The sequence below is a fragment of the Xenopus laevis genome, chromosome 5S (assembly GCF_017654675.1).
Source record: "Xenopus laevis strain J_2021 chromosome 5S, Xenopus_laevis_v10.1, whole genome shotgun sequence".
Classification (NCBI taxonomy): Eukaryota; Metazoa; Chordata; class Amphibia; order Anura; family Pipidae; genus Xenopus; species Xenopus laevis.
In genome coordinates, this window is record NC_054380.1 from 116,832,769 (window position 1) to 116,904,857 (window position 72,089).

Here is a 72,089-nt window from a genome sequence, read left to right on the forward strand (position 1 = left end):
AGATCAGGATATCTTCAGGACTTCTCCCATTGACTTATATACAACGTCTGCAGATCTGAGACATCGATTTTTTTTAGATTCTGACTTTTTCCATCCTCGGGGAATAATAAATCCTGAAAAAGTCGACTTTTCACAAAATAGTCGAATTTTATATAAAAAAAACTCAAAATTTTCAAGTATTTGGCATTCAGACTATAATAAATAACCCCCTTAGTGTTTAACCCGGGGCCTATCTAGGCCAAAAGCACAGATATATATGCCAAGCAGAAAATATCTCTTCATAAAAAAACAACTTGTATTAACCATTATTAAAAGGAAATCAGGTTTTGGTTACTAATCTGTACTGCCCCTGGGTGGCAGAAGAAGAGGAGGGCTCCGTGGTGCTGAGAGCACCGACCCAGGATATCGGGTAAGTGAATCGCTGGGGGTGCCGTAACTTTTCAGTGGTTTTCCTTCTCCTTTACAGAATAAATATTAACATTGATATTAACAGCTTTCTAGAAATAATAGTGGATTATCCCAAATACATTTTGTTCTATTCATATATATTTATTATTGTAGAACTTTGTCTGTAATTAACTTCTCCTACTCTCGAAGAAGGTCTCCCCTTGTGTCAGTAAACAAGAAACTAAACAATTATGGACTGAATACATTTTTCTTGGAAAACAAAAAAAACAAAACCCAATAAATCAAATGAATACAGAATAGTTTATTTGTTACTTTTAAAACAAATAGATGTTGTTCTTTGTTGGATTCCATATTTATTTCTTGTAGGCTGCCATCGGGAACCAAGATGTTATACTGGGGCCCAAGATGACAAATGGGCCCCTTATGCCCCCGTCCCTCCCCCGATGGTGCCTTAGTGCTTTAGTTCTTCAGTTCTTTTGTTTTTTAGTCCTTCCACCTTATGGAAAGAGAGTTCAGCATCAGACATGGAGTAGGAATGTGCATAAGAATTCTGAAATTCATTTGCATTTATAATTTTGTCAATATCATGTTTTAAGTCCCGTGCTTTTTGCTAATTTAAAGGTCAACTATAACTATAATAAAATGTTCTCTCATCTCAGCATGTGGGTCTCTCTCCTACATTTATACATATATACATAGATATATAGATCTTTATAGATTATACATAGATCAGATCATCTATACACAGGGTCAGACTGGGGGGCCCGGGGCCCACCGGGACTAATGTCTAGGGCCTCCTCCAACCCCCCTGCCTCCCTACTATGACGCGCTGAGCACCCTTGCTTGAAGGCGCCGCTCGGCGCGCCTGTGTGTAGGCGCCGCTCCTCACTGAAAGGTGCCGCGTGCATGCGCAATTGGCGCTGCGCGGCACATAGAAAAACCTTTTTTTCTTTCAAGTCGGACTTTCAAGTCGGACTGGCCCGGCGGGGGCCCATTAGGGGTCGGGCCCACTGGGTTTTTTCCCGGTATCCCGCCAGGCCAGTCCGACACTGTCTATATAGACCTCTGTAGATTAGAATAAAAATGAGCAATTTCCTTACCTTTCTGTAGTACTTTAACGATGCTCCTCTTCACTCCCATTTCATCATGAAGCCCTGTAATAAAGGGGTGTGCGAGGAGCTGGCGTGCAGTGGGTCTTTTGTTCGGATTTTTATTTACGCACTCGCTAATAAAGAAGTAGAATTCTTTACTACTGGAAAAAACAAAATTGAGTCAACATTATAGGTGTTCATGTTATAAATATAATATTTTATGAAACAGTTCATGCAATAAAAAGACTATTAAAGGAATCAGAACCCACCAGGACAGCCATGTGCCCTGAATATCCCATAAGCCTCCCTGTTTAAAGGAACTCATTGACAGCAATTAATCATTAATCACCAATAAGTAAGTCTTGATGGCGTCGCTACCCATTCCTCCTCATAACTTCTCCCTTGCCTATTCCCCCTCTTTCACCCTGACTCTCTTTCTCTTTTGCACCCCCCTTACTCCCATGTCAATTTCCCCACCTCCCCCTCCATCTCTTTTCCTATTTCAGTGGAAGTCACTCACCAGTTGTTCCCCATGAGTGTTACAGCAGGACCTTTCAGAATTCTGTTGATGAGCTTGTGGCCCCTCAGTTTGCCGTATGCTACAGGTTGGAAGAAAATAATATATACAATATTAAAATAAAATATTTAAAACATATATAATGTAGTTGGATAAATGAGAGAAGCACAGGGAAGTGTAGGGGAAAATGTATAAATGGTGTATTAAGGGAGAAGACAGAGGGGCTGGAAAAATATAATAAAACCATGAACGTTATGTTTCACAATACAGTTTTATAATGTTTCCTTACTGGGAGCTTCTTGGAAAGAGGAGATGTATCATCCTCCTGGGGAAGAAAAAAGTAAGTTGTTATCAAATTTTATTTCAGCTTATTAAGAAAATTGCTGAAACTATCACTGAGTGTAAAGGTTAATCTGCTGGGGGAGGGTGCCAATACAATAGGTAGAAATGTCGCTGCTTTGCACATATCACCTGTATAATGGATTGTCTTTTCTTTTCTGGTAACGCTGATACATTTTTTTTCTTGTATGAAATAAACTCTGAACCCTGAATGAAAGTGTAAAATGGGGCAATATATATCCTGTCTAAACATTAGTTCAATGAAAAGGGCTTGAGTTAAACTCTACTTTGCCTTTAGACCGAATTAAAACATATCTAGGATTTTCATTATGTCTCAAAGCAAACCCCTCTCTTCCACAAGCCGAAGCTTTACAATTTGAGATCAGAGCAGGTCATTATAGTGCAAAATTAAAAAGAGGGCTCACATGCCCTTTAAATGTATATTCAGAAAAAAGCTTTCATTAGATATATCTGTTTAAACCTCTTCTTCACTATTTTGGTTTGATCATTTTAACATTGACCTGGGTCTTGGTTTTCTGGGCTTATGTTCATTTAGGGTGTTCTTCAAGAGTATTTGCATTTGACATTTGGTTATAGGAGAAGGGGGCCTAAATAGTAGTTTGTGGCATTTAGTTGGATGAGGGGGTTTGTGTCCAAAATAGGTTAAAATGGTTTAATGTTAAATAAGCTCAAACCTCAACATTTTCCTCATCCTGGCTGAGGTTACTGTCCAGCTGCTCTTCCTCTGGGCAGTTGTTCTGGCTGGTGTCTGTGCCAGTTTTTTTCTGTTGACTCCTGTTAAATAAAGACACATGTGTCATTAAAACATGTTTTATCATATCTATCTGTCACTCTAGGGAAGCTGCTAAAATATAGATTTGCATTCATTGGTTCTTTCCTGCTTACTTGGCAGTGGTTGGAGTTGAAGGATGTCTATTTTTCTTCATCCTCCTCATCTTCCTCCTCCTGCTCTTGCTCACTCAGTTGTTCTCCCTGGTTAACGCAAGGAAAAAGATGAAAAATCCATTAACCACTGATTAAAAAATAGAAATAGATCACAAATATTGTTTATGTTCTTCAAGAGCATTTGACACATAGTTATGGGAGAAGGGGGCCTAAATAGTAGTTTGTGGCATTTAGTTGGATGGGGGGGTATGTGCATGGTTCAAAATAGGTTAAAATTGTTAAATGTTTAATAAGCTCAAACCTCAACATTTTCCTCAGCCTCATATGGATGTTATTGTACTTGCATTATGAGCACAAGTACTTTTGGAATTAAGATATTGTGGCACAGGGGCCTACATAGTCATTTGTTGGATTTGATTGGATAGAGGGCCTGCGTTGGGACAAAAATATTTTTAAAATGGTTCAATGCTATACTGGAAAACATGTTATACTGGTTCTTCATCCTGGCAGATGGTATTACCAGTTTCAACCAGTGTCTCCTGGTAAATAAAGAGATTATTTGTGAACCATTCTGTATCACATCTACTTGGCTATCTAGGGAAGTTGCTAAAATATAGATTTGCATTCATTGGTTCTTTTTTGCTTACTTGGCAGTGGCTGGATTTGGAGGATGTCTCCTTTTTCTCATCCTCCTGATCTTCTTCAATATTCTCCTCAGTTTCATCCTGACTGAGGTCACTGTCCAGCTGCTCTTCCTCTGGGCCTTGGTTCTGGTTGGTGTCTGTGCCAGTTTTTTCTATTGACTCCTGTTAAATAGAGACACAATTTGTGAGCCATTATTAAAAAAACATATATTATTGCATTTATTGGTCTCTCTAAAGACGATGTTTCAATGAATATTATGTCACTCAATTTGATGCTGAGTTGGTGATTTTAATATTATTGTGTTGTTATTTTATAAAATAAAATCATTTGCTGGTTACCTCACAGGTCTCATTCAGAGGGTCAATAGGTTCTTGCAGGTTGTCCTGATTAAAAGTGATAAAACTCAGTTCAGTAGAGAATATGATGAAATATATATTTTTAATTTCTTTTATTATAGTTTTTTACTCTGATTATTTTCTGCTTACCTGGCAGTTGCTGGAGTTGGTGGATGTCTCCTTCTCCTCCTCATCTTCTTCCTCCTGCTCCACCTCCTGTTCTTCCTGTTGAAGGCATAAAGTATTAGGAATGAAGGTGTTGGGGAACAGGGGCCTACATAGTCGTTTGTGGGATTTGATTGGATTTGATTGGATTTGATTGGATAGAGGACCTGTGTCGGGGCAAAAATATGTTTAAAATGGTTTAATTATAGTTTTTCCTGCATAAAAGTGTGAGCATTCAAAGGAGGCATTGTGCAAAAGACAAAAATAAAATGACGGCTATGAACTCTGAAGAACAGAACTCTGGACAAGGGTAGTCAGTGGAGGTGCTAACGAATTGTTAACCCAATCTGGTTTTCAAGTTTATTGGAATTCTGCCCAAATCTTTTCTTCTTACCTGGGAGATCTCATCATCAGGAGTTTCTGGATTTTCCTGGTTAAGAAAGGGAAAGAAAAATATGTTTTATTTCTGTTGAATAGCACCTATTATACAGTCTTGTATAAAATATAGGGTGATTTTAATTCAACACCATTCTCTCACTTATGCTTACCTGGCACTTGGTGGTGATGCCAGTTGCTGCTTCTAACTCTGGTACCTCCTGATTAAGAGAGATAAAGTTATAACTCAAATGTACCTTGTATGAAGTAAATGAGCATAATTCGTATTATATCTATATTACCAGTTTCTTGACCACTTACTTGGCAGTTGTTATGGCCAGAGTCCTCAGTTGGTTCCTGTTTAAGAGAGAAAAGGTCAAGTTTTCAAATGAGCGTAGGTTTTTAGAGTAGAAGTGAAAATATTGTGTCTGTGTGTTTTATTCTTTCTTACTTACTTGGCTGATGATATTTCCAAGGTTAACCGGATGTTCCTGGTTAAGAGAAAAACAAGATCAGATCCACAAATCTCTACAGTATGTACAGATCAAATGTGTAAAGAAGTGATATTTGATAGTTTTAACGAGTGATGGGTGAATGAACCGTTTCACATTACTAAAAATGGCTATGGGTAACAATTTTTCACACATTAGTCTATGTGCATCAATTTTGCAGAGAAACGTGGCAAATATGGTAATAATCACTAATGGGAACTTTTAGGGGCAGATTTATCAAAGGTCGAGGTGAATTTTTGAATGAAATAAATTAAAATTTGGAGCTAGTTTTTGTGTACTTCGACTAGGGAATAGTTAAAATTTGATTCGAATTTGAAAAGAAATTCGAAAATTTGAATATCGAAATTTATCATGTACTGTCTCTTTAAAAATTTGACCTTGACCATTCACCATCTAAAACCTGCCAAATTGCTGTTTTAGCCTATGGGGGACATTCCTAGAACTTATTTGGAGTCAATTGGTGGACTTTGAAAAATCAACGTTTTTTTGGGGAAAAATTCAAATTCGAATTTGGCCGAATACAGCCTATTCAATTGAAAATGGACCTATTCAACCAAAAAAAAGACTTCAAATTAATTTCGGTTGGTCATTTTGATTTCGAATTTTGAATTTTTTTCGAATCAAAATTCGACCCTTGATAAATATGCCCCTTAATATTTCCATTAATAGTAACTGTTGGGCTCAACCAACTATGTCTGCATCAATTCCATGGTTTTGTGCCACTTTGTCCAGCTTTCTTGCATAGTAAGTTTGGTTGAAAAAAGAAACACAGCCTTTTAAGTCTATATATAACCTGCTTAACTGCCAGTTGATCCAGAGGAGGACGAAAAACTAGACTAAAGGAATCTAACAACCCCTTGTGTCATTGCTTAAGTTTGTTAATTATTTGGGCCAATATCAATTAGGGGCAGATTTATCAAAATTCTAAGTGAAAATTAAAATTGAACATATAAGAATTTCTAGCTAATTTTGTGTATTTTGACTAGGGAATAGTCCAAATTCGATTTGAATTTAAAAAAAATTTGAAAATTAAAATTTCGCCATCTAAAACCTGACGAATTGCTGTTTTAGCATATTTTTGGGAAAAACTTTGAATTGAATTCGATGGAATGCGCTATTACTTCAATTCATATGATTCAAATTTGGCCAAATACAGACCTATTCGATCAAATATGGACCTATTTGGCTAAAAAAAACGTAATTTTGGTTAGTCTTTTTGAATTCGAATTTTGAAGTTTTTCGAATTCGAAATTCGACCGTTGATAAATATACCTCCTACTGTTAGTTGTTTTGTCTTTTTTTATATGATTAAAGTATACAGCCATTTATTGTACAATGCTGCAGAATGTGTTGGTATTTTATAAATACATGTTATTAATAATAATAATAATAATAATAATAATAATAATAATAACAATGATAACTACAGTCAGGGTCTGTGTAGGGATTAAGTCTGATGTTAATCAAAGGCCAAACCTTGCCAGGAAAGGAAAAGAGATTTTATCATGAATAAAGTCAAGTCTGTGAAGTGATTCAGCTGCTACTGGATGATTCTGAATTTCAATATTAGATGGTTTAAAATGTGCTTGTGGTTATTGATGCAATGATATTATTCAAAGGAAAAATAATGGGGAAATGTGGGGTGAGAATCTGAATCAAGTGACCAAACCCTCAGTACAGTAGTCTAGTTTAGTAGTATAATAGTACAGTTTTCTCTGCTTACCACAATAATTTCATCTTGATCCGCAGATTTGTTCTGATTTTTGTCTTTTTTCTATTGAAGAATGAAAAAAATTTTATTACAAAAAGAAATATACAAATAGGCAAAGATATTATTTGAAATGAAAACTTTAGTTAAGAGAAAATTCACATATATATATATATATATATATATACACACAACATTAAGGGGCAGATTTATCAAAGGTTGAAGGGAAAATTCTAATCAAAAAAATTCAAATTTCGAGCTAAATTTGTGTACCTAATAGTCCAAGTTCTATTCAATTTGAAAAAAATTCCAAATTTCGAATATCGAAATATAGCATGTACTGTCTCTTTAAAAGTTTAACTTCAACCATTCGCTATCTAAAACCTGCCAAATTGCTGTTTTAGCCTATGGGGGACCTCCAAGAACATATTTTGAGTCAATTGGTGGACTCGTATAATTCAAATGCACTATTACTTCAATTCATACAATTCAAATATGATCGAAAATGGACCCAAAAAAAACTTAGATTTTTTGATAAATTTTGATTGGTCTTTTTTCATTTGAATTTCAAAGTTATGGGAGTTAAAAAAAACTCCCATATCTTTGAAATTCAACCCTTCATAAATCTGCCCCTAATAGAATCTTATTTCAAATGTACTGTATTATATTACAATGCAAGCAGGATAAACTTTACATTCAAATTGCAATGAATTCATATTTTCTGAACAGAATAAACTGTGCCCTTAAATGTTAGTGGCTTATCTATTAAAATTAATTAATTAAAAAAAATGGTGTCAACCCTGATTGTGGCTTAACTATAGCGGAATCAGAGGCTCCCCAGGGAACAGGGGGAGCCTGACACTTTCCCAGTACTATTTTTTAAGATTCAGATTTGGTGGAATGTCTGGCACTTCACAGTAACCAAACTGAATCATCTGGACATTAAAGTCAAGAGATATTATTGGGATTTATTTAAAATCTAGATATGCTAATAAATAATTGTATTTGGTTTATTATTCTGTAGTAGGGATGTAGCGAACGTCGGAAAAAAAGTTCGCGAACATATTCGCGAACTTGCGCAAAAATGCGAGCGGTTCGCGAACGGTTCGCGAACGGTTCGCGAACCCCATAGACTTCAATGGGAAGGCGAACTTTAACATCTAAAAAAAAAATTTCTGGCCAGAAAAATGATTTTAAAGTTGTTTAAAGGGTGCAACGACCTGGACAGTGGCATGCCAGAGGGGGATCAAGGGCAAAAATGTATCTGAAAAATCTGCCTGTGTGTGCTTGGAAGAGATAGTGTAGGGGGAGAGCTGTTAGTGATTTCAGGGACAGATGATAGTAAGTTTGCTGGCTAGTAATCTGCTTGATACTGCTCTGTATTGGAGGGACAGAAGTCTGCAGGGATTTGAGGGACATTTTAGCTTAGGTAGCTTTGCTGGCTAGTAATCTACTGTTCTCTTTAAACAACTGCCATACGTTGACCTTGTAGGCATTGTTTGCCCAGTTTTTTTGGACGCAGCCACTGAAGCACAGTTGCCAGAAAAAATATGCCATATAAATGCTGAAAATAGTCATTTTTCGCCATACGTTGACCTTGTAGACATTGTTTGCCCAGTTTTTTGGTTGCAGCCACTGAAGCACAGTTGCCAGAAAAAATATGCCATATAAATGCTGAAAATAGTCATTTTTTGCCATACGTTGACCTTGTAGGCATTGTTTGCCCAGTTTTTTTGGTCGCAGCCACTGAAGCACAGTTGCCAGAAAAAATATGCCATATAAATGCTGAAAATAGTCATTTTTTGCCATATACGTTGAGTCAACGTATGGCAAAAAATGACTATTTTCAGCATTTATATGGCATATTTTTTCTGGCCTCTGTGCTTCAGTGGCTGCGGCCAAAAAAACTGGGCAAACAATGCCTACAAGGTCAACGTATACACTACTACAGCGGTGGATACGGATTACGTAAAATATATGAATGCTGCTTGAAAAAAAGTAACTCAAGTGGTTTTTCTAGAGACGATAATATTATCAATATTTAGACAAAATGTGAACAAGCTCACACAGCTAGATGGCGGGTTGAAGAAAACACTGTGCAAATAATGCCTACAAGGTCAACGTATACACTACTACAGCGGTGGATACGGATTACGTAAAATATATTATGGCTGCTTGAAAAAGTCACTCCGGTGTTTTTTCTGGAGACGGTAATATTATGGATATTTAGACAGAATGTGAACAAGGTCACACAGCTAGATGGCAGTTGGTTGAATAACACACTGGGCAAAAAATGCCTACAGGGCAAATAATGCCTAAAAGGTCAACTTATACACTACTACAGCGGTAGTAAAATAAAAAAAAGTAAAATAAAAAAAAAATGAATATTAAAAAAAAAAATTAAAGTTGGTGCTGCTGAACTACTGGGAGCAGCAGATTAGCACACCAGTCCCACTCCCCAACACTGCTAGACTAATAGCACTGGGCTCTTATAGTAGTAGTAGTAGTAGTAGTAAAACAACAAAAAAATAAATAAAAGCAGTCCTTACAAGGACTACTGTTATTGCAGCAGTCAGCAGATGAGATCAGAAGCAGGACAGCTGCCCACAGCAGCTACATACAGAGCACTGCAGTAGAAGGTAGATTACTAGCCAGCAAAGCTACCTAAGCTTAAATGTCCCTCAAACCCCTGCAGACTTCTGTCCCTCCAATAACAGAGCAGTATCAAAACGATTACTAGCCAGCAAACTTTCAACTGTCCCTGAAATCACTAACAGGCAGCAGCTCTCTCCCTACACTATCTCTTCAGCACACACAGGCAGAGTGAAAAAACGCTGCAGGGCTTCGGTTTTTATAGGGAAGGGGAGTGGTCCAGGGGAGAGCTTCCTGATTGGCTGCCATGTACCTGCTGGTCTGGGGTGAGAGGGCAAAAAAAAGCGCCAACAATGGCGAACCCAAAATGGCGAACGTCGCGCGACGTTCGCGAACTTCCGGCGAGCGCGAACACCCGATGTTCGCGCGAACAAGTTCGCCGGCGAACAGTTCGCGACATCTCTATTCTGTAGTGGATGACTCCTTGTTTGGTGCAAGAAACATGGAATTGGTACAAAAATAAGTGTCCTAATGTCTCTCCTGTAGTATAGCAGAATTGTATAACGTATATATCATTTTCATTGTAAAATAGCATTTCAGCTTGTTTGCAGCACAATACACAGTTAAACTGGGGAGCTAGCGATCTATTGACTCTATTGACTCATAGAACTAGGGTTGCCATTAGTGATGAGCAAATTTATTCACCAGCCAAAGATTCGCAGTGAAATTCCAAATTTTGAAATCTGCAAATTTTTTTGCAAAACTGCAGCAAAAATTAGTCGCGCAAAAATTCACCGTGAAAGAACGCCAATAAAAACAAACACCCATTGACTTTAATGCATTAGGATAAAAAAGTCACCATAAGAAAAAACGTCCATTGACGGTAATGCATTTGGAGAAAAAAGTTGCCAAAAGAAAAAATGTCCACTGACTTTTATGCATTTGGAGAAAAAAGTCGCCAAAATATAAAACGTCCATTGACTTTAATGCATTAGGACAAAAAAGTCGCCATAAGAAAAAACGTCCATTGACTTTAATGCATTTGGAGAAAAAAGTCACCAAAAGAAAAAACGTCCATTGACTTTAATTTATTTGGATAAAGAAGCAGACAAAAGTATAATGTCCATTGACTTTAATGCATTTGGAGAAAAAAGTCGCCATAAGAAAAAACACCCATTGACTTTAATGGATTAGGACAAAAAAGTCGCCATAAGGAAAAATGACTTCCATGCATTTTGCAAAATGATGCTGTTTCGCAAATTTTTTTGCATTTTCGTCAATTTTTAATTAAAGCTAAATGAGACCGATTCGCTCATCATTAGTTGCAATCATTTTTTTCTCTGTGAAAATGGGCAGGGGGGGGCAGTGACATTGGGGGGTGGGTGACATGGTGATTGGCTGATGATATTCTGTCTGGATTTCCTAATTTGGATATCTGGACAGGAACTTTTCAGCTGGGCAGTCCTTCCAAAAACCGGGCTGTTGGGGTGAAATCCAGACAAGTGACAACCCTACTGGGAACTGTTCATTCATCACAAACTGGCCAATCTATAGAGATTCCCTCCATGAAGTTGACAAAATGAAATGAAGAGAGGATGAAGTCCTTACCTTGCAAATGCAAGAAAAACATTTTTTCAATTGCTTCCGCATTGTGGTCGCTAGAATTCTTTCTATGGAGACAAAACATAAACATCACATTAGTGATCCCGTCTATGCACAATCCCTATATATATACATATATATATATATATATATATATATATATATATATATATATATATATATATATATATATATATATATATATATATATATATATAAAATGGAGAAAATATCAGCACCAGCAATTTATGGGATGTGGGACCAACAACGAAGCTCAAAATCAAATTCTCTATAATTGTAAAATACTCTGGGCAACACTAAGGGGCACCTTTACTATTGTTCGAATATCGAGGGTTCATTAACCCTCGATATTCAACCGTTGAAGTAAAATCCTTCGGACTTCGAATATCGAAGTCGAAGGATTTACCGAATTTCCATCGATTGAAAAATCGTTGATCGAACAATTAAATCCTTTGAGTCTAACGATTCAAAGGATTTTAATCCATATCACTATGGCCCTGTTTATGTTCCCACCTTATAAAGCCCTGGGTACAGTTCTGCTGCTATAGAAACAAATAGTAATGAGCACATTTTTCACCAGGCAAGGATTCGCTGCAAATTTCTGCATTTCATCAGCGCCAGAAATCCACCACAAAAGTGATGGGTAAATTTATTTGCCAGGCATGGATATACAGTGAATTTCTGCACTTCTCCACCTGTGAATTTTATTTTGAAACTGCTGCAAAAATCCATTGCAGAAAAATTTGTTGCAACAAAAAAAAGTTGTAAAAATTGTCACGGGTCAAAGGGTCAAAATTATTTTGACACCCATTGATTTTAATGCATTTGGACAAAAAAAAATTGTTGCACTTAAAAATTGTTTTGCATCAAAATTATTTTGACTTCAATGCATTTTGCAAATTTTTTGACGTTTCACAACGTCAAAAAGCTCATTGTTGCTGAGACAAAAAAAAACAAAAATGGTCCCATAAAAAAAACCACCAATTGACTTTAATGCATTTGGACAAAAAGGTCGTGAGACAAAAAAGTCGCCGCAATAAAAAACACATATTGACTTTAATGCATTTGGAGTGAGAAAAAATTTTCATGCGTAAAAAAAATTTGACGTCCATTGACTTTAATACTTTTCACAAATTTTTCTATGTTTCGCAATTTTTTTCACAGTTTTGCGGATATTTTGGCGTAGTAAAAAGGGAAAGAGTCCCTCATCACTATAAATAAATATAGACACCCCCTCATCTATACACACATAGAAATATACACAGACATTATGTAGGAGATGATGTTTCATATCAATGGATTGGAATCTTGTTCTACTGGCAGTTTAGTCTCTTGGCAATGGAGGAAAATGTTGGTTTTTGCTGAGAATGTAACAAATTGGACTTTTCCCACTTGGAGTAGAAACAATTGAGGGATTTGGTTTCGCAGCTGCTGCTTTATCCTCTGTTAGTCGCTTTTCTGATATAATATGGATATTTAAAGGGTACCTATAACCCAAAAATTGCTTCTACCGTTGGAGCTGCAGTCCCCACTCTGGTTGGGTGGTCAGTAGTTTTTTTTTCCAAAAAATTACCCCTAATGGGAAAAAAAGTGTTTTATATATTTTTACATATTTGTGCAGTAGAAAGTCCAGTGGAATATCTTTATTTCTATAACATGTGACAATGGCTCCCAGTTAATAATCCAGGGAATTATATTGTTATTTTGCTTCCACTTTTTAGTGCCCCCCATTTTTTCAACGCTTCTCTTCCTACAGTTCTAGGGATACAACACTCTACATACTTCTTTGTCCCATAGCGCAGCAGGTTACTTCTGCTTTTCTAAGTGATCCCGCGCTCTGTCTTTTTGGGGCGACACTCCGAACACCTCAGATTTTCAAACTGCTGGCACTCTTACAGCTTTAAGGCTACATGCACCAAACGTAAATCACATAGTCATGGGGTCAACCCAAATGAAACCATGTAATTTGGAGGAATTGTACCATGTAATTGTTGGAGGAACCAACAACAGCCAATCTCATTTCACCCATTGACTTTCCATGGGGAAATTTAAACTGCTGCCAATGTTACAGCTTTGAAGCTGCACTCACCAAACTTCAATCACATAATCATGGGGTCAACCCAAATGAAAAGGTGATATTAGTTAGATGCCAGAAAGTGGGAGGAGCCAACAGCACTGACTTTGAATGGGGAAATTAAAATCACTGCCACTATACAGTTTATACATTTATTTACATTTTGGCTTTGCATATTCACAACAGAATCATGTCCCTCAGCCTGTGCATGTTGTTTCTTTTTAATAAGGAGACTATGGTTGCCAGCTGGCCAGTATTAATGTAATTGCTCAAAAGATGAAAAGGTGGCACTCCAGTAAGATAAAAAAGTGGTTTATTCCAACAGATCACTGACCAACATTAGCAGACGCATTTCGGGAGTAACTCCCTTAATCATAGACTTACAGGCACAATCGTGTCACTTCCTTAAATAGGCAACAGTGGCCTCTACAGGTCTACTCATAAAAATACAACATGTGTGTGACTTAACCCTATAGGTCACCTAGTTGTAGAGATAATAAGGAGATACAGCCTCGAGAAAACAAAAGAATTTATTTTGCAACAGAATCAGTGAGGAATATAACCAAATTTGCAGAGTAATTAGAAAATATCTTCCGGTCCCGGGTGGTGATGAAAAACTAAACAAAGTATTATCTTCCAATGAGATCAAATTTGTGCCCAAAAAAGCCCCTACACTGAGCAATAAATGCTAGCACCCAGCATAGTTTCTTCACCTACATTTAAATGGAGGGGTGACTGGCTTTCCACAAAAGGCACTTTTAGATGCGGATCCATGAGGTACAAAACTTGTGGGGTGATAGATATCAGCAATGGATTTACTTCCACTGTCACAGGCAGAACATACCAAAGTAAAGAACTGTAATTCCAAGTGAATAGTAGACCTATTGGAATGCAAATGCTGTACAAAACAATATGTAGGGCCAGTTTCGGACTGGCCCACCGGGATACCAGGAAAACTCCCAGTGGGACCAGGTGTCTGTGGGCCCTTGTGCTGCTAAAGATTTGGACTATTTCATGGCCATTCCCTTCGAGAACAAAGAGACTAAATAGATGGAATAATAGATTATAGTAGGTAAAGAATAGAGACTTGGAGAAAAGAGGTTGAGTGAGGAGAATAATAATAATAGTACTGAGAGTGGGCCCCTGGTCTATGGTGGGCCCCTGGTGTCCGACTAGGGTTGCCCCCTTTGCTGATGGCTAAACCCGAACACAGTGTCAGATGACATTGGGGGTGAGGGAAGTGATGTAGGAACAGGCATGATGACATCAGAGGTGGGCACAATGATGTTGGTGGAGTTATGACACCAGGGCAAGGTTATTGCATCACTTAGATACAACTGTCTGGATTTCTATTCAATGTTTTAAAGTGTTGATGCCCAGTTCAAAACCACACAGGTGGCAACCCTATCTCTCGCTATATTCTGCTTGATGAGTAAGCCCAATCCTTTAATTACAGGTATGAGATCTATTATACAGAAATCAGTTATCCAGAAAGCTCTGAAATACAGCAATGCTCATGTAGAAAAAACCTTTTTTTTGATTGATTAGCTTTTTTTTTGTATCTGTAATTACCAGTGGCGTAACTACCGGGGGAGCAGGGGGTGCGATTGGGCCAGGGCCCGCACCCCCTCAGGGCCCCCCCCCGGCAACTCGCACGCCACGAATTGCAGGCATACGGAGGGGGCGGGGTCGGCTGCGCGGCCCGCCCACCCCCTCTAGTTACGTTGCTGCTCTGCCCTTTGCTGCCTCAGCGTACCTCTCCCTCTTCTTTGACGATCGTTGATCTGCCTGCGACTCTCTACTCCCCCTCCTTCGCCAGTCACGCAGCACGCTCCTTCTGTCCCTCCCACACCCTGTCATTCTTCAGTCTCGCTCTGGCTGCCCCTCCCACCTACATCTCTCTCCAGCCTTGTGCCCTCATTCTCCAATCTGTTTCACTCCCTCTGTCCCTCTCCATTCATCTCAAGTGTTGCTCATCCCCTGCATCTTCCATCCTCCGTGTCTTCTTTCCCCTTATGCCACAACCTGCAGCAATACAACATGCTCAAGAGTCAATATAAGGGTAAGTGTGGCATTGCGTACAATAATATAAATCAGAGCCAAAGAACTTCTTACTTATTTACTTATTTATTCTTACTTATTTATAATGAATAATGCACCCCCTACCAAAATTTATAAAGATATTGGAAGTCACCTGGAAGTCACCTCGGAGTTACGTGACCTGTATAAAAGCCTGCGGCCTTGTGATTTTATATGGTCGCGTAACTCCTCAGTGACTTCTAATATCTTTATAAATTACAGTAGGGGGTACATTATCCCTTATAATACATGAGTGATACTCAGAGTTCCCTGTATAACTCAGCCTGCAGCCTTGTGCCTTTATATGGTCACAGAACAACCCCTCAGTGACTTCTAATATCCTTAACATTTACAGTAGGGGGTACATTATCCCTTATAATACATGAGTGATACTCAGAGTTCCCTGTATAACTCACATTTGTTTATTAGAAGGGGTCAATGAACCCCATTTGAAAGCTGGAAAGAGTCAAAAGAAGAAGTAAAATAACTATAAGAAAGAAAAAATAAACAGTATGTATGGATGCAAATGGAGTAGCATTTACAGGTTTGGGGCTGTACCAGAATGCTTGCACCAGAATGCTTGGGACCTGAGTTTTCTACATAAAGGATCTTCCCATAATAAGGAGCACCCAGGCTCGACTAGGCCAGCGGGAGAAAACCTGAAGGGCCGCTACTTTCATGGGCCCCTCTGGCCCGTGAATTCAGGTCTCTAAAAGCATTAAAACCCATTAGAATTGTATTGTTCTCAATGTGGGTTCATACAATTTAGTAACCATCAATTGCAAGGTCCTGTCTTATTATTACAGAGAATGGCAAATAGGTTAAAAAGGAACTGTTTGTTTAGTAAGAACTGGAATTGTTGCAATTTGGAGCTTTCTGGATACCAGGTTTCTACAAAGCCCATAACTGTATTTAATAGGGGTTTTGTAATACGAGGTGCGACATTTGTTACCGGTCTAATCACCAATATAATACTGTTACATTCCCAGTGCTATTTAACCTTGTGAGTGCCACCTATTTTTTTAGGGATGGTATCACACAAGGATAGAACCGTATTACCTGGAAGTGTAACATGTTCAGACAAGTCCAATCTGCCCAAACATGACCATGTCTCCTTTAGGATTGCCACCTTTTCTGAAAAAATAACAGCCTTCCTATATTTTGTGGTTTTTCCATAGAAATCAAGCCACATTAATACTGGCCAGGTGGCAACCATAGTCTAAAACATGCACAGGCTGAGAGACATGATTGTGTTGTGAATATGCAAAGCCAAAATGTATATAGATGTGTGAGGTTTTATTTGTGGCTTAAATATACTGTATTAAAGTTTTCTAGAAGAAAGATGGTGGAATGATGCCTTGGGTTGACTGTTCTTGATTTCAGGAGTTACATGAACTACTGGTCACATACAATTATTTTATTGCTAGTCATTTCACCAAGATAAAGTCACTGTTTCCTTGTTTTAAAGGGACAGGTCTGATTAGATCGAGTCATTCCAAGGTTTGACAAGGTTATTCCTTGAATTGACCCTGAGACTTGAGGCCACCCAATCCGAATCCTGTATTACATAGACATTTCAGATGAGTTTAATAAATTCTAATGTTTGACAATGACTGGCCTTTAGCCTTGCAGTCAGTCTACCTGAACCCATTGTTACCTACTATAATGCCCCCTACTGTTGTTAATAGGGGAGGTTTTCATGAAATTAACAAATTTTAAATCTGTGTGGCTCCTGGGGAGACAAAACTATACTTTATTCTATCTGAACTTAATTTTTTTTAACTTTTCTCAAATAAAAGACAATAGGGTCATTATTAAAGTCCCTAATGCACAGAACATTCTGTCTCTCAGTATCCATTATCAAGCACTTGAATCTGAGCATATCTGTACTCAAAGCATGAGATTCAAAGTGCAACATGTCAGCCGGTGCCCAAACTTAACAGGGCCTCTCCTGACATTAGGAAAGGTGAGAAGTGCTATACGCTAGTGACCAACTGTGAATAGTTTGGGGACCACTGGAGTAAATAGTGTGAGAATGGCAGCAGGTTCAATTCCCCCATTGAACGGGTGAAATCTGATCTGTTCTGTTCTGATCTGAGCTGTTCATAGCTTCTCCAAGTTTGGGCCATCCAACATTCATTCACGTTGACAACATGACATGTAACATAGTAACTTAGAAAGCTAGGTTGAACAAAGACACACATCCATCAAGTTCAACCTTTTAACTCTTTTTTAACCTGCCTTACTGCCTAACTGCCAGTTGATCCAGAGGAAGGCAATTCCAGTAAGTAGCCTCAAAACTTTAAAACTGGCAGTGATGTAAATTGTCCCATTCAAAGTCAGTGCTGTTGGCTCCTCCCACTTCTGGGCATCCAACTAATATCAGCTTTTCATTTGGGTTGACCCCATGACTATGTGATTGAAGTTTGGTGAGTGCAGCTTCAAAGCTGTAACATTGGCAGCAGTTTAAATTTCCACATGGAAAGTCAATGGGTGAAATGTGATTGGCTGTTGTTGGTTCTTCCCACTTTTGGGCATCTAACAAATTACATGGTTTCAATTGGGTTGACCCCATGACTATGTGATTTACGTTTGGTGATTTACGAGAGGCAGCAGTTTGAAAATCTTCCCCTGCCAAAGTCAATGGAAAAATTGAGGTGTTCGGAGTGTCGCCACAAAAAGACATAGGGTGGGATCAATATTAACCGGCTGCGCTATGGGACGAAGAAGTGTGGAGAGTTTAGTGTTGTACCACTAGAACTTTAGAAAGAGAAGCATTTAGAAATGGGGGCACTAAGAAGAAGAAGAAGTGGAAGAACAATAGAATTCCCTGGATTATAAACTTGGAGCCATAGTCACATGTTATAGCAATAAAGTCCATTTGACTTTCTACTGCACAAATATGTAAAAATATATAAAACACTTTTTTCCCATTAGGGGTAATTTTTTGGAAAAAAGCAACTGACCACCCAACGGACTGCAGCTCCATTGGCAGAAGCAATTTTTGGGTGATAGGTACCAGAGCAGGGCTGGACCAAGCAGGGCCGGACCAAGCAGGCACCCTAGGCAACCGGCTCGACCATGGAGCCGGCTGAGTTGTGCGCTTGCGCAAGTTCACGCTCGCGCACATCGACATGCACGGAAGCGCTCATTGGCGAGCACGGAAGCACACATCAGCGTGCGTGCATGCGCAGAAGCTCTATTCTATGTGCACATATGCGCAGTAGCGCAAGAAGATGCTGAAATGTCGGGGAGAGAGGGGACCAGACATGGCTTAGGCGACAGAGCAGGTACGTGCCTGGTGCCCCCTCAGCTTTGCACCCTAGGCACGTGCCTGCTCTGCCAACCCCTAGTTTCGGCCCTGATAGGTGCCCTTTAAATATCCATTTATAGGAGAATAGCGACTAACAGAGGATAAAGCAGCAGCTGCCAAACCAAATCCATCAATTATTTATATTTCAAGTGGGAAAAGTCCAATTTGTTACATTCTCACCAAAAACCAACATTTTCCTCCATTGCCAAATGACTAAACTGCCAGTAGAACAAGATTCCAATCCATTGATATGAAACATCATCTCCTACATAATGTCTGTGTATATTTCTATGTGTGTATAGATGAGGAGGTGTCTATATTTATTTATAGTGATGAGGGACTCTCTCCCTTTTCAGTTTGCCAAAAAATCCGCAAAACTTTGAAAAAATTGCGAAAAATCTAAACATTTGTGAAACGTATTAAAGTCAATGGATGCATGACAATTTTTTCTTATTCCAAATGCGTTAAAGTCAATTAGTTTATTGTGGCGACTTTTTAGTCTCAGCGACTTTTTTGTCCAAATGCATTAAAGTCAATGGGTGGTTTTTTTATGGGAAAATTTTTGTGTTTTTTTTGTCTCAGCAATAATTTTGTCTTGGCGACTTTTTTGTTGTGGCTAGTGATATTTTGTTTAGTGTCTTGTTTTGCTTTGCCGAAAAATTAGCGAAAAATTTGTGAAACAGTAAAAAATTTGCAAAATGCATTGAAGTCAAAATAATTTTGATGTGGAACAATTTTTAAGCCTGCCAATTTTTACACTCAAAATAATTTTGACCCGTGACAATTTTTACACGTGCAACTTTTTTTTTTTTCCAACTAATTTTTCTGCAATGAATTTTTGCAGCAGTTTCAAAATAAAATTCACAGGTGGGGAAGTGCGATAATTCACAGTGCATCCATGCCTGGCAAATAAATTCACCCATCACTAGCGGGTGCAAAATAAATTTTGCGGTGGATTTCTGCCGCTGATGAAATGCAGAAATTTGCAGCGAATCCTTGCCTGGTGAAAAATGTGCTCGTTACTATTTATTTCTATAGCAGCAGAACTGTACCGAGGGCTTTACAAGGTGGGAACATAAACAGGGCCATAGTGATATGAAGTTCTGCAGCAACAATACAGAAATATATATATATATTTATATATATATATATATATATATATATATATATATATATATATATATATAGGAATTTTCTCTTAACTAAAGCTTTAATTTCAAATAATATCTTTGCCTATTTGTATATTTCTTTTTGTAATAAAACCTGTTTCATTCTTCAATAGAAAAAAGACAAAAATCAGAACAAATCTACGGATCAAGATAAAATTATTGTGGTAAGCAGAGAAAACTGTACTATTATTCTACTAAACTATACTACTGTACTGAGGGTTTGGCCCCACATTTCCCCATTATTTTTCCTTTGAATAATATCATTGCATCAATAACCACAAGCACATTTTAAACCATCTAATATTGAAATTCAGAATCATCCAGTAACAGCTTGACTTTATTCATGATAAAATCAGTACAGTACAGATTAGTAACCAAAACCTGATTTCCTTTTAATAATGGTTAATACAAGTTGTTTTTTTATGAATAGATATTTCCTACTTGGCATATATATCTGTGCTTTTGGCCTAGATAGGCCCCGGGTTAAACACTAAGGGGGTTATTTATTAAAGTCTGAATGCCAAATACTTGAAAAATATGAGGTTTTTTTTACTATAAAATTTGACTATTTTGTGAAAAGCGACTTTTTCAGGATTTATTATTCCCCGAGGATGGAAAAAGTCAGAATCTAAAAAAAAATCTATGTCTCAGATCTGCAGAGGTTGTATATAAGCCAATGGGAGAAGTCCTGATATCCTGATCTGTGCTGGGTTTCATGCAATACTCTGAAGATTTCATGGTTTTCAGGCAACAATCCAAAAAAACTGTTATTTCGTGCAGAAAATCTGAAGAATTTGGTTTTTGTATGATTTTCAAGATTTTTTTTTCCCCCACTGGAAATTTTTGGGAAAATGTTTTGATGAATCAAGGGAAATAACCTGTGCGGATTTGATCATAGTATATTTTAGAAAATAATGAGATAAATTCCGATTTTGATGAATAACCCCGTAAGGATTTTTGTTTCTAGTGCTGGAACCAACACGCTTATATTTGAGAAGATATTGAAAATGAAGTGGATTAAAATCTCTTTGAAATGTAAAAAGGAAAAAGTCTACTCTGGTTTTATTCGCTTAATAGAATTGCTCCTTTCACTCTAAGTGCCGGCCTGAACTTTCCATCTTAACATGAAGTTACAATTACTGGCAGATAGTGGGGCTCATTTATAATCTTTGTGCAGCACATAATAGTCACACGTGGAACATATTTGTCCTGCGCATGGGAATATGCTGGATAAGAGTTGTTGGATAAGAGTTGTATCTAATGTGCAAACAGAATTGGGAATTTTCATTATTTTATTAATTATCTTTTATTATAGTAATTATTTTTTATGCCACGACTTTGGCGGAGTAAAAAATATTAGACTGAGCCCTAAATCTCCTGTGGGATTTATTTGGCTACAACTGCACTAAGCCCAATTTATAAATCTAGGAGACTACAGGTATGAGATCCATTATCTGGAAAACCATAACCCATAAAATTCAGAATTATGGGAAGATTGCCTCCCATAGACGCTATTTTAATTAAATAATTAATAAAAAATTTCCTTTTTCTCTGTAATAATAAAACAGCTCCTTGTACTTGATCCCAACTAATATATAATTAATCCTTACTGGAAACATAACCAGCCGATTGGGTTCATTTTATGTGTCCATGAAAGGAATGGAGATCGAAGTTACAGAAAGACCCTTTATCTGGAAAATCCTAGGCCCCGAGCATTCAACAGATCCAATAACTGTAGTAGAAAATCCAGACAAGAACATTGACTTCTACAGGTTTTTGGTATCAAATAAAAGCTGTTTTATAAACAGGTATAATTATGACATCATGATGATGGTTATGTTGTAAACAGAGATGTAACTACAGAGGAAGCAGAACCTGTGGCTGCAGGGGGGGCCCAGGAGGTATAGAGGACCCCATGAGGCCCTAATTTATACACAATTTCAATAAACATTGGTAAAACAGGTCAACCTATGGACATTTTGAGGGCCAGAAAAATAATTTGCTGTGGGGCCCAGTAAGATCTAGTTATGCTACTGGTTATAATGACAGATTTAATGAAATCATATAAGTAAATGACAAGTAAAGATAATGCCATTTCTACCTCTGACTTGTATTAATCCACGAAAAATAGTCTGGATCACAGAACTCAGTAAATATATAGTAAATGTTATGGAATGATGGAGACCTCTAGTGACCAAACAGAGGTAAGACTATAAATTCAAAAAAATGTCTCTATATCCATGCTTTTTATAAAAAAAGTTTTATTACATCATATTAAAAATCAACAAAAAAAACCTTAATGGAGCCTAATGCGTTTCATGCTCACCTAGCACTTAGTCATAGGCAATCCTAAATGGAACACATATCTCCCATACATATATACATTTACAGATGTACCTCTGACTTGTATCTGTGATTTTTATTAGAAAACATAGAGGGTGGTCCTTGATTTCTACTATAATTATTGTTGTGATCTCAACCTCCTCTGGGTTATTTTCAGGATATTTTTGGCCAGTTACAGCCCAAACCACACTCTATTTTGTGTCCAGCACTCCTAGCCCAATATAGACATGGGGGAGATTTGCAGAAAGTAAGGGAGGGTTATCAGTAATGAGTATAGTCACAAATATCACCTGCTCAGTTCCTGAAAATAATGGAAAATCCATGTTTTGTTGCAGAGAATAATTGCTTGAATTCATAGGAGAAACTGTGCCCACTGGTGTGTGTCGCTGGGAATGTGCATTACCTTAAACATCAAGTCTGTGTATGTGCCTGCTTAATAATAAGAAATGTCCCTATGATGGTGGTATGAGGCTACCAGGGGCTGTTGGGTGTATGACAGAACTACTGCAGTGCTGCAAACAGCATGGTGGCCACCACTGCACAAGCAGAACATGGCACAAAGGAGGCGGCACATTTTGGAAGCAAGCAAACTAACATGGATGGAAGTACTGCCTTGTGTGCGTTTAAGCTCAACTAAACAACTATGTTTAATTAATAAGTATTACTCCTCCTTTAAAGGAGAACTAAACCCTAAACATGAATGTGGCTAAAATATCTTATTTTATATTCTGAACTTATTGCACCAGCCTAAAGTTTCAGCTTGTTAATAGCAGCAATGATCCAGGACTTCAAACTTGTCACAGGGGGTCACCATCTTGGAAAGTGTCTGTGACACTCACATGCTCAGTGGGCTCTGAGCAGCTGTTGAGACAGGGGGGTCGTCACTAATTATCCAGCAGAAAATGAGGTTGGTCTGTAATATAAGCTGATGCTACAGGGCTGATTATTAAATTCTGATGCTAATTGCACTGGTTTCTGTGCTGCCATGTTGTAATTATCTGTATTTATTACTAATCAGCCTTATATTGTGACATTTCTATTCTATGTGTACTGTATATTGTGAGTGGGTCCCTAAGCTCAGTAAGTGACAGCAGCACAGAGCATATATACAATTGTACATACATTACAGCTTCTACTCTGTTGTTTCTGCTTGCTAGACCTCTCTAGCCGCACTAGGTGGTGACAAACAAGTTTATTTTCTTGTAAATAGGTGCTTAATTAAAACTAATTACATCATTTTTTTTGCACAGGGTGAGTGTATGGCAGCTGTTTATGTTGTGAGGGTAATACAGATACACATTCAAGCCAGCCTTCCAGCAGTACAAACTGAATTCTAACTGGCCTTCACCCTGGCTCCCTTGACTAATACTCTGTATTATAGGCCTGCATTGGGTTGGGTACCCGCAGAATACCGGCAAAGTGGTTGGGTTTCGGGCCAAAAGTCCCTGATTCCGTGGCTGTGCAAGCAGTCCATGGATAACCCAGCTGGGTACCCAACAAAGGGTTGATCCCGCTCACCCACCCTCTCACTCACCAATTTTTTTGGAAAGATTTGGCACCTGAGTGACGTTACTTCCGGTCAAATCTGATGCCATTTCCAGTTTCACAGTTTCCTCGGGTAGGAAGATTAGTTGACCTATTGCGGGGTCGGGTAGTGAGAACATACTGGTCAAATTGCGGGTTTCGGTTACAGGTCGGTGTGGGTTTAAATCATGTGATTTTTCGTCACACAAACAAAAAGGTAAAAAATATCTTAACAGTTAGCTCCAGGCACAGTTACCCCCCCCCCCTTGTTTTCATAATTTGCTTATGAAAATTAGTGTTCAGATTCAGTTTGGTATTCAGCAGAATCTTTCACAAAGGATTCGGGGTTTGGCCAAACCTAATATAGTGGATTTGGTACATCCCTAATACAACTGGAGCTCTGCTCTGATCACCTAAAGGAAGAGGAAGGTGGAAGAGCTCAATAAAGAGGCTTTATTAATTCAATGGAAAGAATGACTGGACGATGCCTTACATTAATCAGCTTTATATCCTGATTAATACCCTCTTCTGGTTGGGACTATTCCAACGTATGGATCCGTGCTGAAGATCAGGCAATAATTTAAAGGAACAGTTCAGTATAAAAATAAAAACTGGGCAAATAGATAGGCTGTGAAAAATAAAAATTGTTTCCAATATAGTTAGTTAGCCAAAAATGTAATGTATAAAGACTGGAATGACTGGATGTCTAACATAATAGCCAGAACACTACTTCCTGCTTTGCAGCTCTCTTGGTTTCCACTGATTGGTTACCAGTCAGATAACCAATCAGTGACTTGAAGGGGGGGCACATGGGCCATAGCTGTTGCTTTTGAATCTGAGCTGAATGCTGAGGATCAATTGCAAACTCACTGAACAGTTATGTCCCATGTGGTCCCCCATTCTTAGGCGAATGTTCTCTACGTCTGGTAACTCTCTCCAAGCCCCACTCTCGTTTATACAAATCACTTTGGTACCAATGCAATAACTCTCTATTAAAAAAAAAAAACCAAACAGTTCTCTCCGGTGCAATACATTAGTAGCCCAGTGGAAATCTTCCAGGACTTAGTAGAATCTGTATTAACATTATTGGCAGAGAAAGGAAATAAAAAGGGTTGCAATTTAACAACAGGTGAGAAGAGAGCATTACAAAAATTTAAAAAAAGATAGATCTATATCAATAAAAAGGGCTGATAAAGGTGGATTAGTTGTAAATATTACTGATTACTTAAAAGAAGCAGAGCGACAATTGCAGGATGCAAGTTCCTATAAAATACTAACAAAGAGATCCTACAGAACAATTTAAGGTAGAACTAGTTCAATTAATAAATAAAGGCTACGATCAAGGAGTAATGAGTAAAGAATTGAAGCAAAAATTAATTCCTGATCATCCGGTACTGCCAATTGTTTGCAATGTCCCAAAGTCCATAAGGGGATTATTCCACCAAAGGGCAGACCGTTGGTATCGGGAATTTATTTACACAGTTTATATTTTTATCCTGGACAATTCCCTTTAAGGACAAGTAAAGCCTACATTTTCTGACCATGTATATAAGTTGGGCATGTCTTCCCCACCCAAGCCACACCATTTGTACTGCATATACTCCCTCCATTTGCCAGCGCCATCACATTTTCCTAAAACAAATAGAAGCTTTCATCCAGCGGCCATTTTCCCTCTGACACATCATCAGTAACATTGACATCTGGAAACAGGACATGTATGCTGTAAAGTTCATGCAATGTAGAATGAGGGTTTACACAGGCACAACATAGTTTGATAAAAAGTTCTGCTGGGATTGGTTGAGCAACGTAATGGTTAAGCTGAGCTCAGGAGAGGTGGTTAGGAGAACACAAATAGGACCAGATAGCTAGAGCAGAGTTTCTATGGGAACCAGCAATGCTATCTCTTAATTGGCTGTTAGACTGGAGGGTGTGTTTAGTAATCTGAGCTGAGAAGAACTGAGCATGCTCATAAGTCAACAGCCAGAGTAAATTCCCGAGGGAGTGGGTTAGAGGAGGAGAAGGATTTCTAAGTGATTAAGGGGATGCTGCAGCCTTACTGTTAACCTTTTAACAACCAGAGTGGCAGTTCTCTAAAGATTTCAAAGAGGCTATTTACTTATTAAATTTTGCGGAGGGGGTTTACATGTCCTTTAAAGGAACAGTTCAGTATAAAAATAAAAACTGGGCCAAAAACTGTTTCTAATATAGTTAGTTCAGGTAGAAAAGCCACAAGGGAGGGAGGGATTTCTATACAACCACAGAGGAAGCAGACCCTATGGTCTGAGCCACCACCCCCTCCACGAGCAAGGGGTCTGCATACTCTCTAATTAGGCAGAAGATTTGTTACACAGTGTTGAACTGGGGATCCACCAGAGGACTTGACCTTAAAGGAATTGTTCAGTATAAAAATAAAAACTGGGTAAATAGATAGGCTTTGCAAAATAAACAATGTTTCTAATATAGTTAGTTAGTCAAAAATGTAATGTATAAAGGCTGGAGTGACTGAATGTGTAACAGAACAGAACACTACTTCCTGCTTTTCAGCTCTCTTAAGGAAGGACTACATGGACGTTTTCAGCGCGATCTGACCTGCTGCGACAAAAATAAGGTAAGAGATAGAAATTTCGGATGAAGTCCCAGCGTTGATCCGACGCGACACAACTGTCAGATTTTCTAGTAGACTTAAGGTATGAAGATCCAAATTACAGAAAGATCCGTTATCCGGAAAACCCCAGGTCCCTCATACCCCCTCCCTCCTCCCCAGCCTAGCTGCTACCCCAGGCAAATGCCCCTAACTCTTTACTTACCCCTCGGTGCAGATTCAGCGATCGCAGTTCACGGCAGCCATCTTCCGGGTCTTCGGTAATCCGAGACTGAGACCGGCGAACGGAGATCCCTGAATCTGCACCGAGGGGTAAGTAAAAAGTTTCCCCGGGAAAGAAAAGAAAGATCCTATCTGAAATCATAATTGGCTTGTGAATTTCCTATATTTTTGTACTGTGCTGTTGCTGCAGTTTTGTGTATTTCAGAGTATTTCTCTGTTCACTTCCTCTTTTGCTGGTTTGAGAGAGAAAAAGAGAGTTTTGAGTAAAAAAGAGAAACACAGAAAGTGTTGTTTGTAGTTTAACAGATTAGTTTAACAGACCACACAGAGACCACACTTAGAGGAGCTCAAGTGTCGTGTTTTGTTAGTGATAGTCATGGGTAACCTCAAGTCGGGAATGGGCTTACCAAATGCTTGCGTTTACTGAGCCGTAACACGTTTTATCTCACGCTGATTATAAGGATATTAAATATGGTAAATGTGTTCTGATGTTGCTCTGCAAGGAGATGGGAAAGATCAACTGAGACTTCTAAAAAATGTTCCTGAGCAGAACAACATCAGAACTTTCTCTGTTTTTCTTCTGAAGGTCTCTCTCTCTGACTGTATAGTTACAGAAACTGTTGCAGAATTTATTATATTGGCAGTTTCAAAACTTAAATAGCTCTGAAATGGGGGAAAAAATATGGAAATTGCAAAAGTGGTTAGAAGAACACACTGAACAAATGTACTTTTTTTTAGAAAATGTATATCCAGGATTCGGTTCGGGATTTGGCCAGTATTCTGCCTTTTTCAGCAGGGTTCGGATTTGGCAAAATCCTTGTGCCTCGCCGAACCAAATACTAATTTGTTCTGTTATCCAGAATGCTCGGGACCTGGGGTTTTCCGGATAACGGATCTTTCTGTAATTTGGATCTTCATACCTTTGGTCTACTAGAAAATCATGTGAACACTAAATAAACTCAATAGGCTGGTTTTGCTTCCAATAAGGATTCATTATATCTTAGTTGGGATCAAGTACAAGCTACTGTTTTATTATTACAGAAAAAAAGGGAATAATTTTTAAAAATCTGGAGTATTTGAAGAAAATGGAGTCTATGGGAGACGGGCATTCCGTAATTTGGAGCATTCTGGATAACGGATCCCATACCTGTATATGTAAATTAGGGGTGGAAGGGAACTCGCGTGACTTTTTGTCACAAAACAAGGAAGTAAAAAAAAAAGTGTCCTACCGTTTCCTTTCTGGCCCCTAATTTGCATATGCAAATTAGGATTCGGTTTGTTATTCGGCCAAATCTTTCACAAAGGATTCGGGGATTCTGCAGAATCTCAAAAAGAGGATTTAGTGCATCCCTAATACTTATCCTTTAATCTCCATCCTCACCGTGGTCCATGTAGAAATGAATAATCTCATGTCAAATAGGTCTCTCCGTGATTACACAGACATGCACATACGATTGGTTGTGAGCCTCTTCTATGTGGAATCCTTCCTGTTTAGCTTAGTTTAGATGATTGGGTTTTAGCTGCTGGATGGTGGGGCATAAGAGAAATATATTAATGGAAGCTGTTTTCCTTTCTAGATGCCTGCCTGCGCTGCCAAGCTTAGAACAAGCAGGAGGACTGTGTGGGTATGTTAATAACTGGCTCTATTTCTAAGCCTCCGGAGGTTCTTTAGGGTTACCTGCTAGTGAGAGGATTAAGATGCTGGGCTTACGTCACTGCCTGGATGGGGTCATTCCTCCATAGTGAAGGGCAAATGTCTTAAGCAGTGCTTGCTTTTTATCCTGATTGGAATTGTCTCCGAGAGCTGATCTTTCCTCACACAATCTCCCTTGAATCCTAGAATGTACTTTATACCCTGTTGGTGTTTGCCCAACTCACTATGTTAGAAATAAGCTCAAAGGCATCAAAAATCATGATCTGAAATGTTAAAATTAAGTAAGCTTTATCAGAAAGGTCTATATAAATACACCAGTAAACCCTAAACGTAATGCTGCTCTGAGTCCTCTGTCAAAAGAAACACTGCATTTCTTTCCTTTTATTGAATACACATGGACTTCCTGTTTTCAGCATAAACCTCGAGGGCTAGGGCTTGAGCATGCTCAGTTTGCTCCTCCCTTCATTGCTGTGATCTGAGCTCAGAGCTATGAGTGAGCAGGGGGGCTAACTCCCTGCATCAGTAGAGTAAGTTCCCCAATAGGCACAAATGCGTTAGGCCTTCACCTGTATTGTCCTAAAAAATGTATTTAAACTTTTAAACCACCTTTTGGTTTACTTTTTTGAAAAGACTCACATCCTTCTGCTGCGTTCCCTGCACCAGTGCTCAAGTTCAGTGAAGATTGCACTGATCCAGGGATCTCTATCACTAAGGGCTGTCCCAGTGTGTTTGTGGTATTTCCCAAGACTCCCTTCAGTGGTGTTACTTAGGCCCTAATCAATCACTATAGTTGGTAGCACAGCTTTGTAATGTTTGTACAGTTGTGGGAGGATAAATGAACATTGTTTCACCGTTGTCCCTTTCTAATGTCTGTATATGCTAAAAGAAGTTTCCAATCTTGGATTTTGTTACAAGTGTTAGTGACACTCACATGCTCAGTGGGCTCTAAACAGCTGTTGAGAAGCTAAGCTTAGGAGTTGTCGCTAATCATCAAGTTTGCCTGTAATTTAAAGGACCAGTAACATCAACATTTTTTTAAAAAAAATTCGTTAGAATACAACGAAAAAAAACACCAAGACAAATTAAAATTTCAAATCGCAAAGCCTTTATTAAGAAATAACTTACCAAAACTCCACTTCCTGTCCTCTTCAGAAACAGCGATATGGTGACCATCCATAGTGCGGTGCTGGATTTGTCCTCCCTGTCTAGCTCCCATAGTCGACTGACAGCAGGAAGACGGTGCTGGAAAGTGGCCCGGCTGGAAGAAGAGCTCAAATGCCCTCACAACATGGTCTCTCCCTCCCCGGCCCCTGGGTGCTTCACATGCAGGCGGCAGTTGTCATTGGCAGTGACCGGGAGATGAAGCTGTCAGTGTCAGTGTAATAGGAACTTAGATTGTAAGCTCAACTTGTGCAGGGTCTGGGAATGGTATAGAATCTCAATATATAAAAATAACTGTGCTCTATAAACAAAGAGTAATAATAATAACCACTGAGTTATAGAATTGCCCAAATGTTAAGTACTATGTAACTATGTTACTGGGTTAAGCAGAACAACCGCTGTCCCTTATGCCAACAAGACTGGGCAGTGCAGCGAATAGGCAAATAGCCAGCGTGGGACAATCCAAACGCCATCCTTGTGCTGCAGAATCACTCGCTACAGCTCATTAGCAGGAGAGTCGTGTCCTATTTGGTTCTGCCACTGATTGAGGCAGTTTGTGTGCAGTGTTTCCTATTGGTTTGCATGGATTGTATGCACATCCCAGGGCTCATCATGTCACCAGTGAATGCAAATGATCTGCTGCTTCCCACACCCTCCTTAAAGTAGAATAAGATATAAAGACAAAATATCTGGCTGTAGAGCCCTAGTATGTTCCTTTATACCTTGAACCTGAGAAATAATATTGTGTGCGTTCTGTTTCATGTGCAATAAACCAATTTCTCTATTTTCTAGAAAAAGTGACAGAATATTCTGGACCAATTGGAATTGGTAAAACTGATCTCTAAGATGTGGGGGGTATAAAACGTATTGTGTGTTATCTGACCGTGTGCCCAGAACAATATCTGCCTTTTAAAGCAAAAGTTGGCGTTAAATGGGGGGGGGGTTTAGAAGGTGGTGTTCTTATAATCTAATATAAGGTTTCAAAAATGCGAACTGCGTGAGACCAGGGGTGTAACTTTGCAGAGTAGTCTCTTTCTGGGCCCCCTTTGCACATAATGACAGGCAACCCACGATTCCCGCTGCACATACTCAGGGGTCACCACCAATTTCCACCCCCCCCCAAAGCTCACAGTTTCATGGCGACCCCTGGTAGGCCCCCCCTCTGCGGCTATTGGGTCTGCTTCCATGTTAGTTACACCACTGCATGAGAATAAATAAATAGGCAGTGTATCTTATACCAACATTAAACATTTGTTTCTAAGTAAATGCAGCTTTAGGGTAATGGCTGACGGGGAAATTGGTCTCCTGGAATAAAAATGCACAACAGCGGGCAATAAATTTCCCGAAAATGCTTGAAAATCCTTGAAAACATCTTTCCAAAGTTTTCTCATGGGGCAACTTCAGAGGAACAAGCTACTCATTTTCACCACCGGCAACTTTAATTATTATCAGTAGAGAAGCATTTTCAGATGATTTCTTGCATGGCGTTTTTATCACGGGCAACAAATCACCCTGTCAGCCGTTATGCTTATAAATACAAGTCTTTACATAAAGTCTGTGCCATAAAGCAAGATGGGTGCCATAAAGCAAGATAGGTTCATTTGTTTTGGCAGAATAGAAATAGCAAAATGAATTCCCCCATGGTGCTAGTTTAATGAAACAGCATCACAACGTATTCAGGCGCTGGACTATACATGCTTAAATACAAACCTGAAGTTGCACCAGCAGGGATCTGTCTCATATATTCTGCATATAGACTGAAACTGTGCTGCCGGTCTCTAGAATGAGTCTCGCTTGTGTGACATGGAATTAATCTCTTACTTCATTTATATGGCTGTAATCATATTTATGAATGCAATTTGTGAATTAAGAGCTTTCATAAATAAAAACAGTTTGAATACAAAAAAAAGATAAAATAAGGTGCTCACTAGTAATTAAGCAAAAATAAAGCATTTTATTAAACCCGAAAAGAAAAGGAGACACAAAGTGTATTGAGCAATCACATCCTTTTACTGGCTTCTCTGCAATGCTTCTATTCTCTATGGAGCAGATATTTTCCCGTTAGCTCACTTATCTCTATCCAAAGGAGTTCCCAGAATCTGCAGTTTGTGCTCTCACAGTAAAGCAGTACTGATCTGCCAAAAGTTGTTACCAGTGCCAGGCCAAGTACAAAGTGCGCCCAAGGCAAGCTGCTCTCACACTACAGTTGTGTTCAGAATAATAGCAGTCTAACAACTAACCTGATCACTGGTTTTGGTAGAAATTATATTTTTACATGGCAAATAATTTACTATTCGATGTAGAAGAGTAATAGAAAACCAACAGACCCAATGGTTATGACCTGCTGCTGATTCTGTGTAATTGAATCATTAATTGAGGCTCGGTCCAAATAATAATAATAGCTTCCAAATAATAGCAGTGTGGAGTTCTATTAATGAGCTCATTCATTCTGTGATAAAACAGGAGTCAATTCCGGCCCTTATTTAAGGAAGGAGCAAATGTTGTGCATGTGGTTATAGTTTATTTCTCTCTGAAAATCTGAGTAAACTGGTTCTTTCCAGACATTGTTCAGTAGAACAGAGTACTTTGATTAAAAAGTTGATTGGAGAGGGCAAACATATAGTAGTGCAGAAAAGAAGTGCAGAAAATGATAGGCGGCTCTGCTAAAATGATCTCAAATACAATGGCAATCAAAGCCTGAAAGATGTGGAAGAAAAAAGGGAAAACGACCATTGGAATGGATAGAAGAATAGCCAAAATGGCAAAGACTCGGCTAATGATCAGCTCCAGGAAGAGCAAAGAAGGTTTTAAGTGAGTACTGTTACAATTAGAAGATGCCTATGTGAAGCCAAGCTATTGGCAAGAAGCCCCCACAAAGTCCCATTGTTGAAAAATAGACGTGCTGAAGAGCTTACAATTTGCCAAAGAACACATTGACTGGCCTAAAGAGAAATGGCAAAGAAAAACTTTGTGCAGGCCCGGATTTGTGGCGAGGCCACATTGCCCAGGCCTAGGGCGGTAAAAAATAGGTGCGGCATGCCGCCCAGCCGCATTATGGGGACGTGTGCGCTTTTTCCCCGGCGCGCTGGGAAGGGGAAGTGTAGATGGGCACTAGGACCACGCACCCGCCTGGTCGGACCTCGCGGCCTAGTGGCGGCCAGCAAACAAATCCGGCGCTGACTTTGTGGACTGGTGAAAGCAAGATTGATCTATTTGGGTCTAGGGGGCCACAGACCGTTTGTCAGACGACCCCCAAACACTGAATTCAAGTCTCATTACAGAGTGAAGACAATGAAACATGGTGGCACAAGCATCATGATATGAGGATGTTTCTCATACTATGGTGTTGGGCCTGTTTATCAGTTACCAGGGATCATGGATCAGTTTCACTACACCAAAATACTTGAAGTCAGTTGCCTTATGCTGAAGAAGAAATGCCCTTGAAATAGATGTTTCAATAAGACAATGGCCCCACCACCAGTAAACCAGTAAACACCAGTAAACGAGCAACGTCTTGGTTCCACAAACATTTTTCTGTGTATTCAGTGAATGTTTGTAAAGAAGAATGCAGACACTGCTATTTATTTTGGAACAGCCCAATATTCCCTTTTCTTCACGTTCTGTAAAGGAATAACTCAAAATCGATACATTTTTCTTTATGGATTTTGAGCTTTGTTCACTTTTTCTTTTAAACACACTGCTTTTATTCTGAACACAACTGTAGGTCTCCCTGTGCATTTGATCGAGTGTGAATCAGAGGAAGAGTGACGGGCAGGACTCTGGACTAGGGTGTATGCAGCCAGCAGAGGTAAGTGACTGGCGCCACACCCAGTGTTACACCCTAGGAAAACCCCTCTTGTGCCACCACCTCTCATTATAATCTAGCATCTGCCCAAGTTCATCAGCATTTTCTTTTAGCCCAGGAGTGTCCAAACTGCGGCTAATGTACATGGTCGCTAATTGTGTGCATGTGTTCTTTAAATTTTACATGGGGTGTGCGGTGCGTGGCTTCCTAGAGCAGGAAAAGCAGTGTAACAAGTGAGCGTTCGGTTATAAAGGCAGGTAAGCATTTTTCAGTGGCATCGCCTGCTATGCTAGGGATATATGCAGCGGCTACATTTGTGAGCAACTTTTTTCAAGAATGAACATACTAAGAGTAAAATTAGAACCAAATTATCTGATGAGCACCTTGAGAATTCACTGAGAATTGCAACTACTTCCATTCAACCAGATATTGATACATTAGTTTCTCAAACACAAGGTCAAAAATCCCACTAGGTTTATAATGCCCTCTTTTCTTTTACAATAAAATAAATCAAAAGTTAGTGTTTGTGTGTATGTCGAGTGTGGCCCCAGAACATTTTTCTTCTTCCAATGTGGCCCAGGGAAGCCAAAAGGTTGGACACCCCTGTATTAAATCCAGATTTTTTCTTTCCCAGCATGTGTGTCTCACTCTGTCCTTCTCAGTTAGCTCTAATATCTGGGAGTAATTACTCAGTAATTCCGTGCTGCAGCAATTCCTTTATATCCAGCCAGGCTCATGCTTTGGTTTAGTCTCTGCTGTATAAGTGCACACTGGCCCAAAAGATCATTTCTGTACAAAGATGGTAAAAATACACCCCCTTGCAGTAACCCCTTGATATAAACGCACTTTATATCGAGCAGACTTGTACTACAGAGATTATGCAGCAGTCTCTTCCCTAGAAGAGTTTACAAGCTAAAGGGGTTATGTAATGTAATATTAGGTGTGCCCAGTTGTAGTAGACCATAGCAACCAATCAGCAGGTAGCATTTACTGGACATCTGTTTAAAAGCAAACATCTTATTGGTTGCTATGGGTTACTGCTCCTGGGCAAACATAGTGCCTTTTATTACATATGGGGGTAAGATCCCTATCACATTCACACACACTATGGTTCATTTTATTGGACACCAAACAACCTATCTGTATGTTTTCGGAGACCCATGTGAGAACAGACAAACTCCTTGCAGGTGGAACATTGGTTAAAACTGCATCCAGGACGTCAGAGTGAACTGCCAATGAAAGCCAGTTGAGTGACTGATGAAATGTCTTCAAGAAAAACACAAGTCCAGTCTGTTTGACTTATTTCTACAGACAACACATTAGGTTTACTTTCATTCATCTAAATGACAATCATAATTCTAATGTATATACTGTGAAAAAGGCATAATATATTGGCAGAACTACCTCATTTGTTTTTTTAAAGGAGAACTGTCACCTTTAGAAATCATTTTCAATTATTTTCTATTGCGTTCTATCAGGATATAAATATGGCAGTTCTAGCCATTTTCATTTTTAGGGTTCAGGTGTCCTTTAAATATCCAGTTTTCATAACCTTCCTTTATATTTTTAAACCAACCACTCCCATATTTTAACAAGATCCATTAAATGTCCCCATATACCAGGATTCTGATTTGAAACTGCAACTGCAGAGCTGATAATCCATCCACAGTCACCGGATATAAAGCTATTCTCCACTGGTATCAATTAAATGAGCATAATCCAATAAACTCGGCATGTGCTTTGTTGTCCACAAATTTAATGTTGTTAATAATTTAATAATCTAATACGCAACGGTTTAGCGCCTTGGAATGCTAACGTGAGCAAATGTTTTGTGCCCCAAGATACTGTACGTACCTTCCCCATTTACCAAAACTTCTGCCCAGTTCCTGCACTCCGAAATAAACATTTCCAAGGAAAATATTCTGTACCTTCCATAAAGCTTCTTGAGCACTGTACCCAGGAATGACCGGGAGATCTGGCCCAGATGAAGCAGATGTTTGCTTAATTAGGACAATTGTGCTCTCGCTATGGAAATTGGGAACTGGATTTGATTTGGTATTTGACATCATTAGTAAAGGATTCCATATTCATCTTAATCTGAAAATGATGGATTTGGTGGATTTAGAATGAGTTTCATTAGACAGCTAACAGGGACCTTGCTTTATGGCAGTGATATTAAATCTACCTTCAAGACGAGAGCCAGTGTCCATCAAGGCAAAGCAGGATCAATTTCCCTTTTTCTGAAAGTCATATTAACATTTATTGCACTGCTGATGGAATGCCAGTGCCTTATCTAGCTCTCTAATGAAACCTGCTCCAAGAGGAGACTGTATAGAACAAACTATAGAACATACTGTGCTACGCAATATGTTGGCACTATATAAATACATGTTAATAATAATAATACTGTATTATAGTTTTAACTATAAGGGTTCTTATTTGTTATACTGCATCTGACATCCTTTTACTCCCCTGTCAGTCCACTGGCAAAGCTGTTGTTCCCGGAAATGAATTAAATATAGTATTGACCACTTAAGAAGTGCCAGTTATTTACTGAATTCCTCCACATGTAACCATGAATGGATTAGAACCATTATTGTTACAATCAGGGCCGCCATCAGGGGGGGACAGGGGGGACAAGTGTACCGGGCCCGGGCATGAAGGGGGGCCCGGCAGCGCTGCATTTTTTTTGAAGATCCGGGCCCCCCTTACGAGCGCCCGAGCCGTACGTCTTGCCTCTTCAGTGCCGAATGCGGAAGTGCCGAAAAGCCGAAGCCGATGCGACGAAAAGACCCGAAGTCACGGAAAAAGCCGAAGTCCCGAAGTCACGAAGCGCCGAAAAGACCCGAAGTCACGAAAACAGCCGAAGCCGAAGTCCTGAAGCAGCGCAAAGACCCGAAGTCACGAAAACAGCCGAAGCCGAAGTCCTGAAGCGGTGAAAAGACCCGAAGTCACGAAAGGAGGCGAAGTTGAAGTACTGAAGCCATGAGTTCAATTCTACTGAACACCAGTTTGTGTTTTTTTTTTTTTTTTAATCCCCTGGCCACCAATGTATTATTTTAATATTCTATAGGCCCCTGCCACCAATCTTTTTTTTTAAAACTTTTGTTTTTGGGGCCCCAATTTTTTTTTTAACTCGTAAGGGGCCCCTTGCCACCATTGTTTTTTTTTGGGTTTTTTTTTTAAAAAAAAAATTAATTTTCTTTTTGGTGGCCCCAAATTTTTTTAACTTGTAAGGGGGCCCCTGCCACCAGTTTTTTTTTTTTTTTCAAAAAAAAATTATTTTTTTTTTAAATTTTTTTTGGGGCCCCAATTTGTTTTTAACTTGTAAGGGGGCCCCTGCCACCATTTTTTTTTTTCAAAAAAAATTTTTTTTCTCCAAATTTTTTTTTTGGGGCCCCAATTTGTTTTTAACTTATAAGGGGGCCCCTGCCGCCAATGTTTTTTTTTTTTTTCAAAAAAAAATTAATTTTTTTTCAAATTTTTTTTTGGGGCCCCAATTTGTTTTTAACTTATAAGGGGGCCCCTGCCGCCAATGTTTTTTTTTTTTCAAAAAAAAATTAATTTTTTTTCAAATTTTTTTTTGGGGCCCCAATTTGTTTTTAACTTAGAAGGGGGCCCCTGCCACCAATGTTTGTTTATTTTTTAGTTTTTTTTACATTTTTTTTTTGTTGGGGCCCCAAGTTTTTTTTAACAGGGGCCCCTGCCACCAATGTTTTTTAAAAAAAAAAAATTTTAATTTTTTTTTTTTGGGGCCCCAATTTTTTTATAAGGGGGCCCTGACCATCAATAGCTTTTTTACAACTTGTGTGGGGGGGGTTACTTTTTTAGCGCTGATGTCTGTGTGGTCTTTTAACTGCGATGTGGGCGGGATATGGGGCGGAGCTTGGTCGTCAGTGTGGGCGGGGCCCAGGGGGCCCCAAAAATTTTGTTGTACGGGGCCCCGTGATTTCTAATGGCGGCCCTGGTTACAATTATCAGTATTGCACTGCGGTGCCAAGCAGTCAGATATGCTAGCTGTTATACACTTGCTGACGTGTTTACACTATAATAAACTGGCACATTAGCAGTCAGTGTGTTATAAGTTCTAACAAATTTACCTAGATTTCAGTGCTGTGGAACAGTGTCCCTGCGGTAACCTGCCCATGTGCTAGTTGCTCCCTCCATTGCACCTTGGTACTTGTAATCGGCAGCTATAGATAGCAAAGCAAAAGCTCCTTAGTGCAGAGAACCCTCTTACCAGTCACTTTCAACAAATGGTACATGGGAAGGGTCTTAATGAAAATCCCTCTGTACTATTTAATGCCAAAGCTGCATTTGGTTTCTCTATCCCTGTGCCTGAAGTGAGGAGAGACGGCAGCAACTAGTAGACAACAAGAGGGTAAAAGTCAGTGCTTTTGTGACTTCTCTCCCTTAAGACTTGCATTTCTTGCTGCACCAGCCAAGTCCCCGGTGCAGCCATGTGTGACATGGGAGGACTAGATAATCTTATAGCTAACACAGCCTATTTGCAGGCTAGGAAAAGCAGTGAAGGGGATGCAAAAGAGCTGCAAAAAAGGCGCAAAAGCTTGTCTTTGCCTCCACCTGATGTCTCTCGTAACGAAGTTAAAGAAACAATTACCTTGGACTATCAAAGCATCTGCGTGGAGCAGCCTATTGGCCAAAGGCTCTTCAAGGACTTTCTGGCTACAGTACCAGAGTATAAGCTGGCTGAGGATTTCCTGGAAGAAGTGAAAGAATGGGAGCTAGAGGAAGGCTCCGCCAAGGAGCAGCTCATGGAGAAGCTGGTGAGCAGAAGGTTCAAGGAGCCTGCCGAAGGAAGTCTTAATTTCCTGGGGAAGGACCTCTCTAGCCGTATCCAACAAGCCCAGAGCAAAGACATGCCAGAACTGATTCTGCTTGCTAAAGATTCAGGAAATGCTTTCCTCATGGATGCGCCATTCCAGGACTTCCAGAATAGCCCCTTTTATGACCGTTTCCTACAGTGGAAAGCATTTGAGAGACAGCCAATCAACCAAAAATACTTCTATGAGTTTAGGATTTTGGGAAAAGGTGGCTTTGGTGAGGTATGTGCAAATTTTTGTAAATTCATTTTAGTATTTCAGCCTTCAGTGGCCCTTTTCATTAGGATGGCAGTTTAGCCATAGAGTGATACATTATATGACAAGTCTGTAAGAAGATGGATTAGAATGAAAAAGATTGCATAGATGAATGAATGGATAGATATAGATTGATGATACAGAGAGAGCGATAGATAAATAGATAGATAGATAGATAGATGATAGATAGATAGATAGATAGATAGATAGATAGATAGATAGATAGATAGATAGATAGATAGATAGATAGATAGATGATAGATAGATAGATGATAGAGAGATAGAGAGATAGATGATAGATAGATAGATAGATAGATAGATAGATAGATAGATAGATAGATAGATAGATAGATAGATAGATACTGTAGATAGATACTGTAGATAGATAGATAGATACTGTAGATAGATACTATAGATAGATAGATAGATAGATAGATAGATAGATAGATAGATAGATAGATAGATAGAGAGATAGATGATAGATAGATACTGTAGATAGATAGATAGATAGATAGATAGATAGATAGATAGATAGATAGATAGATAGATAGATACTGTAGATAGATACTGTAGATAGATACTGTAGATAGATAGATAGATAGATAGATAGATAGATAGATAGATAGATAGATAGATAGATAGATAGATAGATAGATAGATTAGATGATAGATAGATAGATAGATAGATAGATAGATAGATAGATAGATAGATAGATAGATAGATTAGATGGATAGGATGATAGATAGATAGATAGACAGACAGACAGACAGACAGACAGACAGACAGACAGACAGACAGACAGACAGACAGATAGATTGATAGATAGATAGATATTTCTCATACTAGAACCTATTTTGAGATATAACAGTATATCACTTTTCAGTGATAGGGCTGCTAACTGACCAAATTATAGAGGGCCCTAGTGATAGATGAATATAAATGAGTTAGAATAGAGTCAGACACAGTTATATAAATGCAAATTTATATATTTTCCTATAAGACTTTTCATTTGCACTATGAAAGGGTAATATCTGAGCAGCTACAGTATATCAGCTGTTATATATACAGTTATACTCAAGTTCAAGGTTTTTTTTTTGTTTGCTTTGTTGTGGATTTTGGTGCTAGGGGAAGATGTATTATTACAATTATTACAATCATTGATCTAGATAACTTCATAAATGATCTCACAAACACTTGAAGACAAAACTTTGCTCTAAAGAGATACCCAAATGCCATTAAAAGAAACCCTTCAACTGGTGTTTTATCTCAGAGTTATTTTTGTCTTAACTTTTTTTCAACATAAACCTTTAAGGGTAATGCAGGCAACAAAATGTGGGTGACAAATAGCACTGTTTGTCATTGAATTTACAGAATAATTATGCAATAGGACAGAAAACTTGTCAAATTATCGGTAAGAAGAAGGAGGCAACTGAGACTGAAGTGATGCTCTTATTCTTGACAGTTGACAAAGCTCCTGCTAAGATGCTTGAGATTAGACAGGGTACACAAAGGTTCTGATTCACGTACAGGACACAAGGTCAGATAAGTAGGCACATGTCCAAGGAGGCTTAAGTTACAAGCCTCCAGATGCTGCAGCTAAGGGCTCACGTATGTGTTACCTTTCCCTGCAGTTTTCTGCGTTTCCATACGACAGTCGGATCAATGTAGTTGTTTATGTGCGATTTTCCTTCACTTCTGTTTTCACTAAACCATCCGACACGTTGCATGTGTTTAGTCGCATTGTGACGTGTCGGGTCAAAAACGCATCATCTAGTCCTGCCCTAACTGCTCTGCAGGGAAACAATCATACTTATGAACAGCAGGGGGGGCTCCCACCTTACTTCCCAGCCATGCAGAACTCAAGCAGCTTTGTTTGTTTCCCTGTAGAGAAGTCGACGACTGTGTAGAGATTTGTATTGGATTTTATTTTTGCCTTTACATCCCCTTTACTGTTTCCAGCTGCAGGGGCAAAGATCATGGAGCCAGATTTAAACAGATAAACTGGGATTCTATTTAGAGGATTATTTTGTTGCAGCCACTGGTTCTGCAGAGTTGGAGAAAGTTTGTATTAAACAATACAAAAAGTATTAAATCCACATTAGATTACATGACAACACAGGACTCAGTGCAGTCTGCCTATTCTGATTATTAATCAGTCTTGTATTGGCTTTGGCAGATATTATTTGACTTGTGCTGTTTTGATACATTTTGACGACCCCTAAGCAGCCCAGACCGCACTGAGCATGTGCACAGTCTTAGTCTTGCAAAGATGTTTAACAAAGTTACAAGATGGTGACCCCCTGTGGCCAACTTTGAAAGCATAAATCATTTGTTTGATTAGGCTTGTGGTGCAGTAAGTTATTGTTTATGTTTAGTATACAAAATACAGCATTTCTAGCCTTATTCTATTTTAGACTTTACTTGCCCTTTAAGGGTTGAACAATTCTTGCTGTCTGATGAATCTTGTAGAGCAAGGATTGCATTGGTACGCTGATGCAGTCCTCTCCCAATGAGTCTGCATAGACCTGGGAACCAATCAATTAGATCAGCCTGATTCGGCCCAACACATGGTTGGCCAAATCAAACGAGTATCCTCTTGTTTTGGGACCAAACCAACCAACTAGTGGGTCTGTTTGTGTATGGTCAGGACTGTTCATTATGCTGACATGCCTGGCTGTATCTTACATAATAATGTGTAAAGGTTATTAGATTAAGTAAAATGCAAGCTACTTAATTAAATACAATTTATGACCATAGGTGTGCGCCATCCAGGTGAAGAACACTGGACAAATGTATGCTTGTAAAAAGCTGGACAAAAAACGACTCAAGAAAAAGAATGGGGAAAAAATGGCCTTACTGGAAAAGGAGATCCTTGAGAAGGTCCACAGCCCTTTCATAGTCAGCTTGGCCTATGCCTACGAGACCAAAACCCACCTGTGCCTGGTAATGAGCCTTATGAATGGAGGAGACCTCAAGTTTCATATCTACAATGTTGGGGATAAGGGAGTTGAGATAAAGAGGGTTATTTTCTACAGTGCTCAGATTTGCTGTGGGATTCTGCACCTTCACTCGCTGAAGATCGTCTACAGGGACATGAAACCAGAAAATGTTCTCTTGGATGACCACGGCAACTGCCGGCTTTCTGACTTGGGGCTGGCGGTTAAAGTTAAAGAAGGCAAAGCCATAACCCAGAGGGTAGGTACCAAACTGTGTCTGCAGCTTGAATCTCTGTGCATAGAGCACCAGTGGGGCCAGAGGTATTTCTTTTTGTATTATAAGAGCAAGTCTTAAATCTTGGGGATTTGCATTTGCTAAAGACCTTATGGGGCTATTTAATTTTAAAGACAGATGGTAAGGAGATTTTACCAATTAACCATTCGAAGGCTCCTAAGCTGTGAGTTTATGTAATGAATGTGATTAGTATTTTAACCAGTTACCCTATTCATGGGTGCAGGTTTCACACCTTTAACTTCCAGGAGTTTGTCATGGTGTAATCACATTGGTGTAAAATATTAGCGCAAACCTTTTTATCAAGGGACTGGCGGAAATGTATCATGGAATTACCATGAAGAGATAGCGATTTCCAGTAGTACATGAATTTGCAAGTGATTGGACATTAGAGACTTTTGCATAATAAGTCACAAACAGAAAATCAAATTAGGAGGTCTTTCCATAATTTGGTTCTCCATACTTTTAGTCTCCTCAAAAATCATTTAAATATTAATCAAACCAAATAAGATTGTTCTGCCTCAAAAAGGATGAAGTATATCCTAGTTTGGATCAAGTATAAGGTACTGTTTTCTTATTACAGAGAAAAAGATCAGTTATATAACTATTTGATTAAAATGGAGCTTAAGGGAGATGATCAATTACACAATTCTGAGCTCTCTGGATAATGGCTTTCCAGATTACGGATCTCATACCTGTACTGTATTGTACTATAGAATATCTGTACGTACATTCTGCAGTGGGGAAAAAAAACAAATATATATATATATATATATTTTTTTTTTTCCCCACTGCAGAATGTATGTACAGATAATGGATCTTTCCATAATTTGGATCTTCATACCTTTAATATACCAGAAAATCATGTAAAAATTAAATTAACCCCATAATATGGTTTTGCCTCCAATAAGGATTAATTATATCTTAGTTTGGATCAAGTACAAGGTACTGTTTTATTATTACAGAGAAGGAAATCATTTTTAAAAATGTTGATTATTTGATTATAATGGAGTCTATGGTAGACTGCCTTTCCTTAATTCTGAGCTTTATGGATAGTACATATATATAGTGGATAATGTACAACCTACTGTAATTTATGAAGAAATTATAAGTCACGAGGAGTTATGTGACCATATAAAAGCACGAGGCTGCAGTCCGAGTGCTTTTATACAGGTCACATAACTCCGAGTTGACTTCTGATATCTTTATAAATTTCTAGTAGGCGGTACATTATGCATTATAATGCATTATTATCTACATTTTGTGGGGGGGGATTGGGAGGGGGGTCAAACCCAATAGGTTGGTTTTGCTTTCAATAAGGACATATCTTAGTTTTTATCAAGTACAAGCTACTGTTTTATTATTTGGATTAATCTATATATTCCATTCAATATATAATGGAGTCTATGGAAAATGGTCTTTTGGTAAAGCTTTCTGGGTTTCTGGGTAACTGGTCCCATGCCTGTAATAATAAAACAGTAGCTTGTGGAGTTTATTTCATGTTTAAATTATTTTTGTTATCCTCAGCTCTGAAGTCAGTTTTAGTCTCCGCAAATTGATATGACTGTGAATGAGAATCTGGAGCCCAATCTGTTCATATGGAGGCTGCTGGGTTTAGTGCCATTTTTAATGACATCAGCATTTTAGTAGAAAGTATGAGGTATGTCTGCTCTGCACTTGAACTTCAAGAAGACATTCTATTGATTCTTTTTCTCGATTATTGGCTAATAATATTTGTTACTAATTAAACTGTAGGGATTAACCTAAGGAGGTTATAGTCAGTGTGATAACAGGAGATTTTACTCTAGCGACATCTAAAGCTGCGCATACACGGGCCAATAAAAGCTGCTGACAGACCGGATCGTGCCTGTGGCCCTCCGATGGGCTTCCCCGAAAGTCGGGCACATATCAATTGGGCAGGGTTAAAAATCTAGTTGGATCGCGGCCGCATCTGTTCGTTGATGTGGTCCCACAATCCGACTGCCCGTATTGCCTGCATTATAATCCGATCACTGGGCCGTAGGGCCCACGATCGAATCAGCCCAGTATTGGGCATATCGGGGAGAGATCTGCTCATTTGGAAAATAGCCAAACGAGCAGGTCTCTACCTGTATGGACACCTTAATACACGTATGAGATCTCATATTTGGAAACCTGATATCCAGAAAGCATGGAATTACCAGAAGGCTACCTCCTATAGATTCCATGTTAAAGAAGTGGTTCACCTTTCTGTTAACTTTTAGTATGTTATAGATTGGCTAATGACCTCTATGGCATCTTCTTCTCTCTTTCCAGCCTTTCAATGGCTGGAAAGAGACCCCATCTAAAAATGAAATGCTCTATAAGGCTACAAATGTATTGTTATTTTTATAACTTGGATCCTATTCATATTCCAGTCTCTTATTCAAATCAATGCATGGTTGCTAGAATAATTTGGACCCTAGCAACCAAATGGCCAAAAATGCAAACTGGAGAGCTGCTGAATAAAAATCTAAATAACTCAAAAACTACGAATAATAAAACATGAAAACCAATTGCGAATTGACATATAATATCACTCTCTACATTAGTGATCCCCAACCAGTGGCTCGTGGGCAACATGTTTCTCACCCTTGGATGTTGCTCCCAGTGGCCTCAAAGCAGGTGCTTCTTTTTGAATTTTTGGCTTGGAACAAAGTTTTAGAGTCATAAAGATCAAGTGTACTGTGAAACAGAACTTCCTGTAGACTGTCAGTGCACATAGTATTTGCACCAATTAGCCAATCACAGCCCTTATTTGGCTCTGCAGGGACTTTTTTCATTCTTGTGTTGCTCCTCAACTCTTTTTACATTGTGTACATGAATGCGGCTCAGGGGTAAAAAAAGGTTGGGGACCCCAGCTCTACATTATACTAAAAGTTAATTTAGAGGTGGACAAATAAGCAAATAATACTACATTTTTGAAATTATTACTTTGTTTTCTCTGTAATGATGAGTACCTTGCACTTAATGATGATTAAGCTGCGTGAATCCATATCAGTGGCAAAAGTATTGTAGGGGGCAATTTAACAACATAGTAAGTAAGGTTGAGGGGTAATATGTATATATATATATATACTGTGTATGTGTATATATATATATATATATATATATATATATATATATATATATATATATATATATATATATATATATATCAGTTAATAGTGCTGCTCCAGCAGAATTCTATAAAAAAATTTATATTTAATTTTGAAATCTGACATGGGGCTAGACATATTGTCAGTTTCCCAGCTGCCCCAGCCATGTGACTTGTGCTCTGATAAACTTCAGTCACTCTTTACTGCTATACTGCAAGTTGGAGTAATATCACCCCCTCCTTTTCCCCCCAGCAGCCTAACAACAGAACAATGGGAAGGTAACCAGATAGCAGGTCCCTAACACAAGATAACAGCTCCATGATAGATCTAAGAACAACACTCAATAGTAAAATCCAGGTCCCACTGCGACACATTCAGTTACATTGAGTAGGAGAAACAACAGCCTGCCAGAAAGCAGTTCCATCCTAAAGTGTTGGCTCTTTCTGAAAGCACATGACCAGGCAAAATGACCTGAGATGGAGCCTACACACCAATATTACAACTAAAAAAAATACACTTGCTGGTTCAGGAATTAAATTTTATATTGTAGAGTGAACTATATGCTGTGTAAACAGTGTCATTTAGAAATAAAAACTACACCATAAAAATCATGACAGAATCCCTTTAATATGTAATATGTATTCCCTTTTTGATTATAAGGTGTTTTTCATCCACCCTTCAATCTTTTAGGAGCAACCAGAGCCCTCTGAATAATAATTTAAGGTGCACATTAATATAACACAATGTAAGACAAAGATGTCTATTATGAGCCATGAGTCACTGTTTATATAGGGGCTTATATATGAGTTGTGTGTAGTGAAAGGGGAATTATCATGGGATTTATTGCAGGTCAATCCTTAAGCTCAGCAGATCAACAGAGAAAAGTAAATATGTGCTGTGTCTGAGCAAACAGAAATATAGGGGGCTAAGTTGGAGGATCTTCACTGCTCTGGGGTTATAGGGAGTCCTAGTCTGGTTCCAGAAGGCATACAGAATCTCTATTCTACACTTTATCCGGCTTTTGTTTTAGACTATTTAAGCAAAACTAAGCAAGTAAATGTCATTAAAAAATAACTTTCCACAATAGCAAGTTGAACTGACAGATTTATTCAATGATACAAGTATGGGATCAGTTATCAGGAAAACCCTTTATCCAGAAATCTCTGAATTATAGAGAGGCTGTTTCCCATAGACTCAAAAACTATTTCAGCTTTCTCTGTAATAATAGAACAGTACTATGAACTTAAAGGAACAGTAACACCAAAAAGTGAAAGTGTTTTTAAGTAATGAAAATGTAATGTAATGTAGTGTTGCACTGGTAAAAGCTGTGTGTTTGCTTTAGAAAAACTACTATAGTTTAATGTGATAAGGTTGTGCTTACCTTTAGGTCCTTAATTCCCCAGGGATTGTATAAGCAGATGGGAGGGGGGGAGTAGTTCCCCAGAGGTTATAAAAAGGGATGCCCACAAGGCCCGGACTGGCAATCTGTGGGTTCTGGCAAATGCCAGAGGGGCTGCTGTAAGATGTCATAGAAAGTTACTGTTTATTGGGCTGGTGGGGGGCTGCTTGGGCCTCTGTGTAATTGGAATGCCAGGGCCTATTTTCACTCTCAGTCCAGACCTGATACCCACATATTTTCTGCCTTTTTCTGATGCACCTACTGGCTGGATAGAAGTGGGGTGTTGCTGTTAGGGTGTTAGGTGGAGGTAGGCCTCAGTATAGGAGAAGAAAGTGTCAGGTCAGAAATTGTTATAGGTCACTTTAGGAGTGACAGCTAAGATCAGGAAAGATTTTGAGCCGCTAAGGCTCCAACGAGGAGATTATGGAGGGTTAGTACCCTGTGGCACCTCTGCTGCCATTATAGGGAACCAAGGAGTTAGGCTCAGGATTATGTAGATCCCAGAGTAATACATCTCTGCGGGTTTTGCCTGGTGGTTGAGAGTTGGTGACCAAGAGGCTATGCTACCTATAAGAAAGTGGGGAAGGAAAAGACAGAGTGTTATTTTGTATGTGGTTGAGCTGCTGCCACTTTATACCAACTGAGCATACAACCTGCAAAGTGAGATGATTGGCACCCTGAGACGGTTGAATCTGTTCAATAAATTGTTTCACTGTTTTTAAGAACCACTGGCGCCTAAAGTTATTGAGAAAGAGTGAATGGTGTGTGCCTATACCAGTGTGGCATCTCTTCCTCGTTTTCGTAAGCATGGGCCCCCCTAGGGTTGCCACCTTTTCCGGAAAAAAATACCGGCCTTCCAATATATTTATCTTTTTCCCTTTTTAAAAACATTGGGCTCAACCATTGTTTTTACCGGCCAGGTGGCAACCCTAAGCCCACCTAAAGATACAAAGTCTAGTACTATTAGTACTACTGGGAGTTGCTGGGAGTTAGGCACTTCCTCCATTTCGTAAGCATGGGCCCACCTAGGGTTGCTACCTTTTCCGGAAAAAAATACCGGCCTTCCTATATATTTATCTTTTTCCCCTTTTAAAAACATTGGGCTCAACCATTGTTTTTACCGGCCAGGTGGCAACCCTAGGCCCACCTGAAGATACAAAGTCTAGTACTATTAGTACTACTGGGAGTTGCTGGGAGTTAGACCCCTCCCCAGGTCTTCTATACCAACTGACAGTAACCAAGGAAACATTTGGGGGCACCCCCCGTACACCTGTTACATTTATAAAAGAAAGCTGCTGTGTAGTCATGGGGGCAGCCATTCAAAGCTGAAGAAGGAGAAAAGGCTCAGGTTACAAAGCAGATAACAGATAAGCTCTGTAGTATACAATGGGATTCTTCAGACCTTATCTGCATCAGGCAGCACCAGCACCAGGATCGCCACTGAGCGCAAGGCAACAATATACAATATTGTTATTCCTTAAAAACACTTTCATTTTTAGGTGTTATTGTTCCTTAAATCCAGACTAAGATAGAATTAATTATCAGAGGTAAAACCAGCCTAGAAATATTTTCTAGTAGACATAAAGGTATGAGGATCCAAATTACTGAAAGATCTGTTATCTGGAAAACCCTAGATCCCAAGTATTTTGGATAGCAGGTTCCATACCTGTAAAGGAGAACCGATACTGAAGGTCTGTACTTGGAAAGTGGGTCAGCAAATTATAGATTATAATGTATAGATAGGACCAATATATTCATCAACAGCTTCTTTTACCTGCAGTGTTTAATACAGATTTATATGCAACCCTTTATCATGTAAATTAATTAAGACATTAAAGAATGGACATAATTTTTTTTTTATATTTTGCATAGTCACTATACATCTATATACCATTTGTAGTTCCTGCTAGGTTTTCCAATGTGAATATCAGTAGTAGGGACGTCTGACATAGACTTTCCTATAAGTGTTTAGCCCCTCTGCCCAAGGAGACGGCACTGTGACCATCTGCCTGCCATCTGGTTGCCTTGGTGACAGAGGGCAGTTATGGGATAACGTATTTCATTAGATTTAATCATTGCTGTTTTTCTTTGTTTCCTTGGGAAAACAGGCTGGAACTAATGGCTATATGGCTCCCGAAATCCTTACGGATGAGGATTATTCCTACCCTGTAGATTGGTTTGCCATGGGATGCAGCATATTTGAGATGATTGCAGCCTACACCCCCTTTCGAGATCCCAAGGAAAAGACCTCCAAGGAAGAGCTGAAAAGGAAAACATTAGAAGATGAGGTTGTGTTCCCGCTCCCAACCTTCACAGAAGAGGCAAAGGACATCTGCAGACTTTTCCTAGCCAAGAAACCACAGAACAGGCTGGGAAGCAGGTGAGTTGTGCACTTCTAAGCGTCTATGAAGGTGTTACTGGCTCAGATTCCAAAGACATGTGCCTTTGAATATAGCTTTGCCTGCATTAGGCAGCATTGTAATCATGTGGGTGGCATGGGGCAGTACATGGGCATTCCTTAAATATCAATTTGCTGAGCACTGAGGGTACAATGTGCTACAGAACCTAAAGGGATTCTGTCATGGGAAAACATGTTTTTTTAATGCATCAGACTATAGCGCTCCTCCAGCAGAATTCTGCACTGAAATCTGTTTTTTGAAAGAGCAAACTGATTTTTTTTATATTTAATTTTTAGAATCTGACATGGACCTAAACATGTTGTTAGTTTCCCAGGTGCACTTAGTCATGTGACTTGTGCTTTGATAAACTTCAGTCACTCTTTACTGTTGAGCTGCAAGTTGGAGTGATATCAACCCCCCCCCCAGTAGCCTATCAACAGAACAATGGGAAGGCAACCCATTGTCGGTACTGAAGCAATAGAAATTGGTACTGTTGGTACTGAAGCAATAGAAATTCTTAATGAATCAGATGCAAGTTGAGTGTGGGACTGGCCATACCAGGGATGACTTTGACGTAGCTGACCAGCTTAAATACTATGTCCTAAATATATTAATAATGGGTTGAGTGCAGAGGAACTCTTGTATTTGTCTATATGTATTTTGTGGTCACAGCCTCATTGCACCCCCGCCTAATGGTTTTAAAAATTAGTGGAGAGCACAACTTTCGCTTGTTTGTTATAGTTATACAGGAGCAGTGGCCAGCTCCATGTTGTAGCTCCCACCCTTCCCAGCTATAGTCAGGTGATCCCAGTGATGGCCAATAAAAGGGCAACCTTGTTTGGGAGTTTTAACCTTGAAATCAGCAAGTAAATTGCAGGTAAGACATAGTCTCTGTGTAAAATGTATTTTTTTCAGCTCCCTGACATATGCATTGCTAAAAATGCTCCCATGCCCCACCTAGTGGTATATATGAGAACAGCACTCAATAGTAAAAAAATCCAAGTCCCACTTAGACTCCGCCAGTTACACTGAGTAGGGGAAACTATACCTTATCTGAAAGCAGTGCCATTGTGAAGTCCTGATCCTTTAAAAATGCACAGGATCAGGTACAATGCAGGAGACAGCATTATATTCATGTTGGTATGGGAGCAGTACATTGGTGTCTTCTAGATATGCAAGTTACGCAGCACCATACAAAAAAAATACATTTGTTCGTTCAGGAATAAAATTTTATATGGTAGAGTGAATTATTTGTAATGTAAACGGAGTAATTTAGAAATAAAAGCAACATCATAAAAACCATGACAGAATCCTTACTTTATGCCACCACAAGCTGTGTCAATGCAGTAGTTCTGGGTAAACTTTGCACCATATTTTTGCACTCTACCAAATGTTATGTTAAATTGTACACAGGCATCTGAAAATACATGTTACATAATATCCTGGTATCTCTAGGTACATGGTTCTTTACTGTTCCCACCTGGCCTTGGGTCCCTGTGGCCATGGGATATGCTTCCAACTATTTATTCCACTGTGCAATTCTTTGGTGCTCTAGCCTGGACATTTACCCTACAGAACAGAATGAGGTTTACATTCATTGTGTAGTTATAAGGGTGTATAACTCATTTATTTAGCCATATTACATACCCTTTTCTCAGGATATACAATTGTAAAAAAAATGTATAACTCATAGAGCCCTGAACTATTTGGACTTCCAATCCTGTGTTTGATTGTATGGATTATTCTAAGCAGGAAGAGCAGAAATCCTTTTTCAATTTCCACTGCTGCAAAACCATTTGAGAATAAATGTTTGCAAATCACAAGTGTTCTCTTATGTTTCCAGCAGATGGCACTGCTCTCCCCGGTGTGATCCGATATGATATACTTGTTCTTTATACCTAATGGTGCAGTTTGCAAAGGCTGCAGAGAAAAATCCCTTTTGGTATTTTGCAGGGGGATTATGTCTTCGGAATGGCATTGGTAAAGCTGGGCACATACGTCAGAGCCTTATTCCAAGTGCTTCAGAGCAACGCTTGTATTTATATAGCATCAATCCTTGCAGCTACTGTCTTACACAGAATCATTTTGTATTTTGGAAATACTTCCAATGGGATTGCAAATAATAAAGTTATAATTATCATGTATCGTAGACCATAAAGATCTCAATAGCCCACTTTTCTGATTGTATTATTCTCATTGTTATATTATTCTTGATTGGCAAAGGGCTTGCATAGGTCTGTAAATCCAGCACATAGGTCTCACTTATCTTCATTTTCGCTAATTATCATTAGCCACATCAGCAGCAGTTTCAACACCCCTATTTATCTGTCGCTGCTTCCATTAGAGTCCTATGGGAACAAAGCTGCTTAAATCAGATATAAGCAATTGCTTCCTATAAGCCCAGATTTAGAGCACTACGGGGCACAAAATGTGATTGCTAGAGCAGAGGGACCTGCAGACATTTAGAAGGGCAGGACATAAAGTGGAAAAAAACATGGCATTTTGCAACAATGTTTTGCATTTTGCACCCTGCTCTGCAGTAAATGATCCCAACAGACACAATTACCTCCACTCAGAAACGCTTAAATAACTGATGCACAATTTCAGTAGAGGTTTACCAATTGGATTCTCTTCCTCCAAGAATTGCAGGGCCCTGAAAGTTTTTGCTGTGGGTCCAAGTAACTTTTGGTTAAGCAACTGTCCTCCCTCCTGTGCCCTGCACCTGGCTGTGCATCAGTGTTATGCCTCCTTCTCAGGAATAACACAACAAGGTCTGTTAATTTAGATTCTAAAGGTTTCCTAGGAAGATAACAAAGGAAGAAGGTGCTCCAGAATATAATATACAAATATGAATAGCTCATCAAGTATATCATGTGGTCCAGGTGCACCAGCCACAGGGAGTGAAAACTGAATTATATAACAGGAGAAATGGGGCTATCTGGCTTTAGTATTGATTCTGTGCCCTAAGGAATCCAACCATTTTTTTGAAGTTGGGGAACAGTGCCCCCATGAACGGAATGGAATTTATGGAAAATGCTGCTACTTTTGGGAATTTGATGCTGATTATTTTCCTAGGAAAACCGAATAGTATAACAGGAAAAGCAGGCCTATCTGGCACTCTGAGGCATCCACAGGGCCAAAGATCAGTTAAAAAACTAATTTGTATTGGTCAAAGTTAAAAATGTGCATACATCTACTAGAGCCCTATGTGTTTCGTACCTCTGGGGTACTTAATCAAGCCCAACAGGCAGGCAAAGTATGGCACACACAGGGAGCATAGGGCAGGCAGAGTATGGCACACACAGGCAGAGTATGGCACACACAGGGAGCATAAGGAAGACAGAGTATGGCACGCACAGGGAGCATAGGGCAGGCAGCGTATGGCAAACACAGGGAGCATATGGAAGACAGAGTATGGCACACACAGGGAACATAAGGAAGACAGAGTATGGCACACACAGGGAGCATAGGGCAGGCAGAGTATGGCACACACAGGCAGAGTATGGCACACACAGGGAGCATAAGGAAGACAGAGTATGGCACACACGGAGCATAGGGCGGGCAGAGTATGGCACATAAGGTGCATATGGCAGGCAGAGTATGGCACATAAGGAGTATAGTACAGTCAGAGTATGCAGGCCTGGATTTGTGGCGAGGCCACATAGGCCTGGGCCTAGGGCAGCCATTGAGAATGCAGAGTTGTGCGGCACTATAGCGCATGCACATGGGGGGTGTGCACTTGCACGAGTTCATGAGATCAACAATGTGGGCACTTTCAGTCTGGGTCTGAGAGCGAACAGTACAGGGCTTTAGGGGTGTTAACAGTATAGGGCTTTACAGGTTTACAGTTACCTTTTACAGATACCTTTTAAAGCCTACACAAGGTAAGGAATCACAATAGGCAGACTTTCATGTAGAAGCCACACAAGGGAGGGACACCAGTTGGACAACACTGCCCTAGTGAATGAATTATAGGTTAAGTCAGGCACTGCAAGGTTACTCCAATGTGTGTATGACACGCTGCCTCTATTTTACAGGACCAATGATGATGATCCAAGGAAACATGCCTTCTTCAAATCTATCAACTTTCAAAGGCTTGAGGCAGGGATGGTGGACCCCCCATTTGTACCAGACCCTTCTGTGGTCTACGCCAAAGACATCTCAGATATTGCTGACTTCTCTGAGGTCAAAGGAATCGAATTTGATGACAAAGACGCTAAGTTATTCAAAAGGTTCTCAACAGGAGCAGTACCTATCAGCTGGCAAAAGGAGATCATAGACACAGGACTGTTTGATGAGCTCAACGATCCATCCAGGGAAGTGACAGGCGGTGGGAACAGCGGTGAAAAGTCAGGAGTTTGTTCTATTCTTTAGATACTCCTCTAGACATCAGGGTGATGAACATCATTGTTCAGAGTTCAAAATGGCACCTTTGAGGGTGAGAAAAGGCAACATGGGGATGTGCACTTAACAGCTTTCTCCCACTGGGGAACTTTCCACCAAATAATAGTAAGATTATTTGAGATTATTATGAGATTTTCAGATGGCTGTGTGCATTTTCTTCAGCCAAAGACCACTAGCTGCCATAAAGAAATATATAAATATACTGTATACTCATCAATATTAGACAGGTACGAAGTGTCCCGGCAGTGTGTAGGAGGCCCTCACAGCAGGTCTAAAGGCTGCACCTAGACCATAAATAGGAACCAGTGTGTCAAATTAGGTTTGAATTTAATTGATAACAATGGATAAAATGCACAGCACTAACCACTCAAGTGGAAATGCTTTAACACATTTGAGAAATACAACCTTTACATGCTTTATGAGTAAGGGCAGTACTTGCACACGTTTGGAAGGCTTTATAGACCTGAGTTGGTACGACTGGGCTTTTTATGCCGGAGAAGATTTAAAGTCACATCAGATTTATAACTCTCCGCCGTTATGGGTTCAATGATGGCTCTTGTGTGGACATGAGAACATTTTTACTAGACATGAAACACTTTGCAGTTAAATGAGCACAGTCAGTTAGAGCAGAGGACTGATTTAGAAATATGGGCCAGCGTGCCATATCTAGCTCATTTCCTAATCTTTGTTGCAACCATGAACCTACAACTGTCTTTTTATTTTTGGAAAATTCTCTAAATATATAAATGTTTTGGTGAATTGTGGCTTGTGGTGAAGCAGAACACGCTGACTGAATATTTTGATGGTTTTATAAAGCAAAGAAGCCGAAAAAAATGTATTTTAATTAAGCTCCTGTCTTTAACCAATAAGAGGAACAATTGTGTTTTCAATGTGTGTCTAGTGCCTCGTGGCTTGGACTAGAACCTTGTGCAGTACATTTGTTCACTGCTCTATTACATATACATGTATGGATTACTAGCTGGAAATAAATTTCTTTTATATCAGCACTTTGCAACCTTGCACAAGTGGAATAGCCTGCACACATATACCATGATGATTGCCTTTATTCCTATATTTATATTGCACTCAGGGTTGGACTGGGCTGCTGTCTCAGGAACCCCCTTCCAGGCCCCTTGTCACAACTTTTTTTTTTTCTTTTAAAGGTAACTTTTTTATTGACATTTAATAACATACATTCAGCCAAGACTGTTACAGTTCAGGAAGTGTAGTAAGTGGAAGCAAACCGTAAGCTATACATTAGCAACAAATAAATATTATTTTAGTACAGTATGGAACCATTGACAAAACTAGGGTAAATTTTTAGTTTAGACTGATTCCAGATTTTTTTGTATCTGGACTGCGTCCCTCTAGCTTCATAGTTCAGTTTTATGAGGGGGATAGCCTTGTGTACTAATTGTTTCCAAGTCTTAACCATTGGAGGTCGGAGTAATGAGCGGTGTTTATATTTAGCATATTTGGACATTACAATTTCGTCTAAAACACCCAGGAGGCAAATAAGAGGGGGGACAATTGTTGGGAAGTCGAAATGCTCAGTTAGTACCCCGAATACCTTGTTATTGGGGGGCAGGACCACATCATGTGGTACAAGGTTGCTGGGGAGGTATTGCACCGGGGACAAGAGGGGTCAGGTTGTCTTCCCATTGCATACAACATGCTTAGGGTCCCCTGCCACAACTTTATCTTAGCTGGGGACCCACTGGGTTACAATATCCCACCCTGATTCTACTGACCTGCCCCCATTGGAACTTGTAGTCTAAAGCTGATAAAGGAATAAGTGCAGCTCACCAAAAGTCTTTGTTGGTTTAATTAAACGGGTTATCCTGTGTTCGATATCCCAAATCAATGTATCAATAATGCAATTAGTTGTGGAACAAATCCAGGGCAGCAAGCTTGGCTGCAATATTCTTTTATTGGGAAGCAGAGTTACACAACATGTTGCGGGCAATGCCCTTTGTCAAGTGTTGTAGTCTAAAGCTGACCATACATTATAAGATCCACTTGCTTGGCAAGGTCGTCAATCAAGCGGCTCCCTCGATATGCCCACGTACAGTTGTTTGACCCTAGGGCAGCCCGGGACTAATCCAGCGAAAACTTTGTCGGATGGGGTTGGACAGAGGGAGTAGCAAAATGGCATCCTGGAAGCAGCAATTGTGCGCAGGCAGAACCACTGGTATTCTGGCCTCGTCCTTGGCTGGTATTTTACTGTGTTTTTGCACACATCAGTTACTGCAAGTCGAAGTGCCAAACAGATACAGTATATCTATAAAATAATGCACCACTATTTCTAAAACGCATGGATAACCCTAATTAAGTATTATATGATAAACATGACTGCTTAAATATTACTGTACCTCGGTACATGTGTCCTTTCAGTATACACAGTACTGGACATCAAACCTAGTAAGAAGATCCCATTGTATCAGAGCTAAGCGTATGCACCCAAGTGTAGGAGTACAGTACTGTACAGCAGACCACCTAAAGAAATAAACCACACTTAGAATGAACTCACAATATGCACTGCACTGTACAGCAGACCAAGTAAGGAAATCTATTCAATCCTAATCTAGAGACAAGCCCCACTTTATGGGGCTGATTCACTAAGGGTCGAATATCGAGGGTTAATTAACCCTCGGAATTCGACTAGGAATTGAAATCCTTCGACTTCGAATATCGAAGTCGAAGGATTTAGCACAAATTCTACGATCGTACGATCGAAGGATTATTCCTTCGATCGAAGGATTATTCCTTCGATCGAACGATTAAATCCTTCGAATCGAACGATTCGAAGGATTTTAATCCAACGATCGAAGGAATATCCTTTGATCAAAAAAACTTAGGAAAGCCTATGGGGACCTTCCCCATAGGCTAACATTGACTTCGGTAGCTTTTAGCTGCCAAACTAGGGGGTCGAAGTTTTTTTTAAAGAGACAGACTATCGAATGGTCGAATAGTCGAACGATTTTTAGTTCGAATCCTTCGATTCGAAGTCGTAGTCGAAGGTCGAAATTCGAAGTTTTTTTACTTCGAATCCTTCACTCGAATTTAGTGAATCGGCCCCTATATGTGCTTAAAGGGGTGGTTCACCTTTAAGTTAACTTTTAGTATGTTATAGAATGACTAATTTTAAGGAACTTTTTCATTGGTCTTCATTTTTTATTGTTTTTTAATTATTTGTAGCCTTCTTCTGATACTTTCCAGCTTTCAAATGGGGGTCAATAACCCCATCTAAAAAAAACCAAATTTTCTGTAAGGATACACGTGTATTGTTATTGCTACTTTTTATTACTCACATTTCTACCCAGCTCCATATTCCAGTCTCTTATTCAAATCAGTGCATGGTTGTTTGGGTAATTTAGACTCTAATAACCAGACTGCTGACATTTGTGAACTGGAGAGCTGCTGAATAAAAAGCTAAATAATTCAAAAACCACAAATAATAAAATAATGAAAATTGCAAATGGTCTAATTAGCTAAAAGTTAATTTAAGGGTGAACATCCCCTTTACAATATACACAGCGCTGTACATCAAGCCAAGTCAAGGGATAAGCCCCTGCTGTAGGGCCTATTTCCTAAATAGGTGTAATCTATTGTGCTATGTGTTCTGTAATTACTCACATATCATTACAGAACACTGTACATCACACCTATTTAGGAAATAGGCCCTACAGTAGGCAGAGTTAATACATTCAGTGCTGCTGGAGGAACATGTCAGCCTCTCAGTAAGATAAATGGTACCTTAGAGCCTTGCAATTGTTGGACAATAAGTGCTTGGGTAATTGTGCAACACAAAAGAACTTCCTGGGCTTGTGGAGGGACTGGTGAGGAATAGTAAGAGCAACCAGATGCCCGGTGAAAAGGTTCACTGTTATGTTGGGGAACGGCCAGATCCTGTTCCTGCAAGCAGGGGACAAAAAGGAAAATCAGGACAGTGACTTAAATCCAGTAAATGGGCCTGTTTGTTAACACAAGCATGTATTGAGCATCTCTTTTTTGTTGTTTGCAGCATAAAAACTTATTCCACTAATTACAGCATGTCTGGGTGTCATATGACTTACACTGAACCAACAAGCCACTTATGGGTAAATAGCATATGCTCTATAGGTATCCCATAGGTCACTCTAGGCTACCTTGCAGCTCAAAAGGCTACTCGGGGGGGATTTTGGACAGATCCAAAGACTAATGCACAGGCATTTCATGTTCACAGAGGCTCAAACAACTCCCCAGGGGCCCCCTGTACCCCGGCCACCCCTGTGACATGGGATCTGCTTCCTCTGTAGTTATGCCACTGGTCTACAGGTGGTCTGGGCAGCTGGTAGCCCACAGGCCAAATTCCATCATCCAACGCATTTAAAGGGGAACTAAAGTCTAAAACAGAATAATGCTAGAAATGCTGTATTTTGTATACTAAACATAAACATGAACTTACTGCACCAGAAGCCTAATTAAACAAGTGATTCATGCTTTCAAAGTTGGGGGTCATCATCTTGTAACTATAGACCAAGACTACGCACATGCTCAGTGTGGTCTGGGCTTCAGTTGGGAGGTTAAGCTTAGGGATCGTCATAAATGATCAAAACAGCACAAGTCAAATAATATCTGCCAGAAGCCGATACAACAAGACTGATTAATAATCAGAATATAAAGACTGCACTGGGTCCTTTGTTGTCATGTAATCTAATGTAGATTTTATAGTTTTTGTATTGTTTAATACAAACTTTCTCCAACTCTGCAGAACCAGTGGCTGCAGAAAAATAATCCTTCAAATAGAATCCCAGTTTATCTGTTTAAATCTGGCTCCATGATCTTTGTCTCTGCCACTGGAGTTGGAAACATTAAAGAGGATGTAAAGGCAAAAACTTTTTGTCACACAAACAAGGAAGTAAACAAAGTCGTAACCATGCACTGAATGCACAGTTCTCTTTCTCCCTTCATCCTACTCATTTGCATATGCAAAGTAGGATTTGGATTCAATACAGTCTTCGGCCAAATCTTTCAAATTTCAATAAGCCTGTATTTCTCACTAGTGAAAAGATATGCAACCCTTTCTTAAAGCTATCTAATGTATCTCTGAGTAACAACTCAATTCACAGCTCCTATGCTAATGCCACATGGGGCTGAAAATCAGCTGGTAAAACAAAGTAACATAGTAAGTTAGTTTGAAAAAAGACATCCATCAAGTTCAACATTTTAAGTCTATATATAACCTGCCTAACTGCCAGTTGAAGGCAAAAAAACATTTGAAGCCTCTCCAATTTGCCTCAGAGGGGGAAAAAATCCTTCCTGTCTCCAAAATGGCAATTGGACTAGTCCCTGGATCAACTTGTACTATGAGCTATCTCCCATAACCCTGTATTCCATCACTTGCTAAAAAGCCATCCAACCCCTTCTTAAAGCTATCTAATGTATCAGCCTGTACAACTGATTCAGGGAGAGAATTCCACATCTTCACAGCTCTCACTGTAAAAAACCCCTTCCGAATATTTATGTGGAACCTCTTTTCTTCTAATCGGAATGGGTGACCTTGTGTCAGCTGGAAAGACCTACTGGTAAATAAAACATTAGAAAGATTATTATATGATCCCCTTATATATTTATACATAGTCATCATATCACCCCTTAATCGCCTCTTCTCCAGTGTGAACATCCCCAACTTGGCCAGTCTTTCCTCATAGCTAAGATTTTCCATACCTTTTACCAGCTTAGTTGCCCTTCTCTGTACCCTCTCTAATACAATAATGACCTGTTTGAGAGATGGAGACCAAAACTGTACGGCATATTCTAGATGGGTCCTACAATACAAACAAAGTTTATTCAGCGCTCAAATTGTGAAATGTTAAACTGGTGTAAAGAATATTTATTGCAGCTGCCCTTCGCTGGTCTACTCTGATGGACTATCCATTGCAAAACAAATCTCTGTAGGGAAGCGCAAGAATGGATACTGTGGTGCAGTACCCTTAAAATTGTATATTAAAGTGCCAAGTGCAACACACTGTGTTTAAAAAGTGCCATGTGCTGTAGACCCTTCAGGTAAGTTAGACCAAGCATGGTAAATCAGCCCACCTCTGGTGAATCTGCCTACTCACCAGATGTAAACATCGAGCAAACTGGTGCTGACTCTAAGGTGTCCTCGAGTATTCACGCAATGTTCATAAAAAGAAGAAACATATGATAGTGCAGACGTATTTATTTAAAATTAACGTGCCCCAGCAAATCGGTATACTCACAAGATAACATGAAATTGAGAACGTTGTACCATTAAAATGTACAATTAAAAAGTTTCATGTAATTAACACAGCACAGTGTGTTGCACATGCCACTTTAATATACAAATTTATGGATACTGCACCATAGTATCCATTCTTGTGCTTCCCTACAGAGAATTGTTTTATATTCTAGATAGGACTTACCAGTGCTCTATACAGTGGAAGATTGTATGTTGCCCTTATATATATTTTTATATAGTTATCATATCTTTCCTTAAACAACTCTTCTCCAGCATCAACAACCCCAATCTTTTTAAAATATAATTGAGACTTTTCATATCCTTTATCAGCTTGTTGCCTTTCTTCGGACTCTCTCTGATTCTAAAATATACCATTTGTGCACTAGATGGGGCCTTGCTAGTAAAAAATGTCCCTCTCCTCTTGTGAATCTATACCCCCTTAATACAGCACAACACTTTGTTTGTCCTTGCAGCTGCTGTCTGGCATCGCTTACTACAGTCAAAGGTATCTAGAAGTACCCCTAGCTCCTTCTCTATAATAGATTTGCTTAATGCCTTCCAATTAAGGGTAGTAAGTCTCTTGCATATTCCTAAATCAGAGGTGCATAAATGTACATTTATCAACCAAGAATCTTATACATTGATTATTATCCAATTTTTACTTTGGGTGGCACGATGGTGAAGATATAATTAACATGTTTATGGACCAAGCTGATGGGCCCTATAGTCAAAATACCAATAACTGACATGTAAATAAAAAAAACTATGTTGTATGGGTAAATGCACCAGACAGCCTCATAAAGAGTGTTAGTGTTTCCAAATAAGTGACACAGGCTACCAGTGGACTGTCTGGCCTACAGCAGTTAAAGGGTTTTTTAAGTTTCTCTGGCATTTAGTAGTTCTCCTTAGAGATACTCACTCAGCTGGAGAGGACTAGTTCCGGTCCCCAAGAGAATGAATGCAATCCCTGTATGTTGTCCCTGGGTAAAAGCCCAAACGTTGTTTGTTTTGCAAGTGGATCGGAAACATAAAAGGAACACTGAACAAGGATGGAGGAAAAAGAAAGCATGGGATAAAGAAGATTTTTCTGCTGCTCTAGTAGTATTATGTGTCTCCACTAAAACAGTGGACAGATTGGGTTTTAACCATCACCCTCTGTCAACCAAACGAGTGCATAAAACAGGTATTATAATGTACGTTATGTAAAGCTTGTCCTGAATAATTAAAGCACCCAGTACTTGTGTGAGAGGACACAATTTCCACTGGACTGTACTATGAACATGATATTGTATGTGGTACGGCTGCAAATGATGATTGCTTTATTTGCAACACATGTAGAGCATCTAAATCTAAAGTTTAACCGTTTGTTTATATAGAGAAATTGGTTGGAAGAACAACTCAAGATTTTGCAGAGAACTTTCTTTGCTCTACAATGGAGAAAATAGTTTTGCAACAAGATCTGAAGCAAGTGGTAAACATCTCAGCATGTGCCTCCCAAAATACACACTGTTCCCTCTCTGATCCACCTCATGCAGACCTCATCCTACAGAGAGGTCGGACTCCATGGAACACATCCATCCCGTAAACAAGGCAGGAAAAGCTAGAGGCTTGTATAGTGATGCCAGTAAAACTGCTTATGTGTGCTTGTGCATTATCATACACATTTACACTTGCTAGACTGCACCTATGCTGTATTTTACTGTATAAAACAAGCAACCTTCCAGATGTTTTTGTACCACTGCTCATCGTTGTTCAGGGGAGGCTGGGATTTGCAGATGTGGATTCTACCAGGTCTGAAACATAGAATGAAACCTTTTTAGCATCTTCTTTTTTTCTGTTACTATTGTTATTAATAATAAAATAGTGGCACCATCACTTTCAGCTTTAAAGAGTGGATGGTACAAACCGTAGCACAGGGTGACATAACAGTTTACATATACATAGACATTGTACAGAGGCAGATAAACAATGTAGTGTTCGCATATTATTAAAAGACAATAGCAGGGGTCCCCTGCTCAAAAGTAAGTAAACGTGGCTGAGATATCTAGATGTTGGCTGCAGGTGTGTGGTGAAAAGAGATAAATTATTAATTGATGTGTAGGAGATGAGTAAGGGTATTATAAACGGTGGGCAAGCTGTTGAGGTCTTAGATTTAAAACTTCAATGGAGTGGAGGGCTTTAAATGAATGTTTGAAAGCTTTGTGAGTGCCCAATGGGATAGAGAAGAGAATTTCAGAGGATAGGTGCAGCATATGAAGATTCCTGGATGTGGAGGTGTTGGAGATTAGAACAGGACGTACCCCTACTGTATCATGGAACAACATTGTTGAGTGATCTCCTAGCGACCCCTCATTGTGGTCCTCACATAAATTCACACAAAGTGATCGCATCCCAGTTTAAATGCCTCTACTCTCTACTCCACGGCAAACAATCTGGTTGCATGGTGACCTCACCAATTGCATGGATCTTAATGTGTATGGCAAGCTTTACATTATTTGAATGATCTATCAAGCTACATTGTACGTACAGCTCAGTGAAGCAGCCTCTTTTGCCAAGCCCAGCAATGGCCATGACCGATGTATTACAAAAGTTGATGAAAAATATCATTGGTGGTGCAGAAGTGCCAAGTTTTTTGCAGTTTACATCTGGCCTCAGAGTTGCACTCAAAGACGTAACTCTTTGTGATGAAGAATAGAGCACAAAGAACGACATATTTTTTATGAATACAGATCTCACTACATTGGTCAGCACTGTATTCGTGAGTGGATAACTCACTTATATAACTCACTTAGATTGTGTCCTTTGCTCCTGTGCTGAATGATGCTCCCTTGAGCCAACAGGTGCAAGGAAAAAATGAGTCTTGTAATGATCTTTCACCCAGAGTGCTGCAATCTGCACCTAACTCCCAATGCTGCAAGGTGTCAGATGCAAGTTAATGCTAAGGGGTGCCATTTTGAAGTGCTCTAGCTGCTCTAGCTGCTCTAGCACTTGGATCCAATATGGCCTTTGTGCATTTATGTAAATTACATCCTGATACTAGGGTCTACAACAAATGTCCTTTCTTCTCTCTAGCCAAAAACTGGCCCTAGCAACCAAGCTGTACCCAATGCTGCATGTTAGTATAAGTATATATCCATCTATGCAAAGCGAAAAAGCAGTGGAGCAGATGTAACCACTATAAGTGTTTTCAGAGAAGAATAACATCGGATTAATGGAAGCACATATAATAGCATTACCATTATATAAGCCTGTGTTCCTGCTAGTCATTTGCCACAAAACAAAACAGATTTTTATACACTTGCAGACAGAAGTTCCTATTGAATAATCTGTACTGCTTACACAGGAATTGTGTGTCTAATGTCTGATGCATTCATTCCCTTATTCACAGGAAAGAAAGCTAAAAGGATAGGGAGGCTGCTATATTTTTCCAGTAAAGGTGACAACCCTAAGTGGAAGGCTGAAGTCAATGACTAGGGTAGTGCTAGTGAGCATTTGCCCTGGCATCAGAGAGGCCCCTTGTGCAACAAGATATTTTAAGTATAATGTAGAAATCAGGTATGTCCAAACTGTAGACATCCAGTTGTTATTAAACTGCAGCTCCCAGCATCCAACCCACAGCAAATGGTTGTCCAGAGGGATGAGCAGGCCGGTCTAAAACCTGCAGGATCTGCAGCAAGTTTGGGGGACAAACAACATTTCCCAAAACCAGGTAACATGAACTCTGCTTTTATCCAAAACAAGTCTGAATGGTTCCACACCCACCAAACTTGATTAAACAGCTAACCCATAAGAGGAAAGTTATCTATTATCCGGTGTGCTCGGAACATAGTGTTTTCAAGCATTGCTGGGCCAGGCCTGCCAGGCGCCCCAGTCAACCCAGTCGGCCACAATGTGCAACCGAGGATGCATGTGCATGTTCGGGCTTAAAAATCAGCACCGTAGCGTGTCAAAGGGGGGCAACATTGCTCGCATTGAGTGCAATATCGCTTTCTGCACTAACCGAGCTGAATTTCCAGGTTAAAGTTACAGGAGGTGGCTTTTTGCCACCCCTTGTAACTGGCCGCTCACTGTTGCCTGAGGCAAGGTTCTCATCTTGCCTCATGACAGGAGCGGCCCTGATTACTTCACCAGTAGACAACTCTGCAAATATGTACATGTGCATTCCATCTTGTGCCGTATTTCAGCAAAGTGTGTTTCCAGTTTTTAAATGAGGGTCACTGACCATCTAAAAAAACAAAAGCTCTGTAAGTGTACACATATATTGTTATTGCTACTTTTTATTACTCATGTTGCGATTCACAGCCTCTCCTATGCTTTTCTAGTCTTTTATTCAAAGCAATGCATGGTTGCTAGGGTCATTTGGACCCTAGAAACCAGATTGCGGAAAATTGCAAACTGGAGATCTGCTGAATAAAAAGCTAAATAGCTCATAAAACACAAGAAAACCAATTGCAAATTGCCGCAGAATATCTCCCTCCACATCAAACTAAAAGTTAATTTACTACTAAGTTACTAAGTTACTACTAATGTAATCTGTCCGGAAAAGGGTACAGGATATGGTAGATATGATATTAACATAGGTGATTGGGGTTATTTCAGTTGCAAATTTACAGTTTTGTTTTAATTAGTGAGGTATATTAAGGTAGGCCAGCCGGCAAATTTTTAATTAAATGTATGATAGCATTAATTCTTGTTACCAATAAAATTGGTTAAGCAAATTTACTGAGGTCAACTCACTTCAATGGTTAAGACCAGCAGTATACAACGAAAAAAAAACACAAAGACAAATAAAACGTTGAAATCTTGAAGTCTTTATTAAGAAATAACTTACCAGAACTCCGCTTGCGCTCCTCTTCAGAAAATGCGATCTGGCGATCCATCGTGCGGCACTCAATGTCTCCTCCCTGCCTTATTTATAGGACATAGCCAGGGAGGAGAAATCGAGCGCCACGCGCTGGATCGCAGCCCTGTCGCCTTTTCTGAAGAGGAGCGCAAGTGGAGTTTTGGTAAGTTATTTATTAATAAAGACTTAGCGATTTCAAAGTTTACTTTGTCTGTGTGGTTTTTTTTTTCGTTGTATACTAACGATTTTAAAAAACATTTTTTTGATGTTACTGGTTGTGTAAAGCAGCAGTTCCTATAGCTAATAACTAAATCCAAGCAAAGGATAAGAGGCTGTAATCCAGTCCTTTAGTCCGGAGACCAAGAGCAATGGCTTCACTCAGCGACAGGTTTTATGTCACTTTCCTGAAAATGCATTTCACTGTTTATATACAGGTATGGAACCTGTTTCCGGATAACAGATCTTTCCATAATTTGGATCTTCATACTATAAGTCTGCTAGAATCTCGTGTAAACATTAAACAAACCCAATAGGCTGGTTTTGCTTCCAACAAGGATAATTGTATCTTAGTTGGGATCAAGTACAAGATACTGTTTTATTATTACAGAGAAAAAGGAAATAATTTTTAAAAATTTGGATTATTTTGATAAAATGGAGTTTATGGGAGACGGCCTTTCTGTAATTCTGCCCTTTCCGGTTAACGGGTTTCCAGATAACAGATCCCATACCTGTAATATATAATATATTTTACTATCTATTTATACACAATAAACAACAGTGACTGAGTGAACAACTTATTTCGAGAAAAACAGTGTGTATTCCAACTTGCCCAATAGTTAAACAGTGTATTTCTAATATACACGTCCTTAATGGTCTATCTCTATTGTTTATATACAGAGAGTGTAAAAAGGATCTGAAACCCAAACATTTGTGTTTTGTGGGAGAATATTTGTGAAGCTATTTGGTGTTTCAATAAACACTAAAGTGTGTTAACATTTTCCTTAAAGGAGGACTAAAGCCTAAAAATGAATAAGGCTAAAAATGCAATATTTTAATATACTGAACTTATTGCACCAGCCTAAAGTTTCAGCTTGTCAATAGCAGCAATGATCCAGGACTTCAAACTTGTCACAGGGGGTCACTATCTTGGAAAGTGTCTGCAACACTCACATGCTCAGTGGGCTGAGAAACTAAGCTTAGGGGTCGTCACTAATTATCCAGCAGAAAACAAGGTTTGTCGGTAACATATGCTGATGCTACAGGGCTGATTATTAAATTCTTATGCTAATTGCACTGGTTTCTTTGCTGACATGTAGTAATCATATGTATTAATTACTAATCAGCCTTTGTGACATTTCTATTCTATATGTACTGTATATTGGGAGTGGGTCCCTAAGCTCAGTACCGTATATACTCGTGTATAAGCCGACCCGCGTATAAGCCGAGGTACCTAATTTTACCTATGAAAATCAGAAAAACTTATTGACTCGCGTATAAGCCTAGACACAACTCAGAAAAGTCTCAGAAATATCAAACAGTCTCTGGCAGGCCTGCAGGGAAAAAAATTGTTTTAAATTCAGTTTCCTTTTTTGCATGCACAACTCAGACTGAGGGAAAAAAATCAATTCTCTATGTCTGCACTAATTTTTATGTGTGTGTATATTATATAAATATATCCACAAAATGTAGTTTTAAGCATCCTGGAGCATAGAGAATAACAAACAGAGGAAAAGGAAGTAATATATATGAATTCTTCAATGTCTAATAAGTACTGCTCAGTGCTAATTTGTATCCTACCCATCCTCCTGGTGACTCTTATGTCTGGAATTCATTGCCGGCAGAGACAGATTTCTGACAGCCCATTAATCTCGCTCCGTATGGGCTTGGGGGGACAGTGTGCCATAAACTGAAATCATTATGCTTTAATCTTCCTTAGGAAAAGAAAAGAGGGGGCTGCCAGTCAATAAATATGCAGCGATGTTAAAAGTGACAGGTTATTACCGGTACTGCATCAACTGCTCGTGTAGTTTTAACGGAGATAGGGCACAAAACTGTGGAAAAGTCACAACACACCAAGGTTCGCTGGGGTAGGGGCAGCTGATGCTGGCAGGCAGAAGGGGAGAGCTGGGGATACTGCTTCCTGCAGCCGGCGCCGGAGTTGTCACGTCGCTGATCTGATGACGTCAGCGCGCGCACACACTCCTTGCGCTGTTGCTGGGAGCGGTATCATGTGGGATTCATCGCCACACCAATTGCTGACAGGGTGGTAAGCATTAGGAGTATTTTTACCTGTGAATACTAAAAGGTCCCACCAATGTAGAGGCATATCTTACACATTGAGGAGACACTATATATTCGTAGTCCATCTATGAATACATGTTGACCCGCGTATAAGCCGAGGTAGGATTTTCAAGCACATTTTGGGTGCTGAAAATCTCGGCTTATACGCGAGTATATACGGTAAGTGTCAGCAGCACAGAGCATGTGCAGTGAATCAGCAGAAAAGAAGATGGGGAGCTACTGGGGCATCTTTGGAGACACAGATCTTTACTGCTAAAGGGCTGTGGTTGCCTTGGGCTGGTACAGAAGCTCAAAACATAATGTACAACATTTCTAGCTACTTCTTTAGTTTAACTTTCTTTGTCCTTTAAGGAATCTCTATTGGGATATTGATATGCATTTTTCTGGAAAATCTCACCCAGTGTGCCATTTCTGTTATTTCTCGGGTCATCAGGTTTTCTTTATGGAAAGCAATTGTACTCACAGATAAAATAGACAGTTTCAAGAAAGGAATCGTTGACCAGGGCCGGTTTACAAATTGGCAAAAGGGACGGTTTTTCGAGCAGGGGGACCACTATATGTGCATTCAGCTCCCAAGTTTTTTTTGACTGAAGCATAAAATACTCATTTACTTCAGCAACCTGCTCACACCAGATGTTGCCAGTGCAACCTTATCCACAGTTGTCCCACACATTGCAATACAGATGTAAAGTGTGTAAGGCAGGGTACAAAGTGCAAATAAATTGGAGCAGTCTGCCATTTTTGCACCCTGGCTTCAATACTAAATGAGTGCTGTATTTAGGGGTGCACGTAAGTATCTTCCTTCCTGTCCCTTTATCTGTGCCCTAACTTGTGCATCATTCAGACATCCAGGTTAGGGGCAGCAGCAGATATAGGGCAATATGTGCCCACGTATACTGTGCTCTGCAACACCTTATTATCTGGCACAAGGTGCAGATCGCAGCCACACCTCATACAGAATTGCTCTTTGCATGAATTCCAACAGGCATACTTTTGCACAAGTGTCAGAGGTCCTCGTAAATAACCACTATGACCCCCTAGAATCTTAGTCCATGGGCCCTGTTCATGAAGTTTTTAGAAGAGCTGAGCAACATAAGCAGCTTTCCATACAAGCCTGGATTTATGGAAAGGCCACAAAGGCCCGGGCCTAGGGCGGCAGAACTTTAGGGATGTCATGTCACCCAGCCACATCACAATAGATAGGTTCAGAAGCACTGGCATGTTGACATAGCTCTTCAAATCTCCTGTGCACCACTGCCTATGCTCTGGACCCCATGAGATAAGACTTTATGGGGCCGATTCACTAAAGGTCGAAAAAGTGAGTGTTATTTATAGCATGCCTTTAAAAATGTATCACTTCTTATATTATGAGAATTAACGATCGATTCACTAAAAGTTCACTTGTCTAACTTAAGAAGTGATATTTTTATGTTCATTTTAGCTAAACTGTGTATGGTATTTTATAGCATGCGTTATTTTGTGCGATATTTTATAGCATGCATTATGGTGTGCGATATTTTAAGGCATTTGATATTGTCACACGTTATTAGTGCAATTTATAGCACCTAAGACAATCAGGATGCCACTGGCCACTTTTTACAGTGTTCTAGTCATCTCTTTCCCTATAATTCCATGACAGAACGTAGTGCATTCTGGATCTGCCCAAGGTATCAGGAAATTCGGTTAGGGGCTGTATCTTTAACTGCTGCCCTACAGCTCCTCACTACATTCTTCTATTAATCCATCTGAAGTTGTTTAGTAACGCCTACTCCTGGGTGGTCTTAAATTTCACAGTGATCGCACTATTTTATGCTTTTATCACTTAAAAGATGTTAGTGAATAATAGGATTAATTCTACTCTATAAATATCGCAATGCGATTAGAATACTGATGTGCTTCCGTCTGTGTAGAGTGCTCACTTTCCAACCGGGCCAGACCAGCAGGCCAACATGTAATCACTCAAAATAGTATAGGATGGAGCACACAATAAGCAGACTCTGCTGCGATACATTTTATTCGAATCACAAACATGTTGTGATCCGAATAAAATTTATTGCAGCAGAGTCTGCTTATTGTGTGCTCCATCCTATACTATTTTGTGTGCGTTAAGGAATATCGACCTTTAGTGAATTAGCCCCTATGCATGCATACGAAGGGGGGGGTTAGCGGAAAAGGTAAAAAGTGCACAGAGACATCAGTGCTAAAAACAGTAAACCCCCTCACTCAGAAGTTATAAAAAGCCACTGGTGGTCAAGGGCCCCCTTATAATTTTAAAAAAAAATTGGCGGCCAGGGTCCCACATAAAAGTTTTTAAAAAAACATTGGTGGTCAGGGCCCCCTACAAGTTTAAAAAAATTATTGTTTGCCAGGCCCCCCTATAAATAAAAAAAAATTGCCAGGGGCCCCCCAAATTTTTTTTAGAAAAACATTGGTGGTCAGACGCCACTTAGAATATTTTAAAAAATTATTGGTGGCCAGGGGTTCAATAAAAAAAAAGCTTCTTCCGCTTTGGCGCAACATGAACTTTCCAGCACAGACGGGCTCCCCTTTAGCCCTGGGCCCTGTACAGCTGTACCCCCTGTGCCCCCGGGCATGAGGGTGAGGGCATTACTGGAACACATTATTTAAACCTGGGCCAACATGTGCACTAAAATGGCCCTGATGGTACCCCTCTGTTGGGACACTGAGAAAACAGGATTGGACACTGGGAAAAAAAATCCAATGGACCCGGCCCTTGGGACCCTGTTGACCCTGGCCTCCACCCTACTGGATACTGTAGGCACCCCCACTCCAGATTGTGGCAAAGAAAAGGCAAAACATGTGCAGGTGGGAGCACAGGCTCACGTGCACTTATGCATGGGAGGGTAAGGCAGGTTCATTTTGTTGGAGTCCGTGTTTGGGGTGGGTTGGGGTTTGCGACAGGTGGAGGGGCCCTTAAAGGGTGGAACCTCAGATGGCAGCCCAGGTGGGCCCCACAAATCCCAGTTCGACACTATGAAAAACCTCCAGAGCTGCCCATACTATGGAGAGTTTCCCTGTTCCACTGGGAGAAAAGCTGACAAATTAAGAGGTGAGCAATAAAAATGTTAGGATTGGGATAGCTGAGCAAGAGTTGCCTTTAGTTAGCGAGGCATGCTCCTCTTCCTGGAAGAATACAGAAATGATTAAGAAATATAAAAATGTAAAATGTATAAAAGTAACACAAAATATTATAAGGGAAAATAATTTATAAATTTTAGGGGGCGGCATGCTGCCCAAGCACACCCACACCCAGAAGCACTGGGGATGCAAAGGAGATACAATCATTTTTTAAATGTCACGTGCACCAATACCCATTGCTCCGGTCCTGATGATGAAAATTTGCACGAATGAAGGGGAGGAGACAGGGGCGACGAATGGCAGCGGGCCACTATGTAAATCCGGCACTGCATAAAAAAAAAGCATCCTCAAATATTTTCCTCGGGGAAGGGAAGCCTCGGCACAATGCATATTCAGGTTTCTATAATGGCTGTGAAAAGATGAAGCCTGCAGCTGAGTTTTTGTGTTATTTACACACGTGCTTGGTCCTTGCAATGGAAAAATTTAATTTTGGGAGATGGCCTCAAAACATGTTTAGGATTAGTTAAGAATTAACTCTTCTTTGAACAAGGTTCTGTATCTTTGCTAAAAACAGCTTTGCTAAAAATGGCCACAATAAATTGGACTAAAATTGGTGTTAAAATTATATTCTGAACATAGTGATTCCTTTTCCGAAGTCGCCTGAAGTTGCCTCATGAGGAAACTTCGGGAGACTTCAGAATTCTGAAGCGATTTTTATGCCATACTGCCGGCGATTTGCATTCTTGCTGGCGGGAAGGCGTTTGCCACCACCCTAAAGGAAGGGAGTAAGGTCTTGGGTGACTAATCTCACAGGGTAATGTGTTCAGATCTGCTTTTACATAAACAAACCTCTCCCTTATTCAAGCAGCAGCATTTAAGCTGCCTGTTTCCAGGGGTTTCTTAGTGGACTGGTTTTATCCGGTCCTCTGAAGTTCTGTGGGACCAGAAGAGGCAGAAAGTGGCTCCATATTCTTGTTTGGTACCAGAAATAACAAAAAACCATAGATATAGGCAAAATAGGTTCAGCACTAGCCCTATTCATTAAGATAATGCTAAAAAAGGATTTAAACAGAGGACATAGAGATATGGGAATAAGTTGAGAATCTGGAATTTTACATTGGGGTATATTAATTTAACTTCTAAAAATTGGCAAAAATGAGATCATATTGGACACCGCTGGGTATCCTCCTAACAAAAACGGATGTTGATGAGGCATCACTGATGGCTGCCACTCTATTACTGAGCTACTGTACACACAGCCTCAGGTATGATGGAAGAAGTCAAGTGAAGCCTGCGATGTTGATTTATAGGAAAGAAAATATCATTACTTTCATTTGATTCATGCTGCTGAAGTTGATGTCAAGCCTGGGGTTATTTATTATTTTAATAAAACTGCCTGCTTTATACTATAAATATAGAATGTACAGGGACATGATTCTTGGGGTTCCAAAGCCCCTAAGACTTGGTGGAATCGAGGTCATTAAAACATGAATATATTTGCGTCTGTATACATTGATCCATAAAACACGACTGGGTACTCAGAGCTTTGTACGTCAATGTACGTGGTGCATAATCCAGGGAATACATATTCCATGTTCTGCTAAGGGTGCATGGCTATTCTCCGTCATTCAGAATGTAATCCCCACAAAGACCTGGAATTAATGATGTCACCAACTGGAATGTAGGCCAGTTCATAAACGCTCTCTAATGCAATTCATTGGATGGTATTATAAATCAATCTGAATATGAATTTCAATATTGGTGAGTGGGACGAGTCAAGCGAAGTATTTTTAGCCCAAGTTATATTTTTCTGTTCTTAAAGGCTTTCTGGGGTCACTGAGAGTAGTATTTGAAAAACAACCAGATGGCTTCAGGTTAAATATCCCAGAATAAAGTATTTTTTTCACACTGAGTGGCTCACAAGCTGTCCTGCATCTCCCAAAACGCCCGAAACACTAATCACCAGTATAGCTCTTTATGTTAGAAAAGGAAAGGTTTAAAAGGTCCTTTCTTGTATGTTGATGCAATAAATAGAATATAGCCAACCCACTAACATATCATCGCAAGCATATAACAACAGTATATAGCTGAAAAACATATATAACACCAGTGCTGATATATACAGTAACAAATACAATCACATACAGGCACAAACCAATAAACAGACAGGAATATGATGTGCCTTAACTGAAAAATACCAGGGTGCAGTGCTGGGAAATGCTGAGATGAGCATGTTCTTTCCCCTATGTACAGTATTCCTGCAAATTTAAAGACCTCAATGCAGATACCAGGGAGCCCAGGGGTTACGTTATCCTCATGTCCACTCTCATTCAAAGAACAGAAACAAAAATGCAAAGTGCCACATAACAAGATTTATTGCTAGGGAATTTGGAATATCCCCATAAGCAAATAGAATTACAAGCTGTACAATGGTGATTGGTTGGGCAGGCCTTCCGCATACACAGGCTGGGGATACTGTTAAGGATAGGGAGGACCACATGTCATATGTTCAATATGGTGCCAGTATTAAATGTATGTTTACAAATGCAAGAAGTCTGACTGGTAAAATGGGAGAGCTGGAGCTGCTGGTGATGGAAGGAAAATATGATGTGATTGGTGTGGCCGAAACATGGCTGAATGAGTCGCATGACTGGGCAGTAAATATCAGTGGCTATACTTTGTTTCGGAGGGACAGAGGCAATAGAAAAGGAGGAGGGGTATGTCTGTATGTTAGGCAGGATTTAAAAGCTCATATAAAGGAGGAGGTTATGTTAGAAAATGAGGGGCCAGAAGT

General features: G+C 39.6%; 1 protein-coding gene and 1 long non-coding RNA gene across 2 annotated transcripts; both read left to right on the forward strand.

The window, feature by feature from the left end:
- The first annotated feature begins 15,022 nt into the window (after positions 1-15,022).
- On the forward strand, positions 15,023-26,318 carry LOC121394085. Its single transcript, XR_005961500.1, has 3 exons — positions 15,023-15,352; positions 19,965-20,015; positions 26,263-26,318. It is a non-coding gene; the product is annotated as an uncharacterized LOC121394085 (long non-coding RNA).
- Positions 26,319-37,454: 11,136 nt separating this feature from the next.
- On the forward strand, positions 37,455-53,157 carry grk7.S (G protein-coupled receptor kinase 7 S homeolog). The gene is given in 4 exon segments (NM_001137580.1): positions 37,455-38,228; positions 41,020-41,457; positions 48,114-48,385; positions 52,442-53,157. Coding segments are annotated over 4 exon segments (1,653 nt in total). The 5' UTR covers positions 37,455-37,622; the 3' UTR covers positions 52,779-53,157.
- The last annotated feature ends 18,932 nt before the right edge of the window (positions 53,158-72,089 follow it).